General features: G+C 51.7%; 3 protein-coding genes and 2 long non-coding RNA genes across 5 annotated transcripts in view; 4 read left to right on the top strand and 1 right to left on the bottom strand.

The window, feature by feature from the left end:
* The first annotated feature begins 210 nt into the window (after positions 1 to 210).
* Positions 211 to 1,986, top strand: LOC4324801 (transcription factor MYB1). The gene is made up of 2 exons (XM_015775202.3): positions 211 to 759; positions 967 to 1,986. Exons 1-2 carry the CDS (start codon positions 258 to 260, stop codon positions 1,704 to 1,706), a joined length of 1,242 nt encoding a protein of 413 aa, XP_015630688.1. The 5' UTR covers positions 211 to 257; the 3' UTR covers positions 1,707 to 1,986.
* A 5,823-nt stretch (positions 1,987 to 7,809) lies between these two features.
* LOC9267992 (uncharacterized) lies at positions 7,810 to 20,560 on the top strand. Its single transcript, XM_015768232.3, has 8 exons — positions 7,810 to 8,187; positions 8,322 to 8,860; positions 10,355 to 10,526; positions 11,348 to 11,408; positions 11,938 to 12,038; positions 16,294 to 17,130; positions 17,534 to 18,562; positions 18,731 to 20,560. The coding sequence occupies exons 2-8, from the start codon at positions 8,340 to 8,342 to the stop codon at positions 20,558 to 20,560; spliced, it is 4,551 nt and encodes a 1,516-aa protein (XP_015623718.2). The 5' UTR covers positions 7,810 to 8,187; positions 8,322 to 8,339.
* Positions 20,561 to 23,389: 2,829 nt separating this feature from the next.
* On the top strand, positions 23,390 to 25,590 carry LOC136354936 (uncharacterized). Its single transcript, XR_010738832.1, has 3 exons — positions 23,390 to 23,911; positions 24,003 to 24,088; positions 24,680 to 25,590. It is a non-coding gene; the product is annotated as an uncharacterized lncRNA (long non-coding RNA).
* A 7,169-nt stretch (positions 25,591 to 32,759) lies between these two features.
* On the top strand, positions 32,760 to 34,915 carry LOC136354942 (uncharacterized). Its single transcript, XR_010738865.1, has 3 exons — positions 32,760 to 33,281; positions 33,373 to 33,458; positions 34,050 to 34,915. It is a non-coding gene; the product is annotated as an uncharacterized lncRNA (long non-coding RNA).
* A 28,242-nt stretch (positions 34,916 to 63,157) lies between these two features.
* LOC4324799 (phosphatidylinositol:ceramide inositolphosphotransferase-like) overlaps positions 63,158 to 63,527 on the bottom strand; it is a 5,033-nt gene continuing 4,663 nt past the window's right edge. Inside the window, exon 12 of the mRNA NM_001428158.1 lies at positions 63,158 to 63,527. This exon is cut by the window's right edge and continues 165 nt beyond it. The gene's annotated coding sequence lies outside the window, so the exon portion shown is untranslated.

Genomic DNA, 63,527 nt, shown 5'->3' with positions numbered 1-63,527 from the left:
CCACAACGCTGCAAATCTGCAATGGATTGCCTGAGACCTCGTTTGGATGGGCTGAAATCCTGGTCCATCTAAAGGGACCTCGATGGGCTCCAAAAAGCCCATTTAATAATCGAAGGGCCGAGAGGCCCACGCGAAGATGACTGACAATATGGGACCCGGAAGTCAGTCAACGGAGGATAGAAAATGAAAGGGCACGTCTCCGGAACACTCGCCACAACGAACGAACTAGCACCAACCCCACAGCACCAGCCACCACCATGTCGTCCGAAACCGCCGCTTCGCCGCCGCCGCCGCCGCCGAATCCACCGGCCGCCGACTCCACCCATTCCAGCCCCGCCTCCATGACCGACGAGACGCACGGCGCAGGAGCCCATCCCGACGAGTCCCAACCGCATCGCTCCTCATCGTCGTCCTCCTCCCCTCCCGTGGCCGTCGACGGCGAGACGCGCGTCCCACTCCCAGTCCGGTCCCTGCCCCAACCTAGCCACCCATCGCCGCCTCCTTCGGGGGAGGACGAGGATGACGTCGTCATCACCGGCCAAATCGCAGTGGGTGACGCCGCGGGGGCGGCGATGGAGGAGCGGGTGAAGGGGCCCTGGTCCTCGGATGAGGACACGCTGCTGAGCAATCTGGTGGAGAAACTCGGGCCGAGGAACTGGACGCTGATAGCGCGCGGGATACCCGGGCGCTCCGGCAAGTCCTGCCGCCTCCGCTGGTGTAACCAACTCGACCCCCAAGTCAAGCGCAAGCCCTTCACTGGTACAATCTGCCTTTCATCCAGTAGTATCTGTATCCTATAGGATACGTGATGTTAACCTTAATCCAAAGAGTATTTGTCTTGTCTATGAGGCAATGCTAGTTTGGTTGTAGCATTATGGGCATGAACATTGCGCGTTCAGTCTGTTGTGTAGTTTCGTTGCATCTCTGTAAAACTTGCTTGTTAAATTATTATTGCTGTTTCTGCAGAGGAGGAAGACCGCATTATAATGGCTGCTCATGCAATCCATGGAAACAAGTGGGCGGCTATTGCAAAGCTTTTGGTTGGGAGAACCGATAATGCAATCAAGAATCACTGGAACTCTACCCTGAGGCGTCGGCACTGCACTGGTGGCCGATGCACACAAGGTGGTGTTATGAAGAGAGCTATTCCGGAGAGGCCTAGGTCGGTTTCAGAAGAACCTTGGCCATTGGGCAATCTTAGTTCCTTAAATGTTAGGGAAGCAATGGAAGCTCCCGCACAAACAGTATCTGAAAGTTATGTTGGGGCATGGCAAATCGGGGATCAGAGTTGCAAAACTGAAGTTGTTGATCCACCTTATCTTGCCCGACCAGTTGCAAAGGTTGGTGCATTCAAACCATACAATGTAGGACCTGCTCAATCATCACAAAAGGAAATGCTGAGCTTTGCCACCAAGTTTGACTCAAACCTTCATCCTTTCAAGCCTGAAAATGGGGTCTGCAAGTTTGTTGATCCTACAAGTTTTGCTGCTGAGGTGCCAAATAAATGTGGGCATGGCTGCTGCAGTTCTCATGGGCAACTTCGTAAGAACTCATTGCTGGGTCCCGAGTTTAATGAGTTTGAAGATCATCCACCAATTTCAGATAGTAGTTTTGCTTCGTTGGTGTCAGAAATTAGCAGCATTGCCTGGATGAAAAGTGGTTTGCAAAGCAGTGACACCTTAGCGCGGTCTGTTCCACCAGCTTAACAGATTAGGATAATGTAAATTAGTGAGATGAAACTTTTGGAGTCAATTTTTATATATTAAGGTGTAATCAAGTCAAATCATGGTTATTGTTGTATTTTTGGTAGATGGACATGCATGTAGTACTTGCAGTTCTTACCATATTTTATTTCAGGTGCTCAGTACCCAACTAGGTGAAGCATGGAGGTTCTGCTTAGGCATTGGGACAAGCCTACCTCAAAAATGGAATTTTAGAAAAACTTACTAGGCAATCCTGATCGTAATTTAATGATATTTTTAGTTCCATGTCTGAATACTAAATTTTATAAATAGAACAAGCCCTCAGCTATGAGAAGTGAATATTATAATTGTCATTTGTTGTTAAATATTAATTGTCAAATAATGACTCTCTCTCTCCCCCCTTTTAATGACTCATGAAATTAGTATTATTTGATGTTATAGTTATTGACTTGTGCCACAGTTTTTTTTAATAACATCAGGAATCAAGATCTTCTGATAATGGAATAATCTAATATATGAGAATTTTTGTTTACTAGGGAACATGTGGGATCTGTCTATGTGCTATGTCTGGCATAAATAAAGTCAACTGATAAATTAAAATACATTAGCAATAGAACAGTGCTATCATACAAAATTGTGATGACAACCGATTAAGTGCAGAGAATTAAAATTTGAAAAAAGAAACATTAGGTTACTCTCTTGGATTTGCGCAAATGTTTATTTCCAACTATGATCCTTGAAAGTTGAGATTTAATTTTGTTACATTTTGTTGCATATGCATGACTATTCCTTAGGCAGAATAAACCGTTTAGTGTAATTATGCGATTCGGTTTAGTGTACTATGAAGACTCAACTTTTCTCAAGCTAATTTCGAATCAGGGTTTCTTAATGATGGTGGTTTTCATGATTTAGGGGTGATTCATATATTTGAGTTCAATGCTGATAATAGCATCTAATACTATAATGGTAAGTCGTAAATATGCTGCGCAAAATTGAGGGTTAATTCCTTTCCTGTCTGTGAGAACAAGTAGGATTTCCTCCCTTTTCCCGAGAGCTTTTAACCATGCATCACCAGACTATTATATAATTGAAATGGAATAAGTATCTTCACTTAAAATTCGTTTATTATCTACTACCTGCTATCATATATTTATTTATTTATTTATTTGCAGTAGTGCTTTAGAAATGATGTAGTGTTCTATCTTTCGCTTTGCTTAAAATGAGTGGTCTTTCCTTTTCTTGGAAGTATACAAAACCAAAATAATGGTGTAGCTGAAATTGTAGTTTCATGCCTCTAGTGGTTCACCAGTTATCCATGTTTCTTAAAGATCAGGTTTCGTCAAGTGTTACTGCGTTTGAATTGCGGAGGACTATCAGGTTATATGCTTTTTCCTCTATGCAGTTATCAGTTATACGAAGTTATAGATGAGTATGTTTTTGGTTATCGATTTGTGAACTGTGATAATTGACTAGAAGATAGTACAATCACAATATCACAATAGACACAAAGCTGGTCAGGCTTGCTTTCATGGGTTTGTACATTCTGCTTTGCACTTATTAGGATAGAGACCAGCATTTACTATCCCGCTTTTTTTCCTTTCAAATTTTCATTTGGGACCAGGTATTGCCCTAGTCTGTTCAATGTCTTCCATAATTGCTGAGGTCTTGTGCTGTTACTTTTTTTTTTATCAGTGACCAATTCATATCTCTGGGAAGATGAATGCTGGCACATTCATGAGGAGTTAAAATATTGAACACTGCCAGAATTGCCAAGGTTTGATCTATCTTCTGCGATCATCTCCCGTCTTCCTTCTAGTAGTCCATTAGTCCATCTACTTACCAGTTACCACTGCTCGCTTTCCTTTTGAGGGATGACAAATAGTTTCATTTTTTATTGTTAATTATATCTCTTGTTGTTCAAGAAATTTTCATTAGTATGATTATGATATATTTGCAAATACATCCATGATATGACCTGGGTTGTAAATCCTTTCGTTTTGTGGACCTGCCCCACTGTTATTTGTATTTATGATGTTGCTGTAACTTTATATGCCACACTCTTGATCTAGACACATCTAGTTTACAAAGGCAGATAAAGATCAGATTGTACAGGCTCCTCAGGTGATCTAGACACATCTAGTTTACAAAGGCAGATAAAGATCAGATTGTACAGGCTCCTCAGGTGTTCTTGCCTGTAATTTCTGTGGATTTACTACGAATTTGCTGGACGAAATAACTCTTTTGTTTTCTTGAGGTTCCATAGGCAATATTTAGACACTAAAGGGTAGTTTCAGAGAGATAGACCATGCAAAATTGCAAAGCCTAATTTATGTAGTATACTGCATGGATTATGGTCTACTTGTCTGTTGCTTTGTTGATGCCAGAGTGGGACTGTGGGAGAATTTGCACCTAATCCCTTATCATGCCCATCTTCGCTTTAACCGGTGAGAAATATCGATGTGTGTACAGGCTATACAATCTTTTGGAAGATGAAAGCTGAAGCAGCCTGTTGCTTTGTCATCGACTGGTAGGCCCGGGGGACCTGTCTCAAATTATAGGATATGCATCCTGTCATGCTGATATAAAGATTCTGTATTTCATGGGACCGGCTATGGATGTGATTTGGAAATAACTGGGTGCATCGAAAATTTCTGCACAATTCATCAGGAAATGGATACAGGGTGCTGCTTAGACTGGTTTCATGGTTTTGCTGGGTAGTTGGATTAGTATTTTACCTTCCCAGCCGAGATGGTTTAGATCTCCCTGGATTCCTGCACTCCTTGCATGTGTTAGTTCAGAGGTAGCATCAGCAAGTATAATTTATTGGATTTTTGGGCGATCGTGGGGCTTCATTCTTCACTCGGTGTCAGTGCCCATCATCTTCAATCCAGTTGGATTGTTCTGGTTTTTGCTACGAGTGATGATTTGCTAATCGTGTACTGATTTTTCTCCAACAGAAGTGTCTATAGGGTTTTGGCTGATCTTGCTCGTAGAATCTTCTGCTGTTAAGTTGCGATATGTATAGTTGGGTTGAATTGTGGACTTGTGGTGCTGCGCATGGCCGAAGGCACTTCCAGTTCCAGCCTTTTGATAACACGAATCTTGCAGTGTGTCAGTTCAGTTCCTCTCCTTTGTTCTTTGTTCTGTCCCATATAAGGATGGTTTTGTAAGCTTAATAATAAACTAGTATGGTGTATGGTGGCCCGCGCAGATTACGCGGCTAGCATCATTATATTTTCTCTCGTATAATAGCATATATGTTTTCTTATTATATTATTCAAATATATTAAAATGACATCATAATTTTAAATTTTGCAATAACTTTACGAAACTACAAATGTGTAATATTCACACTGTATTTTATATACGTGTTAGTTATTAATTATTTTTAATATCAAATTTTAGTTATTTGTAAATTATATATATTCCTGTATGTACTCTAGACTCGTTTTTTAATATTTTTTTTAATTCCAAATTTTAATATTTTTAATTCCGAATTTTCTGTAAATTGTATTTCTATATAGACTCTATACTCTTCTTCCAATATTATTTATTTTGATTTCTGAATTTTTATTATTTCTAATTGTATTTATATGTGGACTCTAAACTCATCTCTCAATATTCTTAAATTTTTAATTTCGAATTTCAGTTACTTCTAAATTGTATTCCTATATTGACTTTAAACTCTTCTTCCCATGTTTTTCTTAATTTTGAATTTTAGTTATTTGTAAATTGTATTTTTATACGGACTCAAAACTCTACTTTTAATTTTAGTTTTAAATTTCTATATGGACTCTACACTCTACTTCTAATATTCCTTATTTTTTAATTCCGAATTTCTATTTTTTTTCTTAATTGTATTTCTATATGGACTCTATAATCTACTTCTAATATTTCTTATTTTTAATTCCTAATTTCTATTATTTCATAATTGTATTTCTATATGGACTCTATACTCTACTTCTAATATTCCTTGTTTTTAATTCCGAATTTCAGTTATTTCCTAATTGTATTTCTATATGGACTCTAGTCTCCTCTTCTAATATTTCTTATTTTTTAATTTCGAATTTTCACTATTTCTAAATTGTATTTCTATATGGACTCTAGTCTCCTCTTCTAATATTTCTTATTTTTTAATTCCGAATTTTAGCTATTTCTAAATTGTATTTCTATATGGACTCTGTTTTTTCTTTTTCTCCGATTAATGTGAGAATTTCTAGACCATGAGAGCGAACGTGGAGGCTCTTTTTTCTATTCCTTTAATAATATAATAGATAGATAGATGGATCCAAACCGGAGACGACTTTGTTCTCCACCAGAAACCAACAAAGATCGCCGAAACTATTTTTGTCTCACCATCGGCACTACTCCTACCCAGCTAGTAGTCAGCTGTCGGCTGTAGATAGACTCCTGAGGCCCTGTTTAGTTCTAATTTTTTTTTTCAAAAAATATCATATCGAATCTTTGGACAGCTAAAACCCTATAGATACTTTTAATTAGTCTATGATTAGCCATAAGTCTATGATTAGCCATAAGTGCTACAGTAACCCACATGTGCTAATGGCGGATTAATTAAGCTTAAAAGATTCGTCTCGCGGTTTCCATGCGAGTTATGAAATTAGTTTTTTCATTCGTGTCCGAAAACCCTTTTCGACATCCGGTCAAACGTCCGATGTGACACCCAAAAATTTTCATTTCGTGATCTAAACATGCCCGGATGTAAGCCTGTTTGCACGCACAGTTCCTTCCCTATTTTGATAGGTACAGTTGACCATCATGAAACTTCCAGGACTCTTCTGGCTAGCTTCATATGGTGGTGGGCTAGACGATTTGAGTTCGAAGCCTCACCTTTTCTAATTATTTGATATTAGGTCATTCCTTAGTATTCGCGTCTTTTAGGTAGGTACAGTTGATCATCGGTCAAACATCAAGCAGTGTATCTATCTTACTCTCTGTCCTAAAATAAATCAACTTAGATTATGATGTGATATAATCTACTATAATAAATATATATGTCCTAAATAAAATTAACTTAGATTGTGATGCCATATAACCTACTACAATATATTTAAATAGAGGTTATCTTATTTTGTGCTAGGTCGATTTATAGATGGTTCGTACACACCGTCCGCCGCTAGAAAATAAACAGAGGACAATTTTTCTTTCTCCTAGCTACTCCCAGCATTCAGAATCTTTTTTTGCTGTTGGAATCACGCGAAAGATGGATAAATATACAGGAGGGATAGCCGAGGATATCGGCGGTGCCCATATCCAGTGCATCTGATCGGCGGCGAGATGCACGAGAGTGTGATGGCGAGCGCTGTGAATCACTGTGAGGACTGAGGAGAGCTGAAAAGCATAGTGCGGGCGGCGAAAAGAGGAGGATTCGGGCGGCGCCGCGACAGAAATATCTCGTTGTGTATATCTCAACTTCTGAAGACGGAAGGTGGCGGTGCCCAAGTGCCACCGGTTAATTAGCTGCTGCTTCACTGAAAGCTCCGTTTCGAATCCAGGTGACGGGCGCCATCGACCAATGATTTGTGACTAGATTCTCAAAAAATAAAAAAGATTTGCGACTAGATTCAGGTAAAGTTGAGTGAGTGAAAGGCCGGCCTCCTTATTTGGCTTATTCGAGAAATAAATGAAACGGTATATTTACAACCGAAAAATAATTTATAAATAAAAGTTTTATATACGTACTCTTAGCGATCTAAAAATAAAGGCAGAAAAATAAATTTTAGTGAAAAAATTTCAAAAATCAACTTTAAATTTGAGTGAAAATTTAAATTTTGGTCCTAAGTATAAGTATAAATGAAAAGATGGTATTCGTTTCCCTAAAATATGGCCTTCGGTGGTATCCACGTAGAGCTTTACGTTAACTCTGCTTAATGATTAGAGTAAGATTAAAAGGTGATAGCGTTGTCAACCATAAAAATTCTAGGCAAAACAGGTGTCGAACGGGATCAAATTCACAGTTGGCGCGGGGGCTGTGTACACCAACACGAGATTTTTCGTGAAGCAAAAACTCGTGGATGGTCAATTTCTTCTCTCCCATCACATGACACGGTCTTCTCTACTTCATTGCTGACCCAAGAGACCGTCTCATATGCTTCATTTCTTCTCCTCTTCTCTTCCCCTTCGTCCCCGACAAAGCACCACAACTCCGCAAGTTTTCTCTTTTCTTTTTTCCCCTTCTCTCTTTCGCCTACTCCTTGTTCAATCGATTCTTCCCAGCTACGCGACTCTTCCTCGCTTTCTCGCTTCTCTCTCTGCGCCACTGTGGATCAAGAAACAGCTTTAAAATCCAATCTTTTTTAGGCACCTGATGCCTCGTCGGTAGCAGTATATTTTCAATTCGTTATTTTTTTAGAGCTTAGAATCTACTGGCAGCTTGGATTTTTCTTGGGTGGTTGCTCCCAGTGATCGGCCGCATTGCTTGCGTGGTGGCACACCGTCAGCTTTGGAGTAACCTGTAACTGCAAGAGTGAGTATTTAGTGCTCGCTTTCGGCGATTCTTGTTTGCTTGCTCCCTTCTCTGCTCTTGTCCGGATTTGGTATAGAAGCAATTTCGAGTGATTCTTTTCCTTTTTTTCTCGAATTGCTTTTTTTTTTTGGTAGGTTTGTTTGGCGTGAGCAATGGTGAACGACGGCGAGCAGGCGTTGACGATCGCTCCCGCCGCCGCCGCGGATTCTAGCGCGGAGCCGGCCCGCCACGTCGGCGGCGGCGGAGGAGGAGGAGGCGGGCTTGCGGAGGAGAGCTCGGATGAGGATAAGGGGAGCCAGCGCTTCTCCGACGCGGAGGACCACTCATGGCGGTCGCACTCGCGCCAGGGCTCCGTTGCCCTCGAGGACTTCATCTCGACGTGCGCGTCCGTCCGCTCCGGCGCCGGGGACGCGGACGCGGACGGCGGCGGCAGGAGGAAGTCGTGCGTGTCGGAGTGCTCGCTGGGCGACGTGGACCTCGAGGCCGGGCTGGCCGAGATCAGCAAGGCCAGCCCGGACACGGCCGAGAGGAATTGCCGCATCTGCCACCTCGGCCTCGAGAGCGCCGCCGCCGAGTCCGGCTCCGGCATGTTCCTCGGCTGCTCCTGCAAGGACGACCTCTCCTGCGCCCATAAGCAGTGCGCCGAGACCTGGTTCAAGATCAGGGGAAACAGGTAATATCTCTCAGCTGCTGCTAATTCCACACTTCACTTCTGATGATTTAATCTGCTAATACTATGCACAAACTCGAATGAAAATATTTGGCTACTGTAACTGGATGGATCTTTTAGTACGAAATGTTCCTTGTTTTTGCTTTATTTAGGTAGGGATATGAAGGATAGAGTGTGATGTGAGAGGTAAGGGCAAAGTGGAGTATGATTAACCAGTAGGATCTAGGAAAAGCTTAGGAACCCCAACATGGTGTAGAACATTTCAGATGGAGGATAAAGTTAGATTCCTTTCGGTCTGCTTTTTCTTGCAGATTCTTGTGTAACTCTCATGATCTCCGAAAGTGGAAGCGCTGACCCTTTTCTTGGCATGCCTTCGTTGTGGTGATCTAGACTCTATAGGGAGTGCTATGGTGTCACATTCCTAAAAGAATGTACTTAGATACTTCTACACGAACATTATGGCCAATAGTAGTTAAGTTACCTGACGGTCATTTCATTAAGAGATCACGAGCTATGTTTATCTGACATCGAATTCCAAGGAACTAGACTATTAGAATTCTCACTGGTATACATACTAATTAATCTTAACTATTAAAAAAATGAAGTGAGAAAAAAAGAAGAAGATGGAGGGTCCTCATACAAGAATATATGAGTAAGATATAGTAAGCTGAAGATTGTTTCTTATCCTATCCTTGCTCTTCAAATCATTTGATGAGCATGTACCATGTAGAACCAATATGAATGGAAAATAAATTTGCATCAAGCTATCATCTTTAAGCAATTAAATGATTGGTGTTTTTCAGTACAACATTCACAAGAGAAATATAACAGATAGTCCCTTGAGGCAAGCATCCAGATGGATGGGCTATTTTCTCCCTATACATATGTTCACTGTTTTACTAACACCAGTATTTCCTTTATTATGCATTTTATAGTTATAGTTACTTTTTTTAGATAGTGAAAATGTTTTACATCCCTAGCCTCTAGTTACTATGGGATGACTGTTGGTAAATGCTAGGACCAGAGCTCTGAATTAAGGTGTATTTCACAGCCTTTTGTGTATTACTGTTGCTTAAATGGAAGGGAATATAATATTGAAAGTGGGAACCTGTTTTTGTGCTAGTATATCGTACCAACATAGTTACTTGGGTTTTATCACCTCAATTGAGGTGAGGATTAGAGTCAGGATAAGATAAATACATGCTTGATATTTCTGACCAAATTACAAGCATCTGTGCTATTGATCAGTGTTGAGATGTAACTGCACTTGTGCCCTTCCACTTCATGTTGTGCTTTGATAGTGGTTCAAGTGAAATATTAATTGTTAAAGCATTCATAATGTTGTTACTCTCTTTGTATTGTAGAGGCATAAAAGAATGTGTTAGCATTATTCTCCTTATGATCTGTAATATAACTACATAAGCATAACTCCATTTTCTGCTTTTGCAATTGGAATCTAGAAAATTAAAATGCTCCATGTTCCTTTACTTGTCTTAGGATCTGCGAAATCTGTGGCTCAACTGCATGCAATGTGGTAGGTATCGGTGATGCCGAGTTCATCGAGCAGTGGAATGAATCAAGTAACACCGCGGCTTCGCAAATGCCTGCCAGTGAACCTCGGAGGTTTTGGCAAGGCCACCGGTTTCTCAACTTCCTTCTTGCTTGCATGGTGTTTGCTTTTGTTATATCTTGGCTCTTTCACTTCAATGTCCCTGGATGAGTTTTCCAAAAGAAAATGTCGTAATAAAATCTTCAAAGCCATTGTTACAAGTAAATACTAGCCCAGCATCAGGAAATCCAAAAGGATGCTGAGCTGAACTGAAAATTTGATGAAGAGGGCGTTGGTTAACAGTAAGGTTGATGTTAGTTTTGTAGAAAGTTTATGGCATAACATCCAAGAAAGAAGTCACTGTGTGAAGAGTTGGTCACGGTGAGCAACTGTGAATTATGTTGATCATCAGATCATCGGTGGTGGAATTGAAAGCAGAGAAAAGAAATATCTCATGCTTCGTTAACATTAGAATGGTTTGAACAAGTTTTTGTTATGTGCATACACATATTCTGTGTGTTATCTGTGTATTACATTTTTGTCACAATTCGAGCGGTACGGGCCAGTTTGGTTTGAGGCCTAAATTAGGCTTGCCAATTTTTTGGCAACCTCAACAATAATTGTGTATGTTTGGATTGAAGCCAAATTTTGGCATGCCTATATAACATAGGCCATTTCAATAGCTAAATTAGTTTAATTTGGCTTCAATCCAAACACATGTTGGCCTTACCAAAAATTGGCATGCCAAAACTTGCGTGTCCATGCACTTGGCCGTCTGGTCAGCTATCCTGATCTCTTACCCGCCCGGATCAATCTGGGTGGTTCAAATATATAAAGCACATCCCTGGATTTAATATCCACCATGTTAAATCTGAAGTTTATAAGTCAAATTAGGAACAAAATAGTTTATCTAAATGTTATTAATATAATTGTGGATTTAGATTTATGGAGCTAAGAATAGCTCATTCGAAGAAATCTTGGACTTGGAGCTATTTCAAACAGGTAATAGCATGCAACTGAGATATGTTGATTGCAGAACGATACGAGATAAGCTTGCTTAGAATACAACTATTCACATGAGTTTTTTGGACGAAAGGCGTCATGTTAACTACAGCCACTTGACGAATTTGGTTTGCCCAAGGAAGGCACGGAGAAGTGGAGAACCCAGGAGAAATCAGTTCGAAGATTTTTTGGGGACAGAAGATTTTATACTAGTTTAAATGACCAAGATTTGTGTTGGAGTAACCGCAGCGGTCAGCACGTTGGTTGGGGTGCAGGAGAGTAACGTGCAGGTCGCAGGAATTCTGGGAGGACGACGCAATCAGCCGAGCAACATACAGGAATGCAGTCGACTCAATTGTTGGCGCCTTCTGTAAAACGTAATGACAGATTCTCAAATCCATATGTCTGCTAACATGAACTCCTAGTTAGGGCCCCATTTTAAACGTAGTAGAAAATTCTCCCTATTCCAACCGAAATTGAATTTGTGAAACGGCTATAAGATCCTACGATTTTATTATGTTCTAAACAGGGGATTGCTGTGCTATCCCTACAATCATTCAAGGTGTATGCAGAGACATTGCCATTGCCAGCGATAGCAGAGACATCAGTCTGCTCAGAGCAAGTTTAATGGTATAGCCAGCTATTGGCTCCAAATCATCTATAGTCAATTTAATAGCCAATTCATATAATAGTTAGAGCAAGTTTTGTAATAGGAGTGGTTGCCACATCTAATTTTATCCATGTAAGATCAGAGGTGATATATACAATACATCACACCTACACTACCTCTAGCATACTAACCCAAATGATTTTATTTTATTTGTATGCCATATCCACTCTTTCTTTCATCTTTTTTTTAGGTTTGTGTGGAGGTTACATGACGGGTGCCTCATTTTCTATTTCCTCACTTATTTCTTCCACCTCATCATCCAATCTTATGCGGCATGTTTAGGGGGGGGGGGGGGTGGTGGCAACACATCTAGCTGTAGCGCCCGTTCCGTCGTGGCGCCTAGCGGGAAAATGTAATTCCTAAAAACCCTAATTTCGAAATCTGTTTCCTTGCTTATTGTCTAGTGTCCGTGCCAATTCCGGATCTCAAATCCCCGATCGATCGTCAAGTTCAATCCCGAATCCAAATCCTTCCCAAATCAAATCCCTCCGCAAAAGTCTATTTCGCCTCCCTCAGGTTCGATGGGCCGAATTCCTCTCGGCCCATCTCCCCCTCCCTCCCCATCCCCCTCTCTCTCTCTCTCTCTCTCTCCCTCTCCCCCCGCTCTGCCCGTGCGCTGCGCACGCGTGCGCGTGAGCTGCGCCGAGCCGAGCGCCCTCCGCCCTCGCTGCCGTTTCCCGTCGACGCCGCCCAAATCGCCGCGCCGCCCGTTGCTTCCCGCGCGCGCGCGCGCCATGGTGGCCGACCGGCCAGTCGCCGCCGCCGTCAGCGCCTGCCGCGCCTGCCTGTGCCTGCCGCCCGTGTCGTTGCTCCGCTCCAAACCGCCCGGCCGTCATCGCCGTCGTCATCGACTTGGCCCCGCCTCTCCTCGCGCGTGCTTCCAAGGGACGGAGGCAGAGCTTCCCCCCCTCTGCCGCATCGCCCTCTCTCCCTCCTCCTTTTCCCCCAAAGTGGCAAGGGGGCAACCCCCTTTCTCTCCCCCCCTTTTCCCTTTTCCCTCCCGCCGGCGTCATCCTCCCCCCCCGGTCGCCGTTTGGGCCGCGACCGCCGAGCGCTGGCTCGCTCCCTTGACCGCCCAAGGTCGGTTTCCAAACCGACATTGCCGTCCTATAAACCCAGGCGCCCTCCCTTCCTTTTTTCCCCTCCCAATCTTCCCCGTTTTTCACCCACGCCATTGCCGTCCCTCTCGCCGACCGCCGCCGTCGCGTGTGCCGGAGGAGCCAGTGCGCGCTAGGACGCGGAAGGGGACTCCGGGCGCTCGTCTTCTTCCTCTTCCCCGGCCCGAGGCCGGAGAGATCACTCCCGTGCCGTCGGCCTCTCGTCACTGCGCCCCATCACCCCCGCACGGTAGTGCCTCCCTTCGTTCTCCCTCCTCGTTCCATCTCCTCCCCTTAGACTCGGGTAGTAGCACGAGTAGCCTCCCCGTAGCTAGCTGGCGCCGCCCCGACCGTTGCTGCCGCTCGCCGTGTGCTCGCCGCCATCGCCGCCCGTGCTCCGTAGCACCCGCTCGTTGCCGGCCTCGCTCGGCGTAGCTCCGCCCAATCCGACGCTAGCAACGAACTCCCGGAGTCGCGTAGATGCTCTAGCTCGCCCGAATCGGTCTCCCGTCGTGCCGTCGCCGTTTCCCCCTTCTCTCGCCACCGGTTGCCGCCACCACAATCCGCCGCCGTCGAGCATCCCCCGGCAAATCCGAGTCGTTGGCTCGTCTCCCCTCATCCCGTGCAACCTTCCGGTGTGCTCGCTTTCGCCTGTATCGCCGTGGTTCGCCCCGCCGTTCGCAGCCACCGTCCGCCGTCCGTTCCGGCCGGCGTCTTCTTCAACCTCCCGCCGGTCCGCGTGGCAGCCACATAGGCGCCACGTCGGCGCCAGCTCGGCTAAGACCGGGTCGAGCTGACCCGGCCAGCTGCTCCCTCCGTTCCCCCCGTGCGCATGGTCCGCGGTGAGCCATGAGGCTGCGCGTGGGCCCGCCGTATCCGCGTCCTCCTCGAACCGCGCGCATGCGCCGCGCCTCCCCTCCCCAAACCCTAGCACGCCCCGCGTGCACCTCGCTCACGGTGAGCCGAGTCGCCGACAAGCGGGTCCCACCCGGGACCACGCGGGATGGACCCGGCCCACCGGCTCTCTCTCTCTCCTCCCCGCCCGCGCGCGCGCTTTGGGCCGCCTTCTTGGGCCGGCCGGCCCATTAAGCTCGGCCGAGCCGCCCCTTTCTCTCGGGCCGCGCCCTAGCCGCCCGAGGAAAGTATAATTTCCCTCCCTTCTTCTTTTCTTTTCTTTTCTTTTCCAAAAAGGATTTAAATAAATCCTTTTCCTTTAGACCAAAAATCCAATAATCTTATAAATTCAATATCTTCTCAACCGTAAGTCCGTTTGACTCCGTTCAACTTCTAAAATTCCTCAAATCTCGAGATCTATCTAATGGCACGCTTAGAGGTCAATAATAGGGCTTTATTTTCGCCGTTTGCTGAGTTGTCCCGTTTCGCGTGTAGTTTCGGAGCCCGAAGACCCGCAGTGCGAGGATTTCGAGGATCAAGCTCAAGATCTCGAGCAAGGCAAGCCACCTTTGAACATCTTGAGCCTATATTTGAACTTAAGTATGTTGCTTGAAAAATATTATGCATTGATAGGATTGCACTTAATCTACATGTCTCGTCTGCAAGGCAGATTGGCGGACCTACCTAACTTGTTGCAGTTGACCCCTCCATTGTAATTATTATACCATGTTCCCTTGTAACCACCTAGTTGCGCCTCGGTAATCGTGCACTCTGCACGAATATCGACGGTCGCCTTCAAACTTAAAATCTGAGAAACATCTTGGGTAAAACTTGGGTTTTACAAAACACTTGGAAAACCCGACACCTGGGTCGGTGCTTGCGAACCTAAATGAATTTCCAAATTCGCGGACCGGGGAACGTACCGGGTGTACGGTTCCCCGCTCTTGCACTTAAGGACCGTTTCCTTGGAATTTCATCCGAACATAAGACAAGTACGACCACATGGGTGGAATGGGACACCCCTGGCTGAGTAACTAGCTAATCGGGGGAGCCATGATGCCAAGAGACATGTGGATTCAACGGGGTGGTGTCGGGGAGGACCCCCGGGTTTCCTGGCACAGTATGGTCTGGGATCCCTCTCGTTGGCATATGGTGAACCTGTGTCGGCTTTCGAAATGCCTTGTCGTGAAAGCCTTAAGGTCTCTAGTCGTGGCCGTTCTGCACGGGCTGGATGATCCGGGTTAGTAATATCGTGTGGGTAAAGTGTACCCCCCTCTGCAGAGGTTATTAAACTGTTCGAACAGCCGTGCCCACGGTCATGGGCGGATGTGAGGTGATTCCTAGCGTAGTTTTGTTTGACTACTGCTTTGTGAAATTTGCTGATGTGGTTTGGGTTCGATGTTTGGAAAACCTGCGGCTGATGGGATCAGCCAGGCCCGGGTGGCCGTTTAAAAGTCGTTGGCCGGGTGCCAACCTTGACCAATTCAAAAGACTGATACCTTGCACATACTCCGACCGGGCGAGACGCACTGTCTCATCCGTGTCGTTTGAGAAGATCTCACTTAGTTGTTTCAGAAAAGAGTTTAAATAAAATCAATTGCAAAAACAACAGCCTTTCCTTGAAGCCTGCATTAAACACTTATTTCCCATGGCTTGCTGAGTACTTCTGTACTCATCCTTGCCCTATATAAATAATCCCCCCAGTTGCTGAAGAAGATGAAGCGGATCCCGCTGACGAGGAGTTCTTCCAGGAGCAAGCCGGCTACGATGAGTTTTAGGGTTTCAGCCTAGTTCCTAAGTCGCGCCTGTGATGTATGGTCCAAGTCTTGGCTTCCGTTTCCCTTTTGTAATGCAGTTGTGAGCTCGGGATCTGTCCGCAGCCCAACATGACTGTACTCCTACTCTATAATAAAGAGACCTCTGTTGCTGTGATATTCTGTCTTCCTGTGATACCAGCACTGTTTCCTGGGACTGGTATCGATTAACAGGTTAATTTGGAGCGTCACGGGCTAGTCCCGCTCGGGGCTAGTTCGGGGCGTGACAAGAGATGGTATCAGAGCCCAGGCTTGGCCCTAGGGCGAAACCCGACGTTTAGGACGACCCTAAGGATACTAAGTTCAAAACTACTTGCGAAAAGCTAAGGCTTTTTTTTTTGGTTTCTTTATTTTCAATAGTTTGTTGCTAAAATGGTTACTGATCTTTTCTCCCTCTTTCAAAATTGTAGATGGTAGTGAACGCCAGCTTCAGTTCCCACGGTTTTGGTGAGGGTCACCACGTCGCTCAGCTTCGTGACCTCGCCCGCTTCCTTGGCTTTTCGTGTCCCGAGTACACGGGGTACTCCGTGGACCATGTTCCCCCTCGCTGTGAGCTCTCTGTGTACCTTTACCCTCGTGGAGGTATACACGGAGCTGGTCTTCGCCCACACCACTTCACTGTGGCTAGGCCCACTCTCCAGATCGCGTACCAGGACCTCTCCTGGACTGCGCTTCGTCGCTTCGCCCACGACTACAGCCACCGTCTCGGGGGCTCTGCCTTCCGGCAGCTTCCACGCCTTCCTTCTAGCCACGCAGACGCCAGGTACCCTTGTCCGTACAACGAGTCTCGGCTAGTGCTGACTCGCATGGTTGAGCTTTCGGAGGCTCAGGCCACTCAGCACGACCTACTCCTCGAGGCTTACCGCTCCCTTGCCCGCCGCTACGCCGCTCTGGAGGCCCGTCTGGCCGAGGAGGGAGTCACCTCAGTTGACACTGTCTCTTGGGACTCAGGCCGCCTCTGCCACGCCAGCCACCTATCCTCCCACAGCTCTCGCGGCTCTGCCCGCACTCCCAGTGGCCCGCGCTCCCCCAGCTTGCGTGCGCCGTACTCACCAGTGTACTCCCCCTACCCACACCCAGTTAGCCCCTCCTACACCCCCGGACACACTCCCGTTGCTTCCTCCCGCCGTGGCCCACGCTTTATCCGCACTGCGCGGAAGCGTGTTGTTGGTTCTTCCACCGTGTTCCGCTTCGACTACCCAGCTCCCCCACCGCCAGCGGCCCGTGCTGCTGACGGCTCTCGACAGGTTCCGCTGGTCCCTTCGCGTCAGCCGATCGACGTTTCTTCGACTGAGGAGCCGACTACAGGAGGCAGCCAGGCAGACGAGGAGTAGAGGAGGCAGTCTTCAGCAGCCGTCCGTGTGTTAGGCCCTTTTGTTCCACCGCCAACTCCTTTGGAGTCATGGCGAGGTAGTGCATGCGTGCGTTTGATGTGGGTGTTGTTTGGTAGTCTGGTTCTCCTAGGTGGTGTGCGTACAGTCAAGCTCGGCGTAGCTCTGTGACTTGTCCACACCCGTTGTATCAGGTGTTTTTATGATTTGAAAAATCCAGTTTATGCCTAGTGCGTGCTATCTGAGTTGTTATTTACTTTGCTCCTTGCCCTCCTAAGTGCTTATCTGATTCTTACCTCGCCCTCTCCTGGGAGTTTAGATGGCTAGCCGCCCCCGCCGTGCTGCTCGTGCACCAGCCCGCTTTGGTTTTGAGGAAGGTAGAGTTGAGCCAGGAGCAAATCATGAGTCAGCTAATGAGCAATCTCACCACAGCAACCGTTCGCACCGTACTGCTTCCCGCAATGCAGAAGTTGAGCAACCCCGCCGCAGCAACCGCTCGCATCACACAGCTTCCCGTAATGCAGAGATGGAACAGTCTCACCGCTCTCACCACGCTGCCGGTCACAATTCTGGAGAGGAACGCATCCCTTCCCCGCCTCATGTGGAAAACAACATGCAACACTTGATGGCAGTTCAGACACAGATCTTGCAAGGATTAGCCGCGGCCATAGCCGGCTTTCAGCATAATGCGTATGGAAATGGCCACCCTCACATGGGCAACAATAGATCCAAACTGACAGACTTCCTGAGGTCTCGACCGCCAGAGTTCTCTCAGACCGTCGAGCCCGTTGAGGCTGACGATTGGCTGAAGGATGTTGATAGAAAACTCAACTTAGTGCAGTGTACTCCTGTTGAGAAGACGCTCTACGCCTCTCACCAGCTAAGAGGACCTGCTGCAGATTGGTGGGAGAATTACTACAATGCACACCCTGAACCCACTAACATTGCTTGTGATGAGTTTGCTACGGCTTTCCGTGCAGCTCATGTGCCTGAAAGCACCATTGATATGAAGAAAGAGGAATTTAACAGGCTTAAGCAAGGCAACAACAGTGTCAATGAGTACCTAAGTCAGTTCAACAAGTTGGCTCGGTATGCCCCTGAGGAAGTGGACACAGACAAGAAGAAGATCAGGAAGTTCTTGAAGGGAATCGCAGTTGGAATGAGACTCCAGTTGCTTGCTCATGACTTCCCCACTTTTCAACATATGATCAACAAGGCACTTCTACTTGAGGATGCCAGAAAAGAGGCTACCGAAGAATACAAGAAACGCAAGTCTAACCATCAGGGGAATTCTTCCCGAGGCGCACCACGCCCTCGCTATGGTCAACCCATGCAATATCACCAATTGGTCACTCAGGCTAACCGCCAGCCAGGCTACGCCCCTCGTCCTTAGATGAACCGTCCGGCACCTCAGCCACAGCAGCATGCCCCAAGTGGCAACACTGCGCCAAACAGTGTTACCTCTTTCAAGTCACCGCTAGGACTATCAGCAGTTCAGTGTTTCTGGTGCAACCAGATGGGTCACTATGCCAGACAGTGCCCTCAGAATCCTACCAACACCAACTCAGGGCATGCTAATGGTAGCACTGCCAGAACTCCTACTCTAGCGGCAGCTCAGTCTCGTCCTAGCTCTCAGGCAAGTGGACAAGGTTCTCGTGCTTCCAACAACTTTGGTCGAGGCCGGGTGAACCACATTCAAGCCGAGACCGCTCAGGATGCTCCAGACGTTGTGATGGGTATGTTCTCTGTCAACTCCGTACCCGCAATAGTTCTGTTCGATTCAGGAGCTTTCCATTCTTTCATATCACAAGCTTTTGTGAAAAGAAATGGTTGGAAAACCCAAAATTTACGTGTACCAATGATAGTACATTCCCCTGGAAGGAATATAAGGGCAACTCAAATATGCCCGGAAGTTAACCTTAGAATTGAGGAAGTTGACTTCCTAGCCAAACCGATAGTCCTAGACTCGCAAAGCTTGGACATCATCCTAGGGATGGATTGGTTGGCTAAGCACAAAGGACAGATAGATTGTGCCGAAAGGTCCATCACCTTGCAAGGACCTGGAGGAAAGCAAGTCCGCTTTACCTCTAACACCCCTACCGCAAGTCGGTCTATCCTAACCTGTTTACAAGTCACCTCCTTGGAGTCGGTGCCCATAGTCTGCGATTATCCCGACGTATTTCCAGAAGAATTAGCGAGTATGCCACCAGACCGAGAGATTGAGTTCGCCATAGAACTGGCACCAGGCACCGCACCAATTGCAAAAAGACCCTACCGAATGGCAGCTAATGAGTTAGCAGAAGTCAAAAGACAAATCGAAGAATTGGAGAGTAAAGGTTATGTGCGACCTAGCTCATCCCCTTGGGGAGCCCCAGTGCTCCTGGTTAAGAAAAAAGATGGCTCTGAGAGAATGGTAATCGACTATAGAGCCCTGAATGAAGTAACTATAAAGAACAAGTACCCGTTGCCACGAATTGACGATTTGTTCGATCAACTTAAAGGAGCAAGAGTTTTCTCTAAAATTGACTTGAGATCAGGTTACCACAAATTAAAAATCAGATATGAAGATATCCCGAAGACCGCTTTCTCAACACGTTATGGTCTATATGAGTTCACAGTGATGTCCTTCGGACTCACCAATGCTCCAGCGTTCTTCATGAACTTAATGAACAAAATCTTCATGGAATACCTAGACCAGTTTGTCGTGGTATTCATCGATGACATCCTGATATACTCCAAGAATGAGGAAGAACATGCTGAACACCTGAGGCTGATAATGGGAAAGCTCAAGGATCATCAACTATTCGCTAAGTTCTCGAAATGCGAATTCTGGTTGGACCGAGTAGCATTTCTGGGACACGTGATCTCCTCCAACGGTGTCGAAGTAGATCCCAGCAAGGTTGAAGCTGTACTTGCTTGGAACCCGCCCAAGAATGTGTCAGAGATCCGCAGCTTCCTTGGCTTAGCTGGATATTATCGAAGATTCATTGAGGGATTCTCTAAGCTAGCCAGACATATGACTGAGCTGTTAATGAAGGAAAAGAAATTTGAATGGTCAGCAGCCTGTGAAGACGGCTTTCAAGAAATGAAGAATAGGTTGACCACTGCCCCAGTTCTCACCTTGCCAGATATCCGAAAAGATTTTGAGATCTTCTGTGATGCATCAAGACAAGGCTTAGGATGTGTCCTAATGCAAGAACGAAAGGTTGTGGCCTACGCATCCAGGCAGCTCAGGCCTCATGAAGTCAACTATCTCACCCATGATCTCGAGTTGGCAGCCGTGGTTCATGCTCTTAAGATCTGGAGGCACTATTTAATCGGGAACAGATGTGAAGTATACACCTGACGGAGGGTGGGGCTCCTCACCGGGAGACCGCGCAGGCCCCCCTTTGCCGGTTCGGCCGGGGGTGCTAAGTGAGTTTCTTCGCCCTCGATCTGAGGAACGTCAGCGAGAGAGGAAATGCGCAAGACACGGGCGACGTAGACAGGTTCGGGCCGCTGAGAAGCGTAACACCCTACTCCTGTGTTCTGGTGGATCTGTGCGTGAAGGAATACAAAGAGGCCGAGAGCGAAAGAGAGTTCAGGCTCTAGAAACCATTCGCCAGAGTCCCCCCTCCCCTCCTCTCTTCTCCCTCTTTTTTTCTAGGCCTGGGCCTCCTTTTTATCTGGTCAGGGGTCACCACATGGGCCTCTAGCTGCCTAAGAAGGGAAACATGCTTTTTACAATGAGGGCTAGTCTACAGCCGGAAGTGACCTCTGACAAGCAGAGCGCACGTCTCCTGCCCCGCTCGCCCGCTTTTCCGGTGGACGCCCATTTCAACCTTCATTTAATGGCCAGCGACTTCCTTGCCATACTTGCGCTGAAGCCTGGAATGGATCTGACCGGGACTGACATACCAACTCCAGGAGTTAGCACGCCGGCTCCGGCTAGGGACGAGAGCCAGGAAGCTCTCATCATTCCGACGGGACGGGGCGAGGCGTGTGACAGGCCGCCTGTTGCCACCTAACCCGTGATCTGACCGGTCTGTGACCGGTCACACACCCCGACCAGTCGCGGACCGGATAAGCGTGCGCTGCACCGCATTAAATGCGGCGTGGCGCGCTCGTCCAATCCTGCTATAAATGCGGTTAGGTGAGCCCCGCTGTGCTCACCTAACCCACACGCGTGGCGCCAAAACCACAGGGGGTCGGGGCGCCCCAGCCCTCGGGGCCGAAACAGGGGCGCCCCAGCCCTCGGGGCCGAAACGGGAGCGGTCCGACCCCTCGGGGAGACAGAGGGAGGGGTGGCCACGTCATCCTCGGGCCCGACCCCCCCGAGGGGGTCAGGCCACGTGGGTGACCGCGGCTACCCAAGCCTCTAGTCACGATACCCCCGGCCCCATGTCACCGACAGTAGCCCCTGGCGTTACGCCAGGGTGATCGCCCCCCTCGAGGGAAGCGCTCGGGCGTGACGCCACTCCTTAGGCCCGGTGACAGGTGGGGCCGGTCCCTACAGGCGGGCAGAAACTCAGCGGTCGCAAATCGCGCGCATCGGCAAGGGAAAACCGATCGACAGTAATGAGCGGCCTCTTTAAGACCGCTACATTACTCGAGCAGCGCGCGAATCGGGACGAGCCGGTTCATTTCGCCTGGAGACATGATGATGGCGCTTTTCACGGTTGGCAAGCGTAGTTAACGCGCGCACGATCTGCCCCATCTCAACCGCCACGGCCGCACATCTGCCGCGTGCGCCGCAAACGGGCGAGTGGGGTTAGTGGAGGCGTGGGCGCGAGAAACGAGGGGGCGAGGTAGTGGGCGCGGGAAGCGAGGAGCCGGGCATAGCGTTGGCAAGGGTGTAAAGACGCTGAGGAAGGGATTCGTTTCTTTCCTCTCGCCACTCTTCCCTTGCCTTCGCCACTTGTGCTCTAACTCTTCGTTTCCTGTGCCCTACCCTCGCCGCACTCGCTTGTTCTCAAGCTCCTCCTCCGCCAGCGTCATGGCACGGGGCTCCGCACCGCTCGATGGTAGCGTGCTGCCGCCTTCCCGCATCGTGAGCGAGAGGCAGGCCGGGCTGCCGCACCGATTCATGCCGGAATCTGCCACCGGCCGAGAGGTGGTCGCGCTGGGCGAGGGACGCCCGGCGCCACACTACCCGGGGCGGTCCGTCTTCTTCCTCTCTTTCGCAATGGCGGGGCTGGTCCCGCCATTCTCTATTTTTTTCATGGATATTCTGGAGTTTTATGATCTCCAGATGGCGCACCTCACGCCCAACGCGATAATGACGTTGGCCATCTTCGCACACCTGTGCGAGATGTTTATCGGGGTGCGCCCATCTCTCCGGCTGTTCCGGTGGTTCTTCACCGTACAGCCGGTGTCGCCGCCGACGGTAGTCGGTGGCTGCTACTTCCAGCCGCGGGGGCAGGTGCTGAACCGCTACATTCCCTGCGTCCTCCGCAAAAAGTGGGACGACTGGAAGAGCGATTGGTTCTACACCCCCCTCGCCGACGAAGCGCGCCTCCGACTTCCGAGCCAGCCCCCGGCGCAGGGCTCCAGCTGGCGGGCGACGGTAGATCTGGGAGACGGCTACGACGCCGTTCTTGACCGCCTGGCGGGTCTGCGATCCCAGGGGCTCACGGGGGCCATGGTGTTCGGCGACTACCTTCGTCGCCGGATCGCGCCGCTCCAGCGGCGCGCCCGGGGCGCCTGGGAGTACACCGGGCCCGAGGACTACATGAGGACCCACCAGGGGCGCAAATGGGACTGGGACCCTGTCACACCCTGTAGTTCCCCTCCTAAGCCAAAAATTGAATTTATAAAGGACCCTAAGAAAAACCGGTGCAAAGCAAGAGTAAACCCCTGAAGATCAATGCAAATAATAATCGGATTTGGCATGTGGAATTTTTCTTGAGTTCTACATGTCGAAACTCACTAACAGGATTTTTAGTGGAATTTTCAGAGCCCTAGAAATAATTTTAACCAATTAAAAATCACCAAAGTGCAATTTTAATTCCAGGAAAAAAATCCTTTTTCTTTTTCTTTTTCTTTTTTTTCTCTTTTTCCTCCTTTCTTTCGGATGGGCCGCTGGCCCATCTCCTCCTTTCCTCCCCCTCCTCCCTGCTGGGCCGGCCGCAGGCCGAGGCCCAGCCGGCCGCCCGCCTCCCTCCCTCCCGGGGTCGCCGACAGGTGGGGCCCACCTGTCGGACCCGTCTCCCACCTCCCGCCTCTCCCGCTCGCGCCGCCCCGCCGAAACCGCCGCCGCCGCACCCACTTCCTCCGCTTTCCCCGCGCCCACGCCACGTCGCCGCGCCCATGCCACGTCGCCGCCCTCTCCCCGCGTCTCCCGGCCGCGCCAGCGCACGAGAGGGGCGGGATTCGATTTTGAATCCCCCCCCACCTTCTCTCTCTCCTCCCCCACGTCGCCGGCGAAATCGGAGCGCCTCCCGGCCACGTCCGCCTCCCCCTCCGCCTATAAAATGCTCCCCATGCCCTCCTCTCTCGTTTTCCGCTCTCACCGCTCCATCCCGTGCCCCCTACCGAGCTCGCACCGCCGCCACTTACGCCGCCGCCCGTCGCCGCACTCCGGCCGTGTGCCGCCGTCGCTAGAGCCGCCGCCGCACTAAGCCACCGCCACCACTAGCTTCGCCGCCGCAAGACCTTTCCCGGCCGCTGCTCTACGTCGCCGGAATACCACCGAAACCCCATTTCCCTCGCGTCGTCGGTGAGTTCTCTCTCCCCTCCGACTCCGGCCGGCGTGGATGGTCGCCGTGGGGGTTTTCCTCCGCCCTAATTCCTCTCCTCTATTTCCCTAGGTGTCGCCGTCGCTCGTCCGCACCTCGGCATCGCCGGTCTTCGCCGCCTCCCTCGTTTTTCTCCGCCGGCCATTGCCGCCCCTCCGGTGAGGTCTCCCTCCCCTTCCTTTCCTTCTTTTTTTTTCCCCGTGCGCCGCCGCCCTCTTCGCGCGCTCGCCGTCGCTTTCGGTCGTCGCCGCTCGCGCCGCCGCCCGCCGCCCGCGCCGCCGCTCGCCGTCGCTGGCGGTCGCATGCCCGCGCCGCCGCCTTGCCATGGCCGCCCGGCCGGCTTGATGCCGGGCCTGGCCGGTACATCGGCTCGTGGAGCCGGAGCCGTGGGGCCCGCTTGCCAGCCGTGCCCCCCCTTGAGCCGCTGCCGAGTGGGCCCGTGTACCAGCGCCCTTCCCCTCTCTCTCCCCGTGCCGCTGACCGGTGGGCCCCGCTTGTCGGCGCCGCGCCACCCCGTGCTGGCGTCAGCCCTGGAATATATTGCGCAATAATTAATTAAGGACTTTTTCTTTATTAGTAAAAACACAGTGAATCTTCTAAAATTCATAACTAATTCATCCGAGCTCCGTTTAAGCCCATTCAAGTCTCAGTAAATCAAGAAAAATGTGTAGAATCCATTAAAAATGGTTTTGTTCCCTGTTTCAGTAGTCTTATAGCCTGTTTGCAATGTTTGCTTTGTATGTCGCTAGATTCCGATTCCTCCGACGCTCCGGTGTACTTCGAGATAGTCGCCGAGGTTCCTCCAGCAGCAGAGCAAGGCAAGTCATGCTTGTCACTTGATCATGTTGATCCTATATTGCAAATATCCTAATGTTTTCTTTCAAATACTGCATTTGTTTTGCAATTATACTATGGGATGGTTACCTATTGTTACAGCCATGTTTTTGGATACCATGCTCCTTTGTTAGCTTGGGTTATAACATGATTAGACTTTGGACTAGGAATTGCTTAGCCATGCTTAGTTCAACTAGCACACAATGGGGAGATCTCTTTTAAAACCTAGACTATAGGTTTATAGGTTAATGTTGGATCGGTACCACCGCTCTGGTGTTGGTTAAATAAAATGAATAATCATGGTGGGCTGTGGGTGCATGGTTTTGCTAGTCACGCCCATGGCAATTAAGGACCGGTTCGCGGGAAACCCTGGAAGAACGTATCGTACTTACCACAAGTCAGCGTGGGCAACGGCTGGGCTTGTAGTGTAGCTTTTCTCTAGCTGACGCATCCAGGCAAGGGTGGGCGTGATGGAGCGGGGCGGGCCCTGCGACGGCCTCTATCGCTTCCGGATTCACCTAGGCACGAGAGGGGACTGCCCGTTGCCCGCTGGGGACGGGGGTGAAACCTGAGGTGTGGTGTGCTTGGCTAGAGGGGGTTATGCGAAGGGTCCTGTCACGGCCTCTTTCCGATATGTCGTGGTGGCATGTCGGCGCACGGAAACGTGTCGTGGGGCTGTGTCTTGTGGGTATAGTTGTACACCTCTGATCAGAGTAAAACTATTCGAATAGCCGTGCCCGCGGTTATGGGCGGTCAACCAGATTCACCGTGATTAGTCTCACCTTAGTTTAGTCTAATGAATTTGGATAGTTTAGGTGGATGGTTGGGCCTGTTGCAACGAGGTGTGGCGTTGGACAGTGGATGAATAATACTGCTTAATTTTACAACTGTTTTCGCATTCAACCCTTGTTTATAAATGCCAGTATTTATGCAAATGAACCTGTTTAGCTGTTCCTTGTTGAATCCCTGCATCATACCCCCATTCTGGTATGACTTGCTGAGTACAGTGGGTAGTACTGTCTTGCTCTATTTCTCCCCAATCCCAGAGTTTGAGTTTGTGTCAAATGGCGGGTTCTCCGAGGAGTAGGCTTCGTCCGTGCCGTCGAGGATGCCTGTGGAGTGGTGTTCCCGCTGCAGTCAAGTCCAGGCTTAGCCTCAGTTATCTTTTGTTTTCCGCTGCATTTATGTAAGACTTTTATAATGTTTGTAAGACGTGGATCTGTATGTCAACATTGTCGTTTGTGTACCCCGGCCGGTCCTGGACGGGGGTTTTAATGCACATTCTGCTTGGAATCCTATTCGGGAATTTCTGGGCGTGACAAGTTGGTATCAGAGCCGACCTTGACCGTAGGACAAGCCAAATGGAAACCTAAGAGCCCTCTGAATCCTTTTCATTTGCATAAGTTCTTTGCAATTGGATTTTATTCCGGGAAAATTTGGGATCTGCTCTTGTGGTTCAAGGGAAAAATCTTGTCGCCCGTTTAAATGGGATTTGCCAAAACGAGTCAGTCTAGGGTTTTAGTAAAAATTTTTTTAAGATTTATTCGTCAGTCAGTTGGGATTTGATGGGTGAAATGTATTAGGTCCTAGCTCAGGAACATGGGTTGCAAGGTATTTATGCTTTATTTGTAATTACAAGTATGTATCTAAATTCCCCATTATTTTACCTCTATGTAAGTCCGTCTTATTTATTCGCTCTCATGCAAAATGATTTATGCATAAAATTTTGCTCTTATTCGATTCTCTTATTTGAGTCCTTTATTGCTTTATTTAAATTTGGATTTGAGCATGCATTGATCCTACTCCTTTGTCTTCTTTAGATGGCCGGTCACCCACCCAACCACCATGGAGAGGGCATGATTGACTTCGTGGCAGAGTTGGCACGCATGACACTGGTGGTAGGCTACCCCAACGCGCCGGAGTACACGACGATTCCACCGCTCAGTGGCGAGCTTCCTCACCGTGTCCGCTTGGAGGTCCATGGCTACGTGGGGACTTGCCTTGCTAACATGGTGGTTGAGGCGTCAGGAGGCACAGCAGACCACGCATGTCAGGAGGCAGCCTACCTGATGATGGCCAGACTCCGGGAGCGCCACAACTACATCTTCCACGACACGGCGTACCGCTTCCACCCTCGTCGAGCCCACGGCGACGATGTCAGTTCGTTCCGTCCGACAGCTGGCGAGAACGACACCACCTTCGGTCACATGTGTGCTGTGATGAGGGGATTGGATAGGATGCACTCGGACCTGCACAAGGCGACCAAGGCCTTGAATGATGGGAAGCTCATGAGGATCGTCGCTCTGAAGGACGAGATAGCGCGCCTGAAGAGGGAGAATGCTCAGTTGAAGGGTCTTCCCGCGCCAGGAGGAGTCCGGATCCGCACTACGCCCCGCAAGAGGACGACTGCACCCGTGCGCATCCAGCTCGCGCCCAGGAACCCACCTCCGCCCGCAGCTCCCGCAGCACCTCCAGTTCCGCCCGCAGTTCCTGCAGCTCCAGCTCCAGCTCCAGCTCCCGCGTCCGCTCTCTCCTTCGCTCCAGCATCAGCCGCCAGGGGTCCAGGCAGTGGTACTGGAGGTTGGTTGTCTGCTACTCCCAGTGGCAGCAGCTCCAGTGGCTCACAGTCCGGCAGCGGAGGGACTTATCTGCCAGGTTCCAGGAGTCGCTCAGAGGGACCTGGTGACGAGCAGGAGGACGCCTTCGACTCCACCGACCGCAGGAGCCGTTCCGAGCATTAGGCTCGTTTTCCCATTAGTTTATCGATTGTCTAGTTTCTGCTTGTTAGTTTCCGTGTTTAGGTTGCTTGTTTGGGGTCAGTCGACGGTCGATATCATGTGCCTATGATATGGCTGTCCCAATAAGGATTTTTGCTTGCTGTTTAAAGTGTTTTAATTCAGATCAGAACAGTTGCAGTTTAATTTCTATATAATAAAGCTTAGTTCCTGAGTATCTGTTTTTCTCCGTTTCCCCGTCTGCTCTCCCTCCAGATGGTCTACACCAGGACTGGCAACCGCACGGCAGGCGAGGGCAGCAATGGCGAAGAACGCGCTGATGGTGTGCACCCCAACAGCGATTCCGGCAATGGTCCGCCACCCCTTCCCGAGAATCCGACACTGGCCCAAGTTATGGCACATCAGACTCAGATGATGGCAGCCATGATGCAGCAGATGCAGCAGCAGCACCAGCAGATGCACCAGAGGATGATGCAGCACGCCGAACAACAGCACCAGCAGTTTGGTCCCCCTCCCCCTCAATCCAAGCTGCTAGAGTTTCTACGCGTCAGGCCACCCACCTTCTCCAGCACCACCAACCCCATGGAGGCGAATGACTGGCTCCATGCCATAGAGAAGAAGCTGAATCTCCTGCAGTGCAACGATCAGGAGAAGGTCGCTTTCGCCACACACCAGCTTCAGGGTCCTGCGTCAGCTTGGTGGGACAATCACATGGCCACCCGCCCGCCAGGCGCTGAAGTCACTTGGGCGGAGTTTTGCCGTAGTTTCAGGAAGGCACAGGTGCCAGACGGGGTTGTAGCGCAAAAGAAGAGGGAATTCCGGGTGCTCCATCAGGGCAACAGGACAGTGACAGAGTACCTTCATGAGTTCAATCGCCTCGCGCGATATGCACCGGAGGATGTCCGCACTGACGCCGAGAAACAGGAAAAGTTTATGGCAGGCCTGGATGACGAGCTGACCAACCAACTGATATCTGGGGACTACGCTGATTTTGAAAGGCTGGTTGACAAGGCAATCCGTCAGGAGGATCAGCGCAACAAAATGGACAGGAAGAGAAAGGCGGCGCAGTTCCGGTCCAACCAAGGTAGTCAGCACCGACCGCGTTTCACTCCCGGACAGCAGGGTGGACCTACCACCATGATCGTCCGTCAGCACCGCCCGTTCCACTCTAGCAACTTCCACCAGGGCGCTAGCGGCAGTCCGAACCACCAGGGAGGCCAGCCCAACCGTGGTGCAGCTCCACGCCCACCAATGGCACCAGCACAGCCAGCCCCGTCCGCGCAAGCCAAGAAGGAGACTGGCACAAAACCGGGGTCCTGTTTCAACTGTGGCGAGCTTGGCCACTTTGCCGACAAATGCCCGAAGCCCAGGCGTGCCGGACCAAGGTTTATCCAGGCTCGTGTCAACCACGCGTCTGCGGAGGAGGCACAAGCAGCACCGGAGGTCGTACTGGATACGTTCCCTGTTAACTCAATCCCTGCAACAGTACTTTTTGATTCTGGGGCAACGCATTCGTTCATTTCAAAGAAGTTTGTCGGGATGCATGGGTTAATAAGAGAGGAACTTAGCACACCCATGCGGGTTCATACCCCGGGGAATAGTTCCACTTCGGTACAATTCAGCCCTTCTATCACAATAGAAATTCAAAGATCACCATTTCTAGCCAACCTCATTCTTCTCGAATCCAAAGACCTAGATGTCATTCTTGGGATGGATTGGCTAACCAAGTTTAAGGGAGCCATCGATTGTGCGAGTCGCACAGTCACCTTGACCAACGAGAAGGGAGAAACGGTAGTGTACAAATCACCAGACTCACCAAAGCAAGGGGTCTCTTTGAATCAGATCGAGACGGAAATCCCAGTGGACACCGTGGAGAAAAGCTTGAGGAAATTGGAAGATATACCCATCGTCTGTGAGTATCCAGAAGTGTTTCCTGAAGACCTCACTACCATGCCACCCAAGAGAGAGATTGAATTCCGGATTGATTTAGCACCGGGAACCGCAGCAATTTACAAGAGACCGTACAGGATGGCGGCCAACGAACTAGCAGAGGTCAAGAAGCAGGTCGATGAGCAACTACAGAAAGGATACATCCGACCGAGTACTTCGCCTTGGGGTGCTCCGGTCATTTTTGTGGAGAAAAAGGATAAGACGAAGAGGATGTGCGTCGATTACCGCGCACTCAATGAGGTCACGATCAAGAATAAATATCCTTTACCGCGGATTGATGATTTGTTTGATCAACTGAAGGGAGCTAAGGTGTTCTCCAAGATAGACCTGCGATCAGGCTATCACCAGTTAAGGATCCGGGAAGAGGATATCCCAAAGACGGCCTTCACCACTCGGTACGGGTTATATGAGTGCACGGTTATGTCTTTCGGACTCACCAACGCACCCGCATTCTTCATGAATCTAATGAACAAAGTGTTCATGGAGTTTCTGGACAAGTTTGTTGTGGTATTCATCGACGATATACTTATCTACTCAAAGTCTGAAGAAGAACATGAGCAGCATCTCCGTCTGGTACTCGAGAAGTTGAAGGAGCACCAGTTATACGCCAAGTTCAGCAAGTGTGATTTCTGGTTGACGGAAGTCAAATTTCTGGGTCATGTTATTACAGCTCAGGGTGTGGCCGTCGACCCATCCAACGTGGAGTCGGTTACCAAATGGACCCCACCGAAGACCGTGTCGCAGATTCGAAGTTTTCTTGGACTTGCGGGATATTACCGCCGATTCATCGAAAACTTCTCCAGAATCGCCCGACCCATGACTCAGTTGCTTAAGAAGGATGAGAAGTTTAAATGGACAGCTGAGTGCGATAAAAGTTTTGAGGAGCTCAAGAAGAAATTAGTATCTGCACCAGTTTTGATTCTGCCCGACCAGATGAAAGACTTCCAAGTCTATTGCGATGCATCCCGCCACGGACTTGGATGTGTCCTAATGCAAGAGGGCAGGGTGGTTGCGTATGCCTCACGACAGTTACGTCCACACGAAGGGAATTATCCAACTCATGACTTGGAATTGGCAGCGGTGGTTCATGCTTTGAAGATCTGGAGGCACTATCTGATCGGCAACCGCTGCGAGGTATACACGGATCATAAGAGTCTGAAATACATTTTCACCCAACCGGATCTAAATCTCCGACAACGAAGATGGTTGGAACTAATCAAAGACTATGACATGAGCATTCACTATCACCTGGGCAAAGCCAATGTAGTGGCAGACGCATTAAGCCGGAAAAGTTACTGCACTGCCCTATGCATCGAGGGCATGTGTGAGGAATTGCGGCAGGAGTTTGAGCACCTCAACGTGGGAATTGTTGAACACGGGTTCGTAGCCGCTCTGGAAGCACGGCCTACGCTCGTCGATCAAGTTAGAGCCGCTCAAGTAAATGATCCTGAAATAGCAGAGCTGAAAAAGAACATGAGAGTCGGAAAGGCTCGGGATTTCCTTGAGGATGAGCATGGCACAATCTGGATGGGAGAAAGATTGTGTGTACCTGACGACAAGGAACTGAAAGATCTGATACTCACCGAGGCTCATCAAACCCAGTACTCCATTCACCCAGGCAGCACCAAAATGTACCAAGACCTTAAAGAAAAATTTTGGTGGGTCAGCATGAGAAGGGAAATAGCCGAATTCGTCGCACTTTGCGATGTTTGCCAGCGAGTGAAGGCAGAGCATCAAAGGCCAGCAGGCTTACTCCAACCTCTTCAAATCCCGGAATGGAAATGGGAGGAAATTGGAATGGACTTTATAACAGGACTGCCCCGGACATCATCGGGTCACGATTCAATCTGGGTAGTCGTGGATCGACTCACCAAGGTGGCTCACTTTATACCAGTACATACCACCTATACGGGAAAGAAATTGGCATAATTGTACCTCGCAAGGATCATGTGTTTACATGGAGTACCCAAAAAGATAGTATCTGACCGAGGTAGCCAGTTCACCTCAAAATTTTGGCAGAAACTGCAGGAAGAATTGGGGACCCGTTTAAATTTCAGTACCGCCTACCATCCGCAGACAGATGGTCAGACCGAGCGAGTCAATCAAATTTTGGAAGACATGTTGAGAGCTTGCGCTCTTGACTTTAGTGGAGCTTGGGACAGATGTTTGCCATATGCGGAATTTTCGTACAACAACAGCTACCAAGCCAGTCTACAAATGGCACCATTTGAAGCTTTATACGGCCGGAAGTGCCGCACACCCCTCTTCTGGGATCAGACAGGCGAGCGTCAACTGTTCGGAACAGAGGTATTAGCGGAAGCAGAAGAGAAAGTCAGAATCATCAGGGAAAGGTTGAGGATTGCCCAGTCTCGACAGAAGAGCTACGCAGATAACCGTCGAAGGGAGCTCACTTTTGAGGCAGGAGATTACGTGTATCTTCGCGTCACTCCGCTCCGGGGAGTACACCGCTTTCAGACAAAAGGCAAGTTGGCACCACGCTTCGTGGGACCATACAAGATCCTGGAACGAAGGGGGGAAGTTGCTTATCAGTTAGAACTTCCATCCAACATGATCGGCATCCATGACGTGTTCCATGTGTCCCAATTAAAGAAGTGCTTAAGGGTACCTGAAGAACAGGCTGATTCGGAACACATTGATATCCAGGAGGATTTGACATATGTGGAGAAGCCGGTTCGTATACTTGACACCAGTGAAAGAAGAACCAGAAACAAGGTCACCAGATTTTGCCGAGTTTAGTGGAGTCACCATTCAGAAGAGGAAGCAACCTGGGAAAGGGAAGATGAGTTGAAAGCTACCCACCCGCACCTCTTCGCCAGCTCCTCCGAATCTCGGGGTCGAGATTCCGTTTAAGGGGGGTAGGTTTGTCACACCCTGTAGTTCCCCTCCTAAGCCAAAAATTGAATTTATAAAGGACCCTAAGAAAAACCGGTGCAAAGCAAGAGTAAACCCCTGAAGATCAATGCAAATAATAATCGGATTTGGCATGTGGAATTTTTCTTGAGTTCTACATGTCGAAACTCACTAACAGGATTTTTAGTGGAATTTTCAGAGCCCTAGAAATAATTTTAACCAATTAAAAATCACCAAAGTGCAATTTTAATTCCAGGAAAAAAATCCTTTTTCTTTTTCTTTTTCTTTTTTTTCTCTTTTTCCTCCTTTCTTTCGGATGGGCCGCTGGCCCATCTCCTCCTTTCCTCCCCCTCCTCCCTGCTGGGCCGGCCGCAGGCCGAGGCCCAGCCGGCCGCCCGCCTCCCTCCCTCCCGGGGTCGCCGACAGGTGGGGCCCACCTGTCGGACCCGTCTCCCACCTCCCGCCTCTCCCGCTCGCGCCGCCCCGCCGAAACCGCCGCCGCCGCACCCACTTCCTCCGCTTTCCCCGCGCCCACGCCACGTCGCCGCGCCCATGCCACGTCGCCGCCCTCTCCCCGCGTCTCCCGGCCGCGCCAGCGCACGAGAGGGGCGGGATTCGATTTTGAATCCCCCCCCACCTTCTCTCTCTCCTCCCCCACGTCGCCGGCGAAATCGGAGCGCCTCCCGGCCACGTCCGCCTCCCCCTCCGCCTATAAAATGCTCCCCATGCCCTCCTCTCTCGTTTTCCGCTCTCACCGCTCCATCCCGTGCCCCCTACCGAGCTCGCACCGCCGCCACTTACGCCGCCGCCCGTCGCCGCACTCCGGCCGTGTGCCGCCGTCGCTAGAGCCGCCGCCGCACTAAGCCACCGCCACCACTAGCTTCGCCGCCGCAAGACCTTTCCCGGCCGCTGCTCTACGTCGCCGGAATACCACCGAAACCCCATTTCCCTCGCGTCGTCGGTGAGTTCTCTCTCCCCTCCGACTCCGGCCGGCGTGGATGGTCGCCGTGGGGGTTTTCCTCCGCCCTAATTCCTCTCCTCTATTTCCCTAGGTGTCGCCGTCGCTCGTCCGCACCTCGGCATCGCCGGTCTTCGCCGCCTCCCTCGTTTTTCTCCGCCGGCCATTGCCGCCCCTCCGGTGAGGTCTCCCTCCCCTTCCTTTCCTTCTTTTTTTTTCCCCGTGCGCCGCCGCCCTCTTCGCGCGCTCGCCGTCGCTTTCGGTCGTCGCCGCTCGCGCCGCCGCCCGCCGCCCGCGCCGCCGCTCGCCGTCGCTGGCGGTCGCATGCCCGCGCCGCCGCCTTGCCATGGCCGCCCGGCCGGCTTGATGCCGGGCCTGGCCGGTACATCGGCTCGTGGAGCCGGAGCCGTGGGGCCCGCTTGCCAGCCGTGCCCCCCCTTGAGCCGCTGCCGAGTGGGCCCGTGTACCAGCGCCCTTCCCCTCTCTCTCCCCGTGCCGCTGACCGGTGGGCCCCGCTTGTCGGCGCCGCGCCACCCCGTGCTGGCGTCAGCCCTGGAATATATTGCGCAATAATTAATTAAGGACTTTTTCTTTATTAGTAAAAACACAGTGAATCTTCTAAAATTCATAACTAATTCATCCGAGCTCCGTTTAAGCCCATTCAAGTCTCAGTAAATCAAGAAAAATGTGTAGAATCCATTAAAAATGGTTTTGTTCCCTGTTTCAGTAGTCTTATAGCCTGTTTGCAATGTTTGCTTTGTATGTCGCTAGATTCCGATTCCTCCGACGCTCCGGTGTACTTCGAGATAGTCGCCGAGGTTCCTCCAGCAGCAGAGCAAGGCAAGTCATGCTTGTCACTTGATCATGTTGATCCTATATTGCAAATATCCTAATGTTTTCTTTCAAATACTGCATTTGTTTTGCAATTATACTATGGGATGGTTACCTATTGTTACAGCCATGTTTTTGGATACCATGCTCCTTTGTTAGCTTGGGTTATAACATGATTAGACTTTGGACTAGGAATTGCTTAGCCATGCTTAGTTCAACTAGCACACAATGGGGAGATCTCTTTTAAAACCTAGACTATAGGTTTATAGGTTAATGTTGGATCGGTACCACCGCTCTGGTGTTGGTTAAATAAAATGAATAATCATGGTGGGCTGTGGGTGCATGGTTTTGCTAGTCACGCCCATGGCAATTAAGGACCGGTTCGCGGGAAACCCTGGAAGAACGTATCGTACTTACCACAAGTCAGCGTGGGCAACGGCTGGGCTTGTAGTGTAGCTTTTCTCTAGCTGACGCATCCAGGCAAGGGTGGGCGTGATGGAGCGGGGCGGGCCCTGCGACGGCCTCTATCGCTTCCGGATTCACCTAGGCACGAGAGGGGACTGCCCGTTGCCCGCTGGGGACGGGGGTGAAACCTGAGGTGTGGTGTGCTTGGCTAGAGGGGGTTATGCGAAGGGTCCTGTCACGGCCTCTTTCCGATATGTCGTGGTGGCATGTCGGCGCACGGAAACGTGTCGTGGGGCTGTGTCTTGTGGGTACAGTTGTACACCTCTGATCAGAGTAAAACTATTCGAATAGCCGTGCCCGCGGTTATGGGCGGTCAACCAGATTCACCGTGATTAGTCTCACCTTAGTTTAGTCTAATGAATTTGGATAGTTTAGGTGGATGGTTGGGCCTGTTGCAACGAGGTGTGGCGTTGGACAGTGGATGAATAATACTGCTTAATTTTACAACTGTTTTCGCATTCAACCCTTGTTTATAAATGCCAGTATTTATGCAAATGAACCTGTTTAGCTGTTCCTTGTTGAATCTCTGCATCATACCCCCATTCCGGTATGACTTGCTGAGTACAGTGGGTAGTACTCAGTCTTGCTCTATTTCTCCCCAATCCCAGAGTTTGAGTTTGTGTCAGATGGCGGGTTCTCCGAGGAGTAGGCTTCGTCCGTGCCGTCGAGGATGCCTGTGGAATGGTGTTCCCGCTGCAGTCAAGTCTAGGCTTAGCCTCAGTTATCTTTTGTTTTCCGCTGCATTTATGTAAGACTTTTATAATGTTTGTAAGACGTGGATCTGTATGTCAACATTGTCGTTTGTGTACCCCGGCCGGTCCTGGACGGGGGTTTTAATGCACATTCTGCTTGGAATCCTATTCGGGAATTTCTGGACGTGACAGACCCTAAGGACTTCAGGATGGTGGTCCAACGGTGCTGAATCTCAGCTCCGTGGAGGCATCCCTCATCCCCCAAGGGGTCCTCCTCCTCTGCTGCGATCCAGAGCGCGCCAATATCCTGGCCATCATGCAGGTGGTCGGGGCGTCGGGGGAGCGGGCCCCCCGAGGCCACGATGGCGTGGGCGGGAGCAGCAGGGGGGAACAATCTACCTCGGGAGGGGGTCGTGCTTCTGGGCCCCGCGACGGGGGCCCGGGGGGCATCCGTCCTGCCGACACTCGGGGAAAGAGGAAGCAGGAGGGTACCCCTCCCCCATCTCCTCCCCGAGGGGGCGGGGCGGTGCGTGCCAGCAGCAGGCGTCCGGAGGGTGCCGTGCCGACTCCGCAGCCCGAGGGGGAGCGAAAAAAGAAACGGCTCCGCAAGATGGGGGGGATCGTGCCATGCCGGGGGAACCTCATCTCGCCCCCGAGGTGGTCGTTTAGCCAACCTCCCCGCAGGTTCGTCCCCGCGCCCACCGCGGCCGTATTCATTCTCCCATCTCCCAAGGCGAGTTTTCACTCACCCATTTCTTTTTGTCTTCTGGTTTTTCTTCTGCCTCAGCGAGATCCCGTCGCGCCCCCCCCCCCCCCCCCCCCGATATTCCAAGTCCGGCCAGTCTGAGGCCGAGGAGACGGCGACTGCAGAGGCTCGGAGGCGGGAAGCTGACCGGCGAGAAGCCGCGGACCGCCTCCGGGAAGCCGAGGAGGCTGCCCAGGAGGCCGTCCGGGCTCGCCAGGCTGAGGAGGCCACTCGGGAGGAGGCCAGACTCCGCCGGGCCGGGGAGTCCATCCGGGAGGCAGAGGCGGCGCGCGCACGCGAGGCGGCCTGCCAAACCCCCGACCCGAGGCGACGATGACTTCCGAGGCCACCCACGACGAGGCCGCGGGCGCGCCGCTCGGTCCCGACCCCTCGGGCGACGCTTGGGACGAGCCAGCTTCGGGGGACACCCCCGAGTCCGGCACGTCGATCGGCGGGCCGAGCTGCGCGGCACCCACACCGAGGCGGCTTTCCCCTCTGTCTTCCGCTGCCCCACCGAGCGCGGAGCCCCTCCTGCAGGCCTTGGCCGCCGCGAACGTCACGGTGCTGGACGGGTTAAGTGCCCAGATGGAGGCCCTGCAGGCGGAGCGGGCGGAGCTCGACGCGGCGTGGGCGCGCGTCGAGGAGGGGCGGCGCTCGGTGGAGGCCATGGTGGAGGCGGGCCGCATGGCACACCGCCGGCACGCTTCACAGCTCGAGGCCCGTCGTAGGGACCTGGCGGAGATCGCCAGGGAGGTGGAGGAGGAGCGAGAGACTGCCCTCATCGCCACCGCCGTGCTCGACGAGGCGCGGGACGACCTCCGCCTCCAATACGGGAGCCGGGCGGCGGAGCTAGAGGAGAAGCTCGACGCCGTCCGGGGAGTTCTTGACGCCGCCGTTGCCCGGGAACGGCGGGCGGCGGAGAACGAGGCGGCGTTCCGGCAGCGCGAAGAGGCCCTTGAGGCTCGCGCCACGGCGCTGGAGGAGCACGCCCGCGCGCTGGACACGAAGGAGCGCGACCTGGCGGACCGCGAAGCCGCCGTCGCCACTCGGGAGGCAACACTGGCGGCGCACGAGGCCGCCTGCGCCGAAGAGGAGTCCACACTCCGCCTCCGCGAGGACGCGCTCACCGAGCGGGGGCGAGCTCTCGAGGAGGCCGAGGCCGCGGCGCAGCGGCTGGCGGACAGCCTGTCCCTCCGCGAGGCAGCGCGGGAGGAGCAGGCGCGCCGCAATCTGGAAGGCGCCCGTGCCGAGAGGGCCGCACTGGATCAGCGGGCCGCTGAGCTCGAGGCGCGGGCGAAGGAGCTGGACGCGAGAGCGCACAGCGGCGGGGCGGCCGCGGGCCACGGCGACCTAGCCGCCCGCCTCGCAGCCGCCGAACACACCATCGCTGAGCTGCAGGGCGCGCTGGACTCGTCCGCCGGGGAGGTCGAGGCCCTTCGCTTGGCGAGCGAGGTAGGGCCCGGCATGCTTCGGGACGCCGTCTCCCGTCTAGACCGCGCCGGGCGGCAGGAGGGCCTCTGGGGCGGGCGGCACGCGAAGTACGCCGCCAACCAGGGGGGCCTCGCCCAGCGCCTCTCAGAAATGACCGGGGCCCTCGAGCGGCTCCCCGAGGAGCTCGAGGAGACGATCAAGTCATCCTCGAGGGACCTCGCTCGGGGGGCGGTGGAGCTCGTACTGGCAAGCTACCAGGCCAGGGACCCTGACTTCTCTCCGTGGGCAGCGCTGGAAGAGTTCCCTCCCGAAACCGAGGACGGCGCGCGTGCGCAGGTCCGGGACGCCGCCGACCACATCGTCCACAGCTTCGAGGGTACGGCCCCTCGGCTCGCGTTCGCGCTCGACTCCGACGAGGAGGGCGGTGACGATGGTGCGGACGACAGCGACGACGAGGCCGGCGACCCGGGCGCGTCGGAGTGAGCCCTCAGGCCCCCGCCAATCTTAATAACTTTTCCTTCTTCTTCCGAGGCCTTCGGGCCCCCTTCTTGTATAGACTGACTTAATCTGCAATCAAGTAAAGAGGAAATTTCTGCGTCAGTTCTGTTTGTTGTGTGTATGAGACGAGGATGGTCTGTGCCGCGGTCCTTCTATGTCTTGGCTTGAACAAGGGCTCGTGCCCAGGTCCCAGCCTCAAACGGCGCGGGTCGGGGCTAGTGCCTGGGGAGATCCTCGTGTCGAGACTGGCCAGGCCGGGAGCGTGGTGACCGAGGGTTATGGATGACCCGATTGTGGGCATTTGCCGATTCCCCCCCGGAGTTCACCACGCCCCGGGGCACGGCTCGGTTCTGGGCCCCGTTTGGCGATTTTAGCCGGCCCGGGCCACCGAGGGCAGGGTCGAGCACGAGCGTGCTAATTTAAGCCAAGATTCTTCAAAAGGAAACGATGGCACAGACACAGTCCTCAGGAAATCGAAAATGCTTTTATTGAAATACGGAAGAGAAAAAAGGTAAGTATATGCATGTGGTAGCCCCCGGCCAACCCTGCACGCCCGGGGGGGTGCGGGGTTGGCCCGAGCCCGAGACATGACACCCGACCCCCACTAGGGGTAGAAGCGACGAAGGTGTTCGATGTTCCACGGGTTAGGCAGCTCTGTGCCGTCGCCCGTGGCCAGCCGAACGGAGCCCGGCCGGGGGACGCCGATCACTCGATACGGACCCTCCCACATTGGTGAGAGCTTGCTCAGTCCAGCACGCGTTTGGACGCGGCGTAGGACGAGGTCGTCGACGCAGAGTGATCGGGCCCGGACGTGGCATTGATGGTAGCGCCGCAGGCTCTGCTGGTAGCGCGCGGCTCGGAGGGCCGCGCGCCGCCTTCGCTCTTCCAAATAGTCGAGGTCGTCTCGGCGAAGCTGATCTTGATCAGCCTCGCAATACATGGTGACCCGAGGGGACCTCAGGGTGAGCTCAGATGGGAGGACCGCCTCCGCGCCGTAGACGAGGAAGAAAGGCGTTTCCCCGGTTGCTCGGCTTGGCGTGGTTCGGTTCGCCCAGAGCACCGCTGGCAGCTCCTCGATCCACGAGTCGCCGTGCTTCTTGAGGATGTTGAAGGTCTTGGTTTTGAGGCCCTTGAGGATTTCCGCGTTGGCGCGCTCCACTTGGCCATTGCTTCTGGGGTGGGGAGGGGAGGCGAAGCAGAGCTTGATGCCCATGTCTTCGCAGTAGTCACCGAAGAGCTCACTAGTGAACTGGGTGCCGTTATCCGTAATGATACAGTTAGGCACCCCAAACCGAGCAGTGATGCCCCTGATGAATTTAAGCGCGGAGTGCTTATCGATCTTGACGACCGGATAAGCCTCGGGCCACTTAGTGAACTTGTCGACAGCGACATACAGATATTCGAACCCGCCCGGGGCCCGCCTGAACGGACCCAGGATATCGAGCCCCCAGACAGCAAACGGCCACGAAAGAGGTATGGTCTGCAGGGCCTGGGCCGGCTGATGGGTTTGCCTGGCGTGGAACTGGCACGACCTGCACCGTCAGACCAGGTCGACCGCATCGTTGAGAGCCGTCGGCTAATAGAAACCCTGGCGAAAGGCCTTGCCAACCAAGGTGCGTGAGGCGGAGTGGGCTCCGCACTCGCCTTCATGGACATCGGCGAGAAGCTCGACGCCTTGTTCCCGAGGAATGCACTTCAGGAGGACTCCGTTAACCGCGCGCCGATAGAGGGTCCCTTCCACCAGCACGTAGCGCTTGGAGATGCGCCGGACGCGTTCACTCCCTTCGCGGTCCTCGGGTAGAGTCTTATCTGCGAGGTACGCCTGGATCTCAGTGATCCAAGCAATCAATCTAGGGGAGCTGGGAGTGCTCCCCTCGGGTCCCGAGGCCTGGACTCCGACGGGCCTCGGGGGCCATTCAGGCGCGTCCGTCTCCCCTAGGGGGTCGGGTCGGGCCGACGGCTGGGCAAGCCTTTCTTCAAAGGCGCCCGGTGGGGTCTGGGCTCGCGAGGAAGCGAGCCTTGAGAGTTCGTCGGCGACCGCGTTATCCCGTCTGGGCACGTGCCGAAGCTCTATCCCGTCGAAATGGCGCTCCATACGCCGCACCTGGCGCACGTAAGCGTCCATCTGCGGGTCAGAGCACCGGTACTCCTTACAGACCTGGTTAACGACCAACTGGGAGTCGCCTAACACCAGGAGGCGGCGGATCCCCAGTCCAGCTGCCACTCTGAGTCCCGCAAGGAGTCCCTCGTACTCCGCCATATTGTTGGTCGCCCGAAAGTCGAGGCGGACCAGGTATCTGAGGACGTCTCCGCTCGGCGAGGTCAACGTGACCCCCGCACCGGCGCCCTGAAGAGACAGGGAGCCGTCGAACTGCATCACCCAGTAGGCGGTGTGAGGCAGCTGCGGGGGGCCCGAGCTGGCCTCGGGGGCGGAGACGGGCTCGGGAGCTGGGGTCCACTCCGCCACAAAGTCGGCGAGGGCCTGGCTCTTGATCGCGTGGCGTGATTCAAAGCGCAAATCGAATTCAGAGAGTTCGATTGCCCATCTCACCACCCGTCCAGTACCCTCTCGGTTATGCAAGATTTGGTCGAGGGGGTAAGACGTAACCACCGTGACCCGATGCGCCTGGAAATAATGGCGCAACTTCCTTGAAGCCATCAGAATAGCGTAAAGCATCTTCTGGGCCTGAGGGTATCGGGTCTTGGCGTCCCGGAGGGCCTCGCTAACGAAGTAGACGGGCCGCTGCACCTTTCGGCGGGGCCGATCCTCTTCGCTAGGGGCCACATCTCCAGGACGCTCTTCGTCCGAGAGGCCACGCGGGGCGCACTCGGCTTCTGTGCCGACGACCTCGGGGTCGGAGGGCGACAGGCGCGGCCTTCCCGCAGTGGCCCCGGGGCCATCCTGGGGGTCGGGGGCGCCTGGCACCGTCGGACAAGCAGGCGGAGGGCCAGCTCCGGCCGTCGGGGGCCTTAGGCCGCCATTCGGCTCGGGGGCCTCTGCTCCCTGCTCTCTCCCGGGTCGAGTCGAAGCAGGGTGGGGATGCGCGGAGTGAGGGTTGTCCTCGTCGCGCTCCACGGCCAATGCCGCGCTGACCACCTGCGGGGTTGCCGCCAGGTAGAGTAGCAACGGCTCATCTGGCTCCGGGGCGACCAGGACTGGGGGAGAACTGAGGTACGCCTTCAACTGAGTGAAGGCCCGCTCAGCCTCCTCCGTCCAGGTAAACGGCCTGGAGCGTTTGAGGAGCTTAAATAGGGGTAGTGCCTTCTCTCCCAGCCTCGATATGAACCGACTTAGGGCGGCCATGCAGCCGGTGACGCACTGCACATCCCTAAGCTTGCTGGGGGGCGCATCCACTCTATAGCTCGTATCTTCTCGGGGTTGGCCTCGATGCCTCGGGCAGAGACCAAGAACCCGAGAAGCTTGCCCGCAGGCACGCCGAACACGCACTTATCGGGGTTCAGCTTTATGCGGGCGGAGCGGAGACTTTCGAAAGTTTCCGCTAGATCCGAGAGTAAGGTCTCTTGGTTGCGCGTCTTCACAACCAAGTCATCAACATAGGCCTCAACATTGCGTCCTATCTGGCTACCCAAAGAAATTCGAGTAGTACGTTGAAAAGTAGGACCTGCATTCTTTAACCCGAAAGGCATTGTCGTATAACAATAAGTTCCTATGGGGGTAATGAATGCAGTTTTTTCCTCATCCTCCCTAGCCATGCGAATCTGATGATAACCAGAGTATGCATCTAGAAAACACAAAAGGTCGCACCCAGCGGTGGAGTCGACAATCTGATCTATGCGTGGCAAGGGGTAAGGGTCCTTAGGACATGCCTTGTTAAGGTCGGTGTAGTCGATGCACATCCGAAGCTTGCCGTTCGCCTTGGGAACGACGACCGGGTTCGCCAGCCACTCCAGATGGATGACCTCACGGATGAATCCGGCCTCCAGAAGTCGCGCCACCTCCTCGCGGATGAAGGCTTGACGTTCCGGGGCCTGCCGCCGCACTATCTGCCGGACCGGCCTTGCGCCGGGCCGCACGGCGAGACGGTGCTCAATCACCTCCCTGGGGACCCCGGGCATGTCCGCCGGTCTCCAGGCGAAGACGTCGGCGTTTGCCCACAGGAAGGAGACGAGCGCGTCTTCCTATTTGTCATCCAGAAGACCACCGATTCGTGTGGTCTTGGACGGGCCGTCGCCCAGGGCAACCTCCTTGACCGAGACCTCGTCGCACGTGACCATCCGCTGCCTTGGGGCGGCCGGGACGGAGGTGGCGAGCCTCTCGTCGCCACCCGCGGGCTTGGACGCCGCGGCGAGGTGGTCCGCGCGCTGCTCCATACAGGCAAGCGCGACTTTTAGGTCGCCATGGACGGTGATGGGGCCACCGGGGCCCGGCATCTTCATCTGGAGATAGGCGTAGTGGACCGCCGCCATGAACTTCACCAACGCGGGCCTCCCCAGGACCGCGTTGTAGGGCAGACTGAGGTCCGCCACATCGAAGTCCACCCGCTCCGTGCGGAAGTTGGCGGAACCACCGAAGGTGACCGGGAGGTTGATATGACCCAGCGGCCAGGTGTGCCCCGGCGTCACACCGATGATCGGCTGGGACGGCCGGAGCACCATCCCCGGGGCCTTGATGGCGTCAAAGGCTGCGGGGGAAAGGATGTTGAGGGCTGCACCCCCGTCTATGAGGACACGCCCCAACTTCACATTGCAAACGGTGGGGGAAACCACCATCGCGATTTGTCCTCCCTGGGCAACGCACGGCGGGTGGTCGGTCTGGTCGAAGGTGAGGGCAACCTCCGACCACCGCGCCCGCCGCGTCGCCTCATGGGTAGGGGCCACGGCCAGAAGCTCTCGCTTCATGGCCTTGAGGCTCCGGCGAGAAGCGTGAGCGCACGCTCCCCCATCGACGGTGGCGACGGTGGCCTCAGGCTCCTGGAACCCCAGGTCATCGTCGCCATCGTCGACGTCCTCGGCGGTGGCCTTCTGCTTGGCCTCACCTCGCCGGTTGCCGGCGGGAGCCGCCGGGGTCTTGCCCTCACGGCGCTCCTGCCTCTTCTCCTCCTCCCACTTCCTCGTCCGCTCAGCCAAACTTTTGACCGCGCGGCAGTCCACGAGGTCGTGGAGGGAGGTGTTGTGCACGGTACACCACTTGCCGGTTGGGCGCTCCCACCTGGGAGCACCGGCCTCCTTCTTTTTGTCGCTCGCAGGCCTCCCCTTTCGGGGGGCCCGCGAAGCGCCCTCGACGGCGAGGACATGACCCTCGTCGTCGGAACGGGCCGACCCCTTCTTCCTCCTCCCGTCCCGCCGCCCTGACCGAGCGGCGGATCCGGGGGCGGCCGGAGCTGCCACACCAGAACCGGAGGAGTTCCAGGTCCAGGCCTCCTCCTTGCGAGCCACACGGTCCGCGAGCTCAAAAAGTTGCGCGGTGGTCTGGGGCTCCTTGGAGGCGATCTTCTCGAGCATGCGGTTGTGCCGCACGCCCCCCCTGAACGCGTAGATCACCGCGTGTGCGGGGATGCACGGTATGGTGTTGCGGACTTGACAGAACCGCTGAATGTACGAGCGAAGAGACTCATCGTCCCTTCGCTGTACCGCATGCAAGTCCGCTTCTTCGCCTGGGCGCGGATATATGCCCTGGAAGTTCGTGGTGAACTGCTGGCACAAATCCTCCCAAGAGTGGACCGACGCGGGTGGCAAGATCATTAGCCAACCCCGTGCCTGACCCTTCAGGGCCATGGGGAAGTAATTCGCCATGACCCTGTCGTCACCCCCGGCAGCCTCGATCCCGGTCGTGTAGATCTGGAGAAACTCGGCGGGGTTGACGCTTCCGTCGTATTTTTCGGTGATGGTGGGCCGGAATCTTGGGGGCCAACGGACGTTCCGAAGGCTCGCCACAAAGGCTCGACAGCCAGCACCGCCAACCGGGGACACGGGGGGCCGGCCCCCGTGCCCGAACCGAAGTGGCGCTCCGGACGAGGAAGCGCCCTCCGTTGCGTGGGCGGCGCGACGAGCGTCGCGCCGGCGCTCGATATTGAGGCGGGCATCCGGCCCCCCACGCACATCTTCTTGGGTCGGAGGCGTTGACGAGGGAATGGCGGACGAACGGCGGGTAACGGCCGCCGCTCGCCGCGCCCTCCGCCTCGACGACATGGAGCCGGCTGCGGCAGCGCCAGAGGCCTCGGTGGCGGAGGACCGCCCGCCGGCGCCTAGGCGCCGCTGCGCCGTCATGACCAAGTCGGCCACGTCATCCAGCTAACATCGGGCTGGAGTCTCTGGATCGGGGACGACGGGCGGGTGACGCAAGAGCGCGCCCGCAGCCTGGAGCGCGCCCTGGGGCGTGCCGCCATCGCCGTAGACGAGGCGGCGACGCGCCCTGTCTCGCCGTCCTCCCCCGTCGCCCGCGGGCGGCGAAGTCGCGGATCGTCCGACCTCCCCGAGCGCCTCCCCCCGCCCAGGATTTCGGCGAGAGGGGGACGGTGGGGTGCGAGCCCGACGGCGCGGGTTCTGCTCCCCATCGTCACCGCTAGCGTTCGGAGAGAGGCTGTGCGCCACTGCCCGTTCGGCCATTGGGCTGAGCGGGCGAAGCTTGGCGCACACGAAAGAGGACGAGGGCTTAGAAAGACCCGCGCGCCCCCTACTGGCGCGCCAGATGATGGAGCGTGGGGCTCCTCACCGGGAGACCGCGCAGGCCCCCCTTTGCCGGTTCGGCCGGGGGCGCTAAGTGAGTTTCTTTGCCCTCGATCTGAGGAACGTCAGCGAGAGAGGAAATGCGCAAGACACGGGCGACGTAGACAGGTTCGGGCCGCTAAGAAGCGTAACACCCTACTCCTGTGTTCTAGTGGATCTGTGCATGAAGGAATACAGAGAGGCCGAGAGCGAAAGAGAGTTCAGGCTCTAGAAACCATTCGCCAGAGTCCCCCCTCCCCTCCTCTCTTCTCCCTCTTTTTTTCTAGGCCTGGGCCTCCTTTTTATCTGGTCAGGGGTCACCACATGGGCCTCTAGCTGCCTAAGAAGGGAAACATGCTTTTTACAATGAGGGCTAGTCTACAGCCGGAAGTGACCTCTGACAAGCAGAGCGCACGTCTCCTGCCCCGCTCGCCCGCTTTTCCGGTGGACGCCCATTTCAAGCTTCATTTAATGACCAGCGACTTCCTTGCCATACTTGCGCTGAAGCCTGGAATGGATCTGACCGGGACTGACATACCAACTCCAGGAGTTAGCACGCCGGCTCCGGCTAGTGACGAGAGTCAGGAAGCTCTCATCATTCCGACGGGACGGGGCGAGGCGTGTGACAGGCCGCCTGTTGCCACCTAACCCGCGATCTGACCGGTCTGTGACCGGTCACACACCGTGACCAGTCGCGGACCGGATAAGCGTGCGCTGCGCCGCATTAAATGCGGCGTGGCGCGCTCGTCCAATCCTGCTATAAATGCGGTTAGGTGAGCCCCGCTGTGCTCACCTAACCCACACGCGTGGCGCCAAAACCACAGGGGGTCGGGGCGCCCCAGCACTCGGGGCCGAAACGGGGGCGCCCCGGCCCTCGGGGCCGAAACGGGAGCGGTCCGACCCCTCGGGGAGACAGAGGGAGGGGTGGCCACGTCATCCTCGGGCCCGACCCCCCCGAGGGGGTCAGGCCACGTGGGTGACCGCGGCTTCCCAAGCCTCTAGTCACAATACCCCCGGCCCCATGTCACCGACAACACCGATCACAAAAGTCTTAAGTATATGTTCACACAGACCGAGTTATATATGAGGCAGAGAAGATGGTTGGAACTAATCAAGGATTACGATCTTGGAATTCATTACCATCCCGGTAAAGCTAATGCGGTCGCGGATGCGCTAAGTCGCAAGACCTATTGCAATGAAGCTCAAATATGGCCAGACCACGGTCGCCTGTGCAGAGAATTGGAGAAGTTAAGGCTAACCGTGGTACAGTCAGGTGTCCCTGCCAGCTTGACAGTGCAGCCTACCCTAGAATCGCAAATCCGGGAAGCTCAGAAAGATGATGAAGGGATAAAAGAATTAATAAAAAGAATACAGGAGAAGGAGGACACCGATTTCTCCATAGACGATCAAGGCACAGTTTGGTGCGGTCCACGCATCTGTGTACCGGCCAAGGAGTTAAGAGATCTCATTCTAAAGGAAGCTCATGAGTCCGCCTACTCCATTCATCCAGGAAGTACGAAGATGTACCAGGATATCAAGGCATACTTCTAGTGGACTGGAATGAAGCGAGAGGTCGCAGAATACGTAGCCCTGTGTGACATTTGCCAAAGAGTCAAGGCAGAGCATCAGAGGCCAGCTGGTCTGCTGCAACCCCTACCGATTCCCGAGTGGAAATGGGAAGAGATCGGAATGGATTTCATCACCGGTTTGCCAAGAACCCCTAGCGGGTACGACTCCATCTGGGTAATCGTGGATCGACTCACGAAATCAGCTCATTTCGTGCCAGTGAAAACCACCTTTGATGGAAAGAAACTAGCAGAACTCTACATGACCCATGTCGTATGTAGATTTGGCTGTCCCAAGAAGATTGTGTCAGACCGAGGCACTCAGTTCACCTCAAGGTTCTGGAAGCAGTTGCATGAAGCTCTTGGAACAGATCTAAATTTCAGTACAGCTTACCATCCGCAGACCGATGGTCAGACAGAAAGAGTAAACCAAATCCTAGAAGACATGCTACGTGCGTGTGCCCTGGATTTTGAAGGCACTTGGGATCGTTGTTTGCCGTATGCTGAGTTCTCATACAACAACAGTTATCAGGCCAGCATTCAGATGTCGCGAAATGAGGCAATGTTCGGAAGAAAGTGCCGCACTCCCTTGTGCTGGAATGAGGTTGGCGAAGCACTGGTATTCGGTCCTGACATACTCAAGACAGCAGAAGAACAAGTTAAGCTGATCCGAGAACGTTTAAAGACAGCTCAGAACCGTCAGAAGAATTACGCTGACAATCGGAGGTGTGACCTTGAATTCGAAAAAGGAGACCACGTGTACCTGCAGGTATCACCTCTCCGTGGTATGAGGAGGTTTGGGATGTCCGGCAAGTTAGCACCCCGCTACATCGGCCCCTACCCCATAACCGCCGGATGTGGCGAAGTGGCTTATCAGCTTGAGTTACCTGAAGGTCTCGCAGATGTGCACAACGTGTTCCACGTATCCCAGTTAAAGAAATGTCTTCGAGTTCCAGAAGAACAAGTTCCCCTTGGTAATATCGAGCTGGAAAAGAATCTGACCTACAAGGAAAGACCGATCAAGGTTCTTGAAGAGGCTGAACGTCAGACTCGAAGGAAGACTATCAAGTTCTACAAGGTCCAATGGACCAATCATTCTGAAGATGAGGCAACCTGGGAACGAGAAGATCTTCTCCGCGCCGAGTTTCCGGAGCTGCTCCCTTAGGTGCTGAATCTCGGGGTCGAGATTCTTGTTAGGGGGGTTGGTCTGTAGCGCCCGTTCCGTCGTGGCGCCTAGCGGGAAAATGTAATTCCTAAAAACCCTAATTTCGAAATATGTTTCCTTGCTTATTGTCTAGTGTCCGTGCCAATTCCGGATCTCAAATCCCCGATCGATCGTCAAGTTCAATCCTGAATCCAAATCCTTCCCAAATCAAATCCCTCCGCAAAAGTCTATTTCACCTCCCTCAGGTTCGATGGGCCGAATTCCTCTCGGCCCATCTCCCTCTCCCTCCCCATCCCTCTCTCTCTCTCTCTCTCCCTCTCCCCCTGCTCTGCCCGTGCGCTGCGCCCGCGTGCGCGTGAGCCGCGCCGAGTCGAGCGCCCTTCGCCCTCGCTGCCGTTTCCTGTCGACGCCGCCCAAATCGCCGCGCCGCCCGTTGCTTCCCGCGCGCGCGCGCGCCATGGTGGCCGACCGGCCAGTCGCCGCCGCCGTCAGCGCCTGCCCGCGCCTGCCGCCCGTGCCGTTGCTCCGCTCCAAACCGCCCGGCCGTCATCGCCGTCGTCATCGACTTGGCCCCGCCTCTCCTCGCGCGTGCTTCCAAGGGACGGAGGCAGAGCTTCCCCCCCTCTGCCGCATCGCCGTCTCTCCCTCCTCCTTTTCCCCCAAAGTGGCAAGGGGGCAACCCCCTTTCTCTCCCACCCCCCTTTTCCCTTTTCCCTTTTCCCTCCCGCCGGCGTCATCCTCCCCCCCCCCCGGTTGCCGTTTGGGCCGCGACTGCCGAGCACTGGCTCGCTCCCTTGACCGCCCAAGGTCGGTTTCCAAACCGACATTGCCGTCCTATAAACCCAGGCGCCCTCCCTTCCTTTTTTCCCCTCCCAATCTTCCCCGTTTTTCACCCACGCCATTGCCGTCCCTCTCGCCGACCGCCGCCGTCGCGTGTGCCGGAGGAGCCGGTGCGCGCTAGGACGCGGAAGGGGACTCCGGGCGCTCGTCTTCTTCCTCTTCCCCGGCCTGAGGCCGGAGAGATCACTCCCGTGCCGTCGGCCTCTCGTCACTGCGCCCCATCACCCCCGCACGGTAGTGCCTCCCTCCGTTCTCCCTCCTCGTTCCATCTCCTCCCCTTAGACTCGGGTAGTAGCACGAGTAGCCTCCCCGTAGCTAGCTAGCGCCGCCCCGACCGTTGCTGCCGCTCGCCGTGTGCTCGCCGCCGTCGCCGCCCGTGCTCCGTAGCACCCGTTCGTCGCCGGCCTCGCTCGGCGTAGCTCCGCCATATCCGACGCTAGCAACAGACTCCCGGAGTCGCGTAGATGCTCTAGCTCGCCCGAATCGGTCTCCCGTCGCGCCGTCGCCGTTTCCCCCTTCTCTCGCCGCCGGTTGCCGCTACCACAATCCGCCGCCGTCGAGCATCCCCCGGCAAATCCGAGCCGTTGGCTCGTCTCCCCTCATCCCGTGCAACCTTCCGGTGTGCTCGCTTTCGCCTGTATCGCCGTGGTTCGCCCCGCCGTTCGCAGCCACCGTCCGCCGTCCGTTCCGGCCGGCGTCTTCTTCAACCTCCCGCCGGTCCGCGTGGCAACCACATAGGCAAGCCACCTTTGAACATCTTGAGCCTATATTTGAACTTAAGTATGTTGCTTGAAAAATATTATGCATTGATAGGATTGCACTTAATCTACATGTCCCGTCTGCAAGGCAGATTGGCGGACCTACCTAACTTGTTGCAGTTGACCCCTCCATTGTAATTATTATACCATGTTCCCTTGTAACCACCTAGTTACGCCTCGGTAATCGTGCACTCTGCACGAATATCGACGGTCGCCTTCAAACTTAAAATCTGATAAACATCTTGGGTAAAACTTAGGTTTTACAAAACACTTGGAAAACCCGACACCTGGGTCGGTGCTTGCGAACCTAAATGAATTTCCAAATTCGCAGACCGGGGAACGTACCGGGTGTACGGTTCCCCGCTCTTGCACTTAAGGACCGTTTCCTTAGAATTTCATCCGAACATAAGACAAGTACGACCACATGGGTGGAATGGGACACCCCTGGCTGAGTAACTAGCTAATCGGGGGAGCCATGATGCCAAGAGACATGTGGATTCAACGGGGTGGTGTCGGGGAGGACCCCCGGGTTTCCTGGCACAGTATGGTCTGGGACCCCTCTCGTTGGCATATGGTGAACCTGTGTCGGCTTTCGAAATGCCTTGTCGTGAAAGCCTTAAGGTCTCTAGTCGTGGCCGTTCTGCACGGGCTGGATGATCCGGGTTAGTAATGTCGTGTGGGTAAAGTGTACCCCCCTCTGCAGAGGTTATTAAACTATTCGAACAGCCGTGCCCACGGTCATGGGCGGATGTGAGGTGATTCCTAGCGTAGTTTTGTTTGACTACTGCTTTGTGAAATTTGCTGATGTGGTTTGGGTTCGATGTTTGGAAAACCTGCGGCTGATGGGATCAGCCAGGCCCGGGTGGCCGTTTAAAAGCCGTTGGCCGGGTGCCAACCTTGACCAATTCAAAAGACTGATACCTTGCACATACTCCGACCGGGCGAGACGCACTGTCTCATCCGTGTCGTTTGAGAAGCACTCACTTAGTTGTTTCAGAAAAGAGTTTAAATAAAATCAATTGCAAAAACAACAGCCTTTCCTTGAAGCCTGCATTAAACACTTATTTCCCATGGCTTGCTGAGTACTTCTGTACTCATCCTTGCCCTATATAAATAATCCCCCCCCCCAGTTGCTGAAGAAGATGAAGCGGATCCCGCTGACGAGGAGTTCTTCCAGGAGCAAGCCGGCTACGATGAGTTTTAGGGTTTCGGCCTAGTTCCCAAGTCGCGCCTGTGATGTCTGGTCCAAGTCTTGGCTTCCGTTTCCCTTTTGTAATGTAGTTGTGAGCTCGGGATCTGTCCGCAGCCCAACATGACCGTACTCCTACTCTATAATAAAGAGACCTCTGTTGCTGTGATATTCTGTCTTCCTGTGATACCAGCACTGTTTCCTGGGACTGGTATCAATTAACAGGTTAATTTGGAGCGTCACGGGCTAGTCCCGCTCGGGGCTAGTTCGGGGCGTGACACTAGCATTATAGTACTTGCTCTTACCTATAAACATGTATTACATAATTAATGTCTGGTCACACCTGCCATACACACATGCATCTTGAAGTCCGTGCTGCAGCTGGCTATAAATCTGTAACCCGCTGCTCTTCTCTCTCTTTAAAATATGTTTATAGCTGGCTTATAGTGCTATTGTACCTGCTCTGATCAGCCACACGTTGATTTACAATACAAGACGACGTGCATGTCATTCAGCAGCTCAGCGCACTCGGGGCATAAGCCTGAATACTGAGGTGGTGTTCTTTTCTTCTGAAGATGAAGATGAAGTTTTTTACGTAAAACGATGTGGTATAAACGTATGATTAATTGAGTTTTAATTATTATAAACTTAAAAATATAGATTAATATGATATTTTAGAGCCACTTTCATATAAAAAGTTTATATACGAAACACCGTTTAGTAGTTTGAAAGCGTCAAACAGGAATCTTAACGGAGCCTCAGCTGCTGCATATGGAGGGACGCGGTCGGGGAGGAGCTGCAACAGCGAGGCCATCGATGAGCGCGTGCTCCATCGTGCACGGAACGCCACATTTGCGTGCGCTTATTTATCCCGTCGTCGCACGCATCGCGGGTCGCACTCGCACCATGCGGCAGAGCGCGCTTTTGCTTTTGTATCGCCTTCGCCCGTGAGGCACACACAAGTCATCCCTCGTGAGTGTCACATCCTAAAAATTCAAAAGATATAAATTGTTGTTTAAATGGAATTATTAGAATTTATTTTAAAAAGCTTTGAAGAGAAGATCTAATTTTAATTAATAAATTCCAATATAAAATGGGGCCAGATAAAATTTTATTAAATACTTTGCTTAATTCTATAATTCCTAGATTTTTCTGGGATTTATTTGAGCTAAGGAAGTATTTTTAATAAATGGAATTGCATTTCATGAATAATTTAAATTGAAAAAGGTTTTAAAAAGTCTTCTTTTGGCTTTGGGCCGAAAGTCGGCCCAAAACCCTTCCCTCTCTCCTCGGCCCAAGCCGGCCCAGTCCGCAGCCGCCCGCGCGCGCGCGTCCGCTCGCTGACAGGTGGGGCCCGCCTGTCAGGTCGTCGTCTTCCTCGCGACGGCCGCCGCCCGAAACCCTAGCACCGCGCCGCCGCCGTTTCCTTCCAAATCCGGTCGATCCTTTCCTTCTCCGGCCGAATTGATAGAGGGGAAATGATCCTCGGGATCTCCTCTACCTTTTCCCCTTTGGAAATATCGGCTAAATCGGCTTGGAAAGTGTTTGATTCGAAGTCGAATCGGATCGGCTTTTCTCTCTCCGAGCCCGACCTTTCCATCTCGTCGCCGGTCGCCGTGGGCCTTCGCCGCCGCCTCCTAGCCCCTTTAAAAGGACCCCCGGAGTCGCCGCTACCCGTCGCCACCCTCGCCTTCGCCTCTCGTCGCCGGTAGAGCTCTAGCGCCGTGTGACCTAGCGCCGCCGTCGCCGCCGTCGCTCCAGCTGTGCGCCGCCGCCATTCCGGTCATCGCCGTCGCTCGGGAAGACCGCCGTCGTGGTCGCCAAGTCGCCGCTGTCCTCGTCCGCCCCTTCGCCATCGCCGAAGATCGCCGGAGCACCATCGCCGCCGTCAACCCGAAGACCGCCGCCGTTTCTTCGTCGTCGCCGTCGCCGTCCGTTGGTCTTCCGCCGCTCCTTTGGTCACCGGTGAGTTCGCCGCGTCGCGCTCTACGTCTTGGTGCCCTCCGTTCGTGCCGAAGCGCCGCTGTTCGCCGGCGAGCATGCACGCCCGAGCCGCCGAGCCGCCGCCGCCGGTGGTGACGTCATCGCCGACGTCATCGTCGCCCTCTCCCGTGAGCCGGTCGTGGACCGTTCGATCTCGGCCGTCCGTTTTGGATCAAGTCGATCTCGGCCATCCGTTCGCGTGAACCGTCGCCGTGCGCCCGGTCCACCGCGAAACCCTAGCCGCTGACGCAATAAATCCCTTTTTCCTTTTCAAAAATAATTCATTATTGCGTCATAATTCAATTGAAATCCATATAAGTGTTTTAATCCGATTTAATCTTCAAAAATTCATAACTAATTCATCTTAGCTCGGATTTAGTTGGTTCAAGTCTCTAAATTTTTCCAAAATTGAGATCTACATGTTAAAAATATCCACATGTACTGTTCATGCTTGTTTTTGTGCTGTTTTGGTGATTTTGCTCTTTTCTGCTTAGATTCCGTCGTTTCCGGAGAGTCCGTTTTCGCAGGAGAAGAGTTTGAAGAGTTCCAAGGCCAGCAAGGCAAGTCACACAGATCCCAAACAACCCTTTGAGCATGTTGATCCCGTTTAAAGCTATCATTTCTATTCAACTATTGCATTTATTTTCGAATGTCATTGGGTGGAATTAACCTATTGTTTGCTAAAGCCCTTTTGTTCTTGATTACTTTATTCCTTGATACCTTGGGTTATTATAACTTGACTAGTTGAGCTTTATATATTGGTTCAGCTAGATATTAGATATAATTGCTTAGCCCTGCTTAGAAACATTAGCACACTATTGGGATAACTTAAGATTTACTATTATTTAATGATGGCTTAATGATAGGTCACGATGGTCAATCGTGATTGGTTAATTAATTAATGTGCCAACTAAAACCTGATAATGGTGGGTTGTGAGCACATGGTTTTGATGGTCGTGCTCATGACAATTAAGGACCGGTTCACGAGTTTCGGTTGTGAAACATTAACCGTGCCAACCACAAGCCAGCATGGGCAACGGCTTTATCTTTTGTATAGCATGGTTCATTGCGGGGCACCATACTGAGAAGTGGCGGAGATAAGCCCACGGGGGTCGCTGGGGAGTCCATGCCTTGTTTATAAGGGGGTGATTATGATCCAGGAAAGGTGCGCTGTAATGGATTGTGTTGTGCAAGGGGTATTGTCACAACTCCTTTCCGAGGTACCGTGGTGGTATTGAGGCACATGGTGACATGATGTGGGGTTGTGTCTTGTGGGTACAGTGGTACACCTCTGTTCAGAGTAAAACTATTCGAATAGCCGTGCCCGCGGTTATGGGCGGGTCTAACAATGTCTTTCGTGATTAGTCTCACACCTCTCATCATAATAAAAGATGCTATAATTGGTAATAATTTGATTAGCTCCTGGTTTGGAATGGTATATTCCTGGTTTGGAGATAGGACTGTGCAGCCGGGATGGTTGTTCAGAATGGTTGGGCCTATACAACAGGGTATGTTGTATAGCGTTGGATTAATATTGTTTAATTATTACTTAACTATTTTATTAAATTCTGAAATGTTTATTAAAGGCTGTTTATGCAAATGGAACCCTATTATGCCATCCTTTGTTATCCTGTGCACTTGCATATTTGCTGCGTGACTTGCTGAGTATGTCATATACTCACCTTGCAATCATTCATCAGAGGAAGAGTTTTACAGTGATGCCGATGGTGTGGAGGATTAGGTGTAGCCCCGGTCAAGCTGCCTGTGGAATGGAGTCGTATGCGCCGTTTATCTTTCTTTCCGCTGCTTAGATCTTTATTGATTGAGAGGAACTATCTACCTCTGTAATGACATTTTATTCGCTTATTAATTAGAGTAATAATTGTACTCTATTATCAATTTGTTATTGTGTGCCTCGGCTGATTCCTGGACGAGGGTTCACACACATGTAAGCGTTTGGAATTTTGGATAGAAATTCCGGGCGTGACAAGTTGGTATCAGAGCTCCTTGACCCTAGGTTATGCCAAATGGTTACCCATAGAAGCCCTCTAAAAATATTGGAAAAGTAGAACTGTTCTCCTCCCCTTCTCTTTTAATTAAACCAAACTAATGGCACATGCATTTCCTAATATTTTTTTTAGTGGTTCTCGTTCAAAATTTATTCTAGCGTTATTAGTACTGTACATCTATTACTGTACTAATGGCTCATTTTACCAGCAAAAGTTTTACAATATTGTTTAGTTTAATCTTGCTGCAATGAAATAAATTTATCATGTTGATTTTATAACTTTCTTTTATTTCTTTTGAAACCGGTTGTTCAAAAGTACAAAATTTGTGACCTTGTTTCCAACTGTTTCAACTTATCCTGCAAGTTTGGCTTACCTTTTACTTTGATTTTCTAACTTTATTCAAATTAATCCAAAAACTTGTGCTATTAATTGGATAAATGTCTTAACTCCCTCCTTTCACTTGTCTTTAGATGCCGCGCTACAAGCCTGAGTACTTGTTTGGTGTTGAGGGATTTGTCCAGGAGTTGCGTACGATGTCCTTTGCCATAGGATTTGGGACTGCCCCTTTTTATGCCCAAATTCCTCATGATCGTCACGAAGAAAAGTGCCGAGTCAAAGTCACCTTGAACAGTAATAGTGAAGATATCCCCTCAGTGATGTTCGAAGCCGGAGGAAGAAACTACATCCATACATGTCAGGAGGTGGCAAGGATCGCCATAGGAGAGCTCCGCGATCGCTACAGTGATCAGTTGGCCGACACTGAGTATCGCTACCATCCTCGCCAACCCCAGGGAAGTGACCGTGGCAGCTACCTTGAGACTGAGGGAATTGAGAATGATGCTACCACAAGGCATTTGGTTGAGATGCTGTGGGCTATGGATGAAACCCGTGCGGAGACTGTGTTAGCGGCTCAAGATCGTGAAGATCGGAATCGTGGTAAGATTTGCAAGTTAGAGGACAAGGTGGATCGTTTGGAGAAGGAACTAGCCGTATTGAAGGGAGAAGCACCACCGCAGAAGGCCAGGGTTCGTCTCACCGCGAGGAAGAGAGCTCTATTTGTCCCTCGCTACCAATTGGTGCCAAAGGTCCGTGTGGTGGAGAAAGAAGTTACCCCAGCCCTAGCAGATCCTCCGGTCGTCAATGTAAGTGATGATGAAGGAGATGAATCGAAGCGCACCCATTCCAAGATTGAGTGGGGAGCAACTCAAGATGATGAAGACGAGCTGAACGAGCCTTCAATCAACTCCGATGCCCGGAAGACCTAGAATGCCTTGTCAAACCGTTGTCTTAGATCGTTGTGTTAGTTTGCTTGTTTAAGTTTGGTTGTGTGGGTCTTGCATGTGATTTACATCAGTGGTGGGATGTAAGTGCATGCGTTTGTTTGCTTTTGAGTGTTAGGAAGTTGGTGAGTTTAGTGGTGTGAGAGTCTTCAGTTTTGTAATAATGAAACTCAGTTAAGATCAATAAAAGTTAAAGTAATTCTCTGCCCTAAGTAGTTTTCCCCGGTTTCTCTTCTTGTGCCCTGCCCATGCCAGATGGTGCTCACTCGCAGCAACGGGAATGGCCCCAATAGTAACAATAACAATAACAATGAAGGGAACCCAACTCTTGCCCAAGTTCTTGCTCAACAGACACAGCTTATGAACATGATGATGCAGCAACTCCAGAACCAGCAGAACCAGGGAAATAACCATGCACCTCCCCAGAACAAGTTAGCAGAATTTCTTCGTGTGAGGCCGCCTATTTTCTCTAGTACCGCTAATCCTGTTGAAGCTGGTGATTGGCTGCATGCCATAGAGAAGAAGTTGGATTTGCTTCAGTGCACCGATCAGGAGAAGGTCTCATTTGCATCACACCAGCTGCATGGCCCTGCCTCTGAATGGTGGGATCACTTCCGCCTTAATAGGATTACTGCTGAACCTATCACTTGGCTTGAGTTCACCGCTGCTTTCCGGAAGACGCATATACCATCGGGAGTGGTGTCTCTCAAGAAGAAGGAATTCAGGTCGCTTACCCAGGGATCTCGCTCTGTTACCGAGTATCTGCACGAGTTCAATCGTCTGGCTCGTTATGCTCCGGAAGATGTACGCACTGATGAAGAGCGCCAGGAGAAGTTCTTGGAATGACTTAATGATGAGCTTTCTTATCCACTCATGACTGGGGATTATCCTGATTTCCAGAAGTTAGTGGATAAGGCTATTCGTCAGGAGGACAAATACAATCGCATGGAGCAGAAGAAACGCCGGATTGCTCATTTCATGACGCAACAGGGGAATAATCAGAGGCCGCGTCTTACTTTAGGACCCCAGTCCATGCCACAGGGAGGTTCTTCGTCTGTTGTTCGTCCGCAGCGTCAGTTCTTCAACAACAATGCTGGCAACAACATCCGCAATCAAGCTCCACGCCCTGTTGCAGCTTTGACACAGCAACAACCTGCCAAGAAGGAGCAAGGCAGCAAGCCCGTGGTGTGTTTCAACTGTGGAGAACCAGGACATTACGCTGACAAGTGTCCGAAGCCCCGACGCGCGAAGGTTGTCCCTGCCCAGAGCAACTCTACCGCACCAGCATCAAAGGCCCGTGTCAATCATGTTGCTGCTGCAGAAACTCAAGGTGCTCCAGATGTGATTTTGGGTACGTTCCTTGTTAACTTAGTCCCTGCAACAGTGCTTTTTGATTCTGGTGCTACACATTCATTCTTATCTATGAGTTTTGCGGGAAATCATGGGATGGAAGTAGAAGATCTTAGACGTCCTTTGATGGTTAATACCCCAAGTAATCAAGCACTCTCTTTGCAACATAGCCCCTTCTATCAGAATAGAAATTCAAGGAGTACCATTTCTGGCCAATCTTATCCTGTTAGAATCCAAAGACCTTGATGTCATCCTAGGGATGGACTGGTTAGCCAGACATAAAGGTGTGATAGACTGTGCTAACAGAAAAATAACTCTCACCAGCAATGATGGTCGAGTTGTAACTGTGCATGCATTGTCTCCTGAGTTTTTAAGGTCAAGACTGAACCAAATAACTTTGGAAGAGATTCCTATAGTTCGGGAGTATCCCGATGTGTTCCCAGATGATTTACCTGGTATGCCGCCTAAAAGGGATATAGAGTTCAGAATAGATTTGGTACCAGGAACAACTCCGATCCATAAGAGACCTTATAGAATGGCAGCCAATGAATTAGCAGAAGTCAAGAGGCAAGTAGACGATTTGCTTCAGAAAGGATACATCAGACCGAGTTCATCCCCATGGGGAGCTCCAGTAATTTTTGTGGAAAAGAAAGACCATACCCAGAGGATGTGTGTGGACTATCGTGCACTAAATGATATGACTATCAAGAATAAGTATCCGCTGCCCAGAATTGATGATTTGTTCGATCAGCTTAAAGGTGCCACCGTTTTCTCCAAGATAGATCTTCGATCAGGGTATCATCAGTTGAGAATCAAAGAGGAAGATATACCTAAGACAGCTTTTACCACTAGGTATGGATTGTTTGAATGTACTGTTATGTCTTTTGGACTTACCAATGCCCCCACTTTCTTCATGAACTTGATGAATAAGGTGTTTATGGAATACCTAGACAAGTTCGTGGTAGTCTTTATTGATGACATTCTTATCTACTCCCGAACCAAAGAAGAGCATATAGAACATCTTCGCCTTGCACTAGAAAAGCTACGAGAACATCAACTGTATGCTAAGTTTAGTAAGTGTGAATTTTGGTTGTCTGAAGTGAAGTTCCTTGGTCACGTCATCTCAGCAGGAGGAGTTGCCGTCGATCCTAGTAATGTGGAATCCGTAACCAACTGGAAACAACCAAAGACAGTTTCAGAGATTCGCAGTTTCCTAGGCCTCGCGGGATATTATCGGAGGTTTATAGAAAATTTTTCCAAGATTGCTAAGCCCATGACACGATTGCTTCAGAAAGATGTGAAGTACAAGTGGTCAGAAGAATGTGAGCAGAGTTTTCAAGAGTTGAAGAATCGCTTAATATCAGCTCCTATTTTGATTTTACCTGATCCAAAGAAGGGTTTCCAAGTGTATTGCGATGCATCCAAACTGGGGTTAGGTTGTGTTCTGATGCAAGATGGGAAGGTGGTTGCCTATGCATCTCGTCAGTTACGTCCGCATGAGAAGAACTACCCTACTCATGATCTTGAATTAGCTGCAGTAGTTCATGCGTTGAAAATTTGGCGTCATTATCTTTTTGGTACTCGTACAGAGGTGTATACCGATCACAAGAGTTTAAAGTATATCTTTACTCAGCCGGATTTGAACATGAGACAACGGAGATGGTTGGAATTAATTAAGGACTATGACATGGGAATTCATTATCACCCGGGAAAGGCTAATGTTGTAGCAGACGCTCTTAGCAGGAAAGGCTATTGCAATGCTACGGAAGGACGACAGTTGCCATTGGAATTATGCAAGGAATTTGAAAGATTAAATTTGGGAATTGTCAGTACAGGTTTCGTTGCAGCCTTAGAAGCGAAGCCCACTCTAATTGATCAAGTTAGAGAAGCCCAAATTAATAATCCTGATATTCAAGAAATTAAGAAGAATATGAGAAGAGGAAAAGCTATCGGTTTCTTGGAAGATGAGCAAGGAACTGTATGGTTGGGTGAGAGAATCTGCGTCCCCGACAACAAAGATTTAAAAGATGCAATTCTGAAAGAAGCCCATGATACTTTATACTCCATTCACCCTGGTAGTACCAAAATGTACCAGGATCTCAAGGAAAGATTTTGGTGGGCAAGTATGAAGCGTGAAATTGCAGAATACGTAGCAGTATGTGATGTTTGTCAGCGAGTCAAGGCAGAACATCAAAAACCCGCCGGTTTGTTGCAGCCTTTGAAGATTCCTGAATGGAAATGGGAGGAAATCGGTATGGATTTCATCACTGGTTTACCCAGAACGTCATCAGGTCATGACTCTATTTGGGTGATAGTCGACAGACTTACCAAAGTGGCTCATTTCATCCCAGTAAAGACAACATATTCTGGAAGTCGGTTGGCGGAATTGTATATGGCAAGGATTGTGTGTTTGCATGGCGTCCCTAAGAAAATAGTGTCTGATCGAGGCAGTCAGTTTACTTCAAAATTTTGGAAGAAGCTTCAGGAAGAGATGGGTTCTAAGCTGAACTTTAGTACTGCTTATCATCCACAGACAGACGGACAAACCGAAAGGGTGAATCAGATTTTGGAAGATATGTTGAGAGCTTGTGCTTTAGACTTCGGTGGAAGTTGGGATAAGAATCTACCTTATGCGGAATTTTCGTACAACAACAGTTATCAAGCTAGTCTTCAGATGGCTCCTTACGAAGCACTGTATGGTCGGAAGTGCCGCACTCCGCTTTTGTGGGATCAAACGGGAGAACGTCAGGTTTTCGGGACGGATATCTTGAGGGAAGCAGAAGAAAAGGTGAAAATCATTCAAGAAAGATTGCGTGTGGCCCAGTCTCGCCATAAGAGTTATGCCGACAATCGTCGTAGAGATCTAAGTTTTGACGCAGGAGATTATGTGTACCTTCGTGTCACGCCTCTTCGAGGGGTTCATCGTTTTCATACCAAAGGAAAATTGGCACCGCGTTTTGTGGGACCTTATAAGATTATCAGTAGAAGAGGAGAGGTTGCTTATCAGTTGGAGTTACCTCAATCTTTGGCAGGAGTCCATAATGTGTTCCATGTGTCGCAGTTGAAAAAGTGTTTAAGGGTACCTACCGAAGAAGCTAATCTTGAACATATAGAAGTCCAAGAGGATCTGACCTATGTTGAGAGACCAATCCATATCTTGGAAATAGATGAGAGAAGAACCAGAAATCGAGTTATCCGTTTTTGCAAAGTCCAATGGAGTAATCACTCGGAAGAAGAATCAACTTGGGAACGAGAAGATGAATTGAAGTCAGCTCATCCGCATCTGATCGCCAGTGCTTCCGAATCTCGAGGACGAGATTCTGTTTAAGGGGGGTAGGTTTGTCACATCCTAAAAATTCAAAAGATATAAATTGTTGTTTAAATGGAATTATTAGAATTTATTTTAAAAAGCTTTGAAGAGAAGATCTAATTTTAATTAATAAATTCCAATATAAAATGGGGCCAGATAAAATTTTATTAAATACTTTGCTTAATTCTATAATTCCTAGATTTTTCTGGGATTTATTTGAGCTAAGGAAGTATTTTTAATAAATGGAATTGCATTTCATGAATAATTTAAATTGAAAAAGGTTTTAAAAAGTCTTCTTTTGGCTTTGGGCCGAAAGTCGGCCCAAAACCCTTCCCTCTCTCCTCGGCCCAAGCCGGCCCAGTCCGCAGCCGCCCGCGCGCGCGCGTCCGCTCGCTGACAGGTGGGGCCCGCCTGTCAGGTCGTCGTCTTCCTCGCGATGGCCGCCGCCCGAAACCCTAGCGCCGCGCCGCCGCCGTTTCCTTCCAAATACGGTCGATCCTTTCCTTCTCCGGCCGAATTGATAGAGGGGAAATGATCCTCGGGATCTCCTCTACCTTTTCCCCTTTGGAAATATCGGCTAAATCGGCTTGGAAAGTGTTTGATTCGAAGTCGAATCGGATCGGCTTTTCTCTCTCCGAGCCCGACCTTTCCATCTCGTCGCCGGTCGCCGTGGGCCTTCGCCGCCGCCTCCTAGCCCCTTTAAAAGGACCCCCGGAGTCGCCGCTACCCGTCGCCACCCTCGCCTTCGCCTCTCGTCGCCGGTAGAGCTCTAGCGCCGTGTGACCTAGCGCCGCCGTCGCCGCCGTCGCTCCAGCTGTGCGCCGCCGCCGTTCCGGTCATCGCCGTCGCTCGGGAAGACCGCCGTCGTGGTCGCCAAGTCGCCGCTGTCCTCGTCCGCCCCTTCGCCGTCGCCGAAGATCGCCGGAGCACCATCGCCGCCGTCAACCCGAAGACCGCCGCCGTTTCTTCGTCGTCGCCGTCGCCGTCGCCGTCCGTTGGTCTTCCGCCGCTCCTTTGGTCACCGGTGAGTTCGCCGCGTCGCGCTCTACGTCTTGGTGCCCTCCGTTCGTGCCGAAGCGCCGCTGTTCGCCGGCGAGCATGCACGCCCGAGCCGCCGAGCCGCCGCCGCCGGTGGTGACGTCATCGCCGACGTCATCGTCGCCCTCTCCCGTGAGCCGGTCGTGGACCGTTCGATCTCGGCCGTCCGTTTTGGATCAAGTCGATCTCGGCCGTCCGTTCGCGTGAACCGTCGCCGTGCGCCCGGTCCACCGCGAAACCCTAGCTGCTGACGCAATAAATCCCTTTTTCCTTTTCAAAAATAATTCATTATTGCGTCATAATTCAATTAAAATCCATATAAGTGTTTTAATCCGATTTAATCTTCAAAAATTCATAACTAATTCATCTTAGCTCGGATTTAGTTGGTTCAAGTCTCTAAATTTTTCTAAAATTGAGATCTACATGTTAAAAATATCCACATGTACTGTTCATGCTTGTTTTTGTGCTGTTTTGGTGATTTTGCTCTTTTCTGCTTAGATTCCGTCGTTTCCGGAGAGTCCGTTTTCGCAGGAGAAGAGTTTGAAGAGTTCCAAGGCCAGCAAGGCAAGTCACACAGATCCCAAACAACCCTTTGAGCATGTTGATCCCGTTTAAAGCTATCATTTCTATTCAACTATTGCATTTATTTTCGAATGTCATTGGGTGGAATTAACCTATTGTTTGCTAAAGCCCTTTTGTTCTTGATTACTTTATTCCTTGATATCTTGGGTTATTATAACTTGACTAGTTGAGCTTTATATATTGGTTCAGCTAGATATTAGATATAATTGCTTAGCCCTGCTTAGAAACATTAGCACACTATTGGGATAACTTAAGATTTACTATTATTTAATGATGGCTTAATGATAGGTCACGATGGTCAATCGTGATTGGTTAATTAATTAATGTGCCAACTAAAACCTGATAATGGTGGGTTGTGAGCACATGGTTTTGATGGTCGTGCTCATGACAATTAAGGACCGGTTCACGAGTTTCGGTTGTGAAACATTAACCGTGCCAACCACAAGCCAGCATGGGCAACGGCTTTATCTTTTGTATAGCATGGTTCATTGCGGGGCACCAGACTGAGAAGTGGCGGAGATAAGCCCACGGGGGTCGCTGGGGAGTCCATGTCTTGTTTATAAGGGGGTGATTATGATCCAGGAAAGGTGCGCTGTAATGGATTGTGTTGTGCAAGGGGTATTGTCACAACTCCTTTCCGAGGTACCGTGGTGGTATTGAGGCACATGGTGACATGATGTGGGGTTGTGTCTTGTGGGTACAGTGGTACACCTCTGTTCAGAGTAAAACTATTCGAATAGCCGTGCCCGCGGTTATGGGCGGGTCTAACAATGTCTTTCGTGATTAGTCTCACACATCTCATCATAATAAAAGATGCTATAATTGGTAATAATTTGATTAGCTCCTGGTTTGGAATGGTATATTCCTGGTTTGGAGATAGGACTGTGCAGCCGGGATGGTTGTTCAGAATGGTTGGGCCTATATAACAGGGTATGTTGTATAGCGTTGGATTAATATTGTTTAATTATTACTTAACTGTTTTATTAAATTCTGAAATGTTTATTAAAGGCTGTTTATGCAAATGGAACCCTATTATGCCATCCTTTGTTATCCTGTGCACTTGCATATTTGCTGCGTGACTTGCTGAGTATGTCATATACTCACCTTGCAATCATTCATCAGAGGAAGAGTTTTACAGTGATGCCGATGGTGTGGAGGATTAGGTGTAGCCCCGGTCAAGCTGCCTGTGGAATGGAGTCGTTTGCGCCGTTTATCTTTCTTTCCGCTGCTTAGATCTTTATTGATTGAGAGGAACTATCTACCTCTGTAATGACATTTTATTCGCTTATTAATTAGAGTAATAATTGTACTCTATTATCAATTTGTTATTGTGTGCCTCGGCTGATTCCTGGACGAGGGTTCACACACATGTAAGCGTTTGGAATTTTGGATAGAAATTCCGGGCGTGACAGTGAGCCCCCGGTGGACTTTCGCAACAACGGTGCCAAGTGGCACCCCGCATCACAAGCTCAAATCCCACATGAAAATGACCAATCGGCGATAGATATATGAGTATATCCATGCCAAGATTAAGCTAAGTTCATCAATGTGACAATATATATACAGCGGGAGAAGCTATGCTTCTCAAATCAACCTGAAAGTGTTCATTCCATAACCTAAGAAATTGAGGGAAGAGAACTAGAGATTCGATACAAGGGTGCAAAACTGTAATGGCAGCCTGAGAAAAGTCGCTGGGAGACTTGAGAGTTGAGACTCTGATTCCTTTGCAGTCCATAGCAATGCTGGTGCTATGGCACCTGGCTCTGTCTCATTCATCCGTGAACATATTGCCATGGCGGACAGACAAAATGCAGGGGCAGAGGCACCTGAGAAGCCAGTCATCATACAGAGG

The sequence above is a fragment of the Oryza sativa genome, chromosome 1, assembly GCF_034140825.1.
Source record: "Oryza sativa Japonica Group chromosome 1, ASM3414082v1".
In the NCBI taxonomy this organism is placed as follows: Eukaryota; Viridiplantae; Streptophyta; class Magnoliopsida; order Poales; family Poaceae; genus Oryza; species Oryza sativa.
This window is presented reverse-complemented; position numbering and strand designations above follow the sequence as displayed.

What these genes read in the sequence shown, in the direction of transcription:
- LOC4324801 (XM_015775202.3), top strand. Translation starts at nt 258, where the DNA reads ATGTCGTCCGAAACCGCCGCTTCGCCGCCGCCGCCGCCGCCGAATCCA. An exon ending in CAAGCGCAAGCCCTTCACTG is followed by an intron (nt 760 to 966) that starts GTACAATCTGCC and finishes CTGTTTCTGCAG; the next exon opens with AGGAGGAAGACCGCATTATA.
- LOC9267992 (XM_015768232.3), top strand. Translation starts at nt 8,340, where the DNA reads ATGGTGAACGACGGCGAGCAGGCGTTGACGATCGCTCCCGCCGCCGCC. An exon ending in CTTGGAGCTATTTCAAACAG is followed by an intron (nt 11,409 to 11,937) that starts GTAATAGCATGC and finishes TGTTCTAAACAG; the next exon opens with GGGATTGCTGTGCTATCCCT. An exon ending in TGCTCAGAGCAAGTTTAATG is followed by an intron (nt 12,039 to 16,293) that starts GTATAGCCAGCT and finishes TCAAAATTGTAG; the next exon opens with ATGGTAGTGAACGCCAGCTT.